Source organism: Arachis stenosperma, chromosome 1 (assembly GCF_014773155.1).
Source record: "Arachis stenosperma cultivar V10309 chromosome 1, arast.V10309.gnm1.PFL2, whole genome shotgun sequence".
NCBI classification, from domain to species: domain Eukaryota; kingdom Viridiplantae; phylum Streptophyta; class Magnoliopsida; order Fabales; family Fabaceae; genus Arachis; species Arachis stenosperma.
Window position 1 is genome coordinate 132873823 of NC_080377.1, and position 71548 is coordinate 132945370.

The following is a 71548-nucleotide window of genomic DNA, read 5'->3' on the forward strand; positions in this document are numbered from 1 at the left end:
AAATCACACAGTGCTCCTTCAAAGGTGTTGTTTCCAATAGTACATGGGGATTTGGAAACTTCCCGGATCCGACATCTTACTTGGTAAATTCCTCTGAATGATGGCACTATACTCTCTGGTTAGCACCACTGTTTCGTCTCCCTTCAAAGGTCTTTTCTCAGACAACAATCCCTTCATGAGTTCATCATACATAGGCATTTGTTTAAGAACCTCTATAAATGAAATTTTGATGTGTAGTGCCTTGAATACCTCCAAGAGTTTAGAGGTTTTCTCATCCTTGTGTTCAGGTATTAAGGTCTTCACCTTGGGTTGTCCAGTCATTTTATGTGCAGGGAGAAAGAGAGTGGCTCCTCAAGGTCTCAGACTTCCTTTATAGCTTCCTTAGTTGACTTCTCATCACCAGAGGGTTGATTATCGACCTACTTTCCACCTATCACATAGATGGCCTTACATTCATCCTTCGTATTCGAAATTGTATAACTGGGGAATGTATTAAGAGATCTCTCAGCAACTTGCTTGCTCAACAGTCTCATCTGAACTTCCAAGTTCTTAATTAAAGCTCTAGTTTCCTGTATGAAGCTATGGGTGGTCTTGGAGAGTTTTGCTAATGATTCTTCCAATGCTGAAGTATCTTGAGGAGTTGTGGGTAGATTGTATGATTGAGAAGATTGATGTTACTGGTTGAAAGGATTTTGCCGGTTGAACTGGATTTGGTAGGAGTTGTTGTTGAAGGCTAGTTACCTCTAATTCTGATTCTGATTTTTTCAACCAAAATTTGGATGATTTCTCCATCCTGGATTATATATCTTGGAAAAGGGATCACTATTAGCTAGTCTTGAAGAATTACCCATGTAATTAACTTGCTCAAGAGGAGGTTGCTCATAACCAAAGGTTCCAAATTGAGACACTCCACCACTTATGTCAAAAGAAGGATCTTGGGTAGCAACATATAACACTTGCATACCTCCCAAATGTTGAGTGATGGCGTCACTCTGCTGAGACATAGCTTTGTTGTGAGACAAAATAGTATCCAAGACATCCAACTCCATGATACCTTTCTTCAAATTTAAGGCCTCATCACTAGTCTTCATATGCAAAGAACCTCCTGTAGAATTATCCAGAGAGAGCCTCAAAACTAGAGTGATACCATTATAGAAAATCTATATTTATACCCAATCCGCAAAACAGGACATTTTGTATCTATGCCAAGTTTCATAGAGAGATTCTCCCTCAAGCTGTCTGAACATCTGAATGTCAGTCCTCAACTTAGTCAACCTCTGAGGCAAAAAGAATTTAGTTAAGAACTTACTAACCAAATTTTTCCAGGTTGCTATACTTTCCTTAGGTTGTGTCTCAAGCCACTAACTAGCTCGATCCCTTACAGCAAAAGGGAATAATGTCAACATGTAGACGTCAGTGAAAACTCCATTGGTCTTGACTGTATCACATATTCTCATATGAATATATTAAGGTCCTTCTACAGGCTTCCACTGAATTGACAGTTCTACTGAACAAAGAAATGAGTTGAGTCTTCAACTCAAAATTGTTAGCAAGCACAACCGGTGGTACAATACTTCCCAATCAATTCCTGGGATTGGGATTTGTATATGACCCTTGAGTTTTTCTATTGACAAACCCCAATTTGACGGTTTATCTTGTATTGAATTTAGGGGATTTTATCACCTTTTACCCACATTTATTCAATGAAATAGCATGGTTTTATAACTTCTCCTTTAATTGTGCTTAAGAGTGAAAACATACTTTTTAGGTCTTAAAATAGCTAAATCTAATTCTCCTTGATTCCATTAGATGCCTTGATATGTTTGTTAAGTGATTTCAGATTTAGAAGGCAAAGATTGGATCAAGGGAATGAAGAAAGAAGCATGAAAAGTTGGAGAACTCATGAAGAAATGAAAGAACCGGAAAGCTGTCAAGCCGACCTCTTCGCACTTAAACGACCATAACTTGAGCTACAGAGGTCCAAATGATGCGGTTCCAGTTGGGTTATAAAGCTAACATCCGGGGCTTCGAAACGATGTAAGATTTACCATGGTTGCTACACGTATGGTGGCGCGCACGCGTAAAGTACGCGCACGCGCCGCTGCTGCCACCTAGTTCACTTAAAGCAACATGTGGCCAGCGATTTTAGAAGCCTTGTGGGCCCAATCCAACTCATTTCTGATGCTATTTAAGCCAAGGATTGAAGGAAAATCAACATACTTTACATACTTTTCACACTTTAGAACTTTTACCAATTAGTTTTAGTTTAGTTCTAGAAGTTAGTTTCTAGAGAGAGAAGCTCTCACTTCTCTCTAGAATTAGGATTAGGATTAGGATTAGTTCTTAGATCTAGGTTTTAATCTTTGCTTTCTTCTACTTCTACCTTTCCATTCTTTGTTGTTAGATTCATCTTCCTATATTCTTTTCTTGTAATTTCCTTTATATTGTTCTTACATTTTGTTGTAGATCTAGTATTGTTCCTTCTACATTTTCTTTCAATTCAATAAGAGGTAATTCTTAATAATTGTTCTTCTTTGCTTTTCTATTGTTGATCTTTTGCCTTTGTAGTTAGATCTCTCTTTAATTCTTGCAATTTATGTTGTTTACTTTTATTGCCTATTATGTGTTTGTTGAAATGCCTCTTCTAGATATAGTATAGATTTTGTTCCTCTTGGCCTAGGTAGAGTAATTAGTGACACTTGAGTTATCTAATTCCTTTGTTGATTGATAATTGGAGAGATTGCTAATTGGTTTGGAGTGCACTAAAGCTAGTCTTTCCTTGGGAGTTGGCTAGGACTTGTGGCTCAAGTTAATTCATCCACTTGACTTTCCTTTATTTAGTAAGGGTTAACTAAGTGGTAGCAATGAACAATTCTCATCACAATTGAGGAGGATAACTAGGATAGAACTTCTAGTTCTCATACCTTGCCAAGAGCCTTTTATAGTTGTTAGTTTATTTTCATTGTCATTTACTTTCATGTCTCTTATCCCAAAACCCCAAAACAACTCAAACCAATAACAAGACACTCTATTGTAATTCCTAGGGAGAACGACCCGAGGTTTGAATACTTCGGTTTATAAATTTTAGGGGTTTGTACTAGTGACAAACAACTTTTTGTATGAAAGGATTATTGATTGGTTTAGAAACTATACTTGCAACGAGAATTCATTTATGAAATTCTATACTGTCAAAAATCCAATCGTCAACTATCGGCAGGGCATTGTTAGGGTTATTGACCACAAGATTCTTAGTATTATCAGTCATACTGCGTTCAGCTTCCTCCTCAGACTCGTCCCCGAAGATCTTTTGAACTTTCTGAGCTCTAGCTTATTTTCTCTACTTTTGAAAAGTTCTTTCAATCTCAAGGTCATATAGAAGAGGTTCTTTATCCCTGTTTCTCTGCATAAACAACAAGCAACAAGGAAAAGTGGGATTTTCAACATCACAATGAAGAGAACCCCAGTAAAGCGCATGAAAACAAAAGAGAAATAAACAAGAAACAGAAGTGACAAATATTGAGAAGCAATGGAGATAAAAATAAGAATAAAAATAGCAACTAAAACAAAATTAAAAAAATGGTCTAATATAGGTAACTAATCAACTGGTAGTTGGTAGTCACAGTTAATCCCCGCTAATAGCGCCAAAAACTTGGTGCATATTTTCAAACCATAAGTTACCGGCAAGTATACCGGGTCGTACTAAGTAATAAACTCAGGTGAGTGAATATCAATCCCACAAAAATTAATGGACTAAACAAGCAATTATTGATTAGTTGTTCTAGTTAGACAAGTTGAAATGTGGGTTGTGAAGATCAAATAGCATAAGAAGCAATAAACTAAGAAAAGCAAATAGTAAATGATTGAGAAAATGGTATGAGAATAAAGTTAAGGCTTTGGAGGTGTTTAAATATCAGGATTAACATTCAATGTCAACTACCTTAATCATGCAATGGGTTAGTTTATGGCAAACCCCAAGTGATTAAATTCATATTCTCAGGCAATTCAATCTTCTCCAATCCAACCAACCGTCAATTCCTTGATCAATCAATTGTATTAGAGGGTTAAGTCCAATTTCTGATTTAAAAGCCACACAAACCCTAAGAATCCAAGAATGATGCATTTATATATCATGTACCACATTAAAACCAGATAATTAAGAATTTGTGAGAACGTGGTTTCAACCTTTAATTCTAATGATATAGCTTTTCCAAGATTCAATAGAATTCAAGTTAGATTAGAGTTATTTTCTAATACTCACTAATCCGTAGGATGAAGAACGAAACCAATTCTTAAACAATAATCAATGCATTAATCAGTAGTAGAAGAACATATAATTATTAATCCATCAAAATAAATAGAGCTCCTAACCTTAACAACAGAGGTTTAGTTGCTCATGGTGTGTAGAAAGCCCTAGTAGAGAAAAGTGAAAAAGTACGGAATAAAAATTAGGAGAAAAGAAGCTTCCACGTGGGCGGATCTCAATTCTATTTATAGTCCTAATTAAAAATTGATTTGAAATTTAAATAAAATCCTAACAAATCTTTTCTAATTATTATTTAATTTGAAATTAAATCATTATGCCTCCCGTTGATTCCTTGCACACATGTGGTCTCCATTGTGGAATACGCTAGTGCCGGTGGCTGGGCGTTTGGCACTGACCAAACAGAATTATTTGCATGCAACAAAATAGTCTCAGCGCTAAATGGAGGTGGCTGGGCATTTATTGCTAGGTGCCCAAAAGCCCAAGCAGGAATTACGAAGCTCCCAGCACTAAACGCCAGGTCGTGGCATTTAGCGCCACCTGTCCAGAGGAGAAATGCCTCGTTTAAGCTCTTGCAATCATGTGTACGCGTAGCACATGCGTATGCATGACCTCCCTTGCTGCTCTAGTGATGCGTACGCATGCATGATGTGTCCGCATGAGGCTCCTTTTCTTTTTCATGCCCTTTTCACTAATTCTTTATCTAAATACTACCTGAAATCAATCAAAAGCCACAAAAACTCAAAGTAAAATTCAATGGAGCATAATCCACTAAAATCATCTAATAAATCAACAGAATACCATATAAATCACATAGAAAAGACACCAATGATGCTCATGCATCAGTTTCAGATTTTAAAACTTGTCAAAAGAGACTTAGTTAGAGATCTTCCTAAAATTTGTTTTGACAAAGACATCACTTGTGATGCTTGTCAAATGGGCAAACAAAACTAAAAACTCTTTTAAACCCAAGGAAGATGTTTCAACTAAGAGACCATTGAAATTGCTACATATTAATCTTTTTTGTCCTACTAGAATTCAAAACTTAGGAGGTAAACATTATGGCTTAGTTGTGGTTTATGATTACACTAGATTTGGTTGGGTTCTATTCTTAACTCACAAGAATGATGCATTTTCAGCCTTTGATATTTGATGCAAAAAGATTCAAAAAGAAAAAGATTTGAAAATTATTTTCATAAGAAGTGATCACGAAAAAAAATTTAAAAACCAAGATTTTGAATAATTTTGTGATGAATTTGGAATATCACGTAATTTCTCTTGTCCTAGAATACCTCAACAAAATAAAGTTGTTGAAAGGAGAAATAGAAGCCTTCAAGAAATAGCTCGAGCCATGCTTTGTGAAATTGATGTACCTAACTTTTTTTGGGCTAAAACTATGAATACAACTTGTTATATTAACCATCATTCGAAAGTTTTTAAAGAAAAACCTCTATGAGCTATGGAAAGGAACTCCTTAAAATCTCAAGTACTTTCATATTTTTTTATGTAAATAATTTGTTTTGAACATAAAAGATAATTTAAAAAAATTTGATCCAAAATCATATGAATGTACATTTGTAGGTTACTCAACCACTAGAAAAGCCTATAAAGTATACCTTAAAGAACATAGGATCATTAAAGAAACTATACATATTACTTTTTATGAATCTAACTCTATTTCAAGTGTTGTAGAAGATAATAATGCAGAAAATCAAGTTGAACAGAACCTGAGTGAAACCCAAGTTCAAGACAAATCAAAATCCTTGAAAGAAGTCCCTGACTCTGATTCTGCAAAACAAATTGCAGGAGACAAATCTGTTTTGTCTCCTATCATAGTGGAAGATTCTGCAAATCTCAACAGTCTTGAACCAAATCAGACCGGATCTGCTCTAGCATCACCTAAAGAATGAAAGTTCTTGAAGAACTATCCACAAGAATTTATAATAGGAGATCCATCACAATGAGTTACTACAAGATCGTCAACTAGAAGAAGTATGGAACAAAATGGTCTTACCCTTATCTCTCAAATAGAATCTCAAAATGTGAAAGAAGCCCTTGATGACCCATCATAGATTAAAGCAATAGAAGAAGAAATAATCCAATTTGAGAAAAATAAAGTTTGGACATTAGTGCCAAGCTCAAATGGGAAGAAGGTAATGGAAACCAAATGGATCTTTCGGAACGAATTGGGTGAGGATGGTAGCATTGTAAGAAACAAGGCAAGACTAGTGGCTCGAGGATATGATCAAGAAGAGGGAATTGAATTTGATGAGTCAATTGCTCTGATTGCAAGAATGGAGGCAATAAGATTGTTGTTAGCTTATGCCGCACATAAAAGGTTCAAACTTTTTTGAATGGATGTCAAGTGTGCCTTTTTAAATGGTATTATTGATAGAGAGGTATACATGGCACAACCTCCCGGTTTTAAAAATAAATATTTTCTAAACCATATTTTTAAATTTTTAAAAGCTCTTTATGGTTTGAGACAAGCTCCTAGAGTTTGGTATGAAAGACTGATGAGCGGATATTTTATACACTTTTTGGTAGTGTTTTCATATAGTTTTTTGCATGTTTTATTCACTTTTTGACATGTTTTTATCAATTTTTATTCAAAAATCACATTTCTAGACTTCACTATGGGTTTGTGTATTTTTCTGTAATTTCAGGTATTTTATGGCTGAAATTGAGGAACTTGAGCAAAAATATTATTCAGAGGCTGAGAAAGGACTGTAGATGTTGTTGGATTCTAACCCTCCTGCACTCGAAATAGATTTTATGGAGCTACAGAAGCCTAATTGGTGCGTTCTCAATTGCGTTGGAAAGTAGACATCTTGGGCTTTCCAGAAATGTATAATAGTCCATACTTTGCCCGAGATTTGATGGCCCAAACTAGTGTTAAACGCCAGCCAGAAATCTTTTTCTGGTGTAAAACGCCAGAACTGGCACCAAAACTGGAGTTAAACGCCCAAACTGGCACCAAAGCTGGCGTTTAACTCCAAGAATGGCCTATGTATGTGAAAGCTTCAAAGCTCAGCCCAAACACTTACCAAGTAGACCCCAGAAGTAGATTTATGCACTATCTGTAATTAGTTACTCATTTTTTGTAAACCTAGGTTACTAGTTTAGCATAAAAACTACTTTTAGAGAATCATTTAGGAGGGGGATGACATTTTTTTACATTTTACATTGTATCTTCTATGGCATGAGTCTCTAAATCCCATAGGTGGGGGTGAGGAGCTCTGCTGTGTTTCAATGAATTAATGCAATTACTATTATTTTCTATTCAATCACGCTTGCTTCCGTTCTAAGATACTCACTCGTACTTCAATAGGATAAATGTGATGATCCGTGACAATCATCATCATTCTCAAACTTATGAACGCGTGCTTGACAACCACTTTCGTTCTATCTGAGCTCAACGTAGTCATTGGGTGACAGCTTGAGTGTGTATCTCTTGGGTTTCTAATCCACGAGTTTGACTTGCCTTTCCTGACAATAGAACATTCGAATCCGTGAGACTAGAACCTTCGTGGTAGAGGCTAGAACCAATTGGCAGCATTCCTAAGATCCAGAAAGTCTAAACTTTGTCTGTGGTATTCCGAGTAGGGTTTGGGAAGGGATGACTGTGACGAGTTTCAAACTCATGAATGTTGGGCGCAGTGACAGTGTGCAAAAGGATAAAGAGATCCTATTTTGACACAAGTGAGAACCGACACATGATTAGCCGTACAAAAATTGTATCTGGACTATTTTTACTGAGAGGATGGATGGTAGCCATTGATAACGGTGATCCACCAACATACAGCCTGCCATAGAAGGAGCCTTGCGCGTTTGAGAGAGGAAGACAATAGGAAAGCAGAGATTCAGAAGACAGAGCATCTCTGAAACCTCAACCTGTTCTCCTTTACTGAATAACAAGTATCATTCATTTCATGCTCTTTTACTTTTTGCAACAAAATCCTTGTTATCATTAATCTCCTGACTAAGAGTTACAAGATAACCATAGCTTGTTTCAAGTCGGCAATCTCCGTGGGATCGACCTTTATTCACGTAAGGTATTACTTGGACGACCCAGTGCACTTGCTGGTTAGTTATGTGGAGTTGTGAAAACTGTGATCACAATTTCATGCACCAAAGACTTAGCTCTTTCTTATTGAAAAATAGTTTTCAAAGAGGTACCACGGATACAACTCTTTTTATTAAAGAATTTAATGATCATTTTATTCTAGTTCAAGTTTATGTGGATGATATTGTGTTTGTCTCGGTTAATGAAGCCTTGTGTGCTGATTTTGGAAACTTAATGACTAGTGAGTTTGATATGAGTATGATGGGAGAACTCACATTCTTCCCAGGACTCCAAATCAAACAAACTCCTAATGACATTTTTGTATACCAAGGTAAATATGTCAAAGAGTTGGTAAAGAAATTTGGTTTAGAAAATTTCAAACCAATGAGTACACAAATGCATCCAAAATCTAAACTTGAAAAGGATGAAAATGGCAAAGATGTGGATGAGACAAGGTATAGAGGAATGATCGAATGTCTTATGTATTTAACCTCTTTTAGACTGGACATAGTTCTTAGTGTTGGAATCTGTTCTAGATTCCAATCACTCTCAAAAGAATCCCATCTTTTAGCTGTTAAGAGAATCATTAGATATATAAATGGCACCTTTGATTTTTGTCTTTGGTATCCTAAATCTGATGAGTTTTGTATAGTGGGTTATTACAATGCAGATTTTGCTTGTGACCGAATTGATAGAAGGAGCAACTAAGGGATTTGTTGCTTTCTTGGACAGTCACTAAATCTGTAGTTCAGCAAGAAATAAACTACTATTGCATTGTCCATAGCCAAGGCTAAATACATAGCCACTTTCTCTTATTGTTCTTAATTATTGTAGTTTAAAACTTAACTTGTAGATTACAAATTATAAATCAATAGTATTTTCTTATTGTGTGATAATATGAGTGTAATAAATATTTTAAAAAACCTGTTCTACATTCGAGAACCAAACACATTGAAGTTAGATTTTATTCTATAAGAAAACATGTATAAAAAGGAACCATTGACATTCAATTTATAAAATATGAATATCAACTTGTTGATATATTTACAAAACTACTGTCTGAACTCTGAAGATAGATTTTGCAAGTTAAGAATTGCCTTGGGTATTATTTATGCTGATTCATTGAATTAATTTAATTTTTTGTGTTCTCTCGTGATTTTGTCTCTCAGGTCGACATGAGACAAAACTGGATAGATAATGAATTCCTCTAAGTTCTCTGGATATAAGGTTGAGTGTTGGCACTTTTAAATTAATTTGGATCAAAACTGAATCTTTGATGGTCCATTATATTTCTTAACACCACTATTGGGACCAAAAGGAGAAGTTATATTTTAAAATGTGGGCTTCATTGTTTGCTTTAATCATAAATTAAAATTATTTGATTTTAGGATTTCTCATTAAGTCAAATCAAATTCAGTTTTTCAAAAAATTTTGACTTGCCTTTTCAATTGCTTGCTTGCATATCTTTTTAAAATTAATTTTTTGAAACACCTTTTTATATTATTTAAATATCTTATTGTGGTTTCAAAAATCAAGTATTTATAGCAGTTACACCTTATGAACTGTTCATCTTCTCTTCCAACTTTTCTTCATTCTCAAAACTGCAGTTATTGCTCTTTTATAAAGATGAGAAAGAAGGTAGCTACACGAAAAGGCACTAGCACTTATTGTGCTCCTAGAAAACGTCTACTAAAGGGTTAAGCTCACACCCACATCCACATACACTCCCATTTTTATTTGCATTCCTCTCTCATTTTAGAGACTATGGTTATGACGAAGACTACACCTCGCCATCTATCAACGGCACCAGTAGAGACTAGGACATCCAAGGCAAATGCCGCCAAGGGAAAGAGACCAATAACTAAAGAAGGACCCCCAATGTCTCCACCTACTCATTCTTTGTCTTGTCCTCAAAGACACTCTGTACCTTCTAGTCGACCTTCCAAAAGTAATCGAAGAACCTTTCTCAATTCTGTAAAAGAATATGAAAATCTTGATCTGTATGTTTTAAATCACATTATGGTAACCTTTCATATTCTCACTATGATCCTCTTTGTTTCTCATTTAGTATGAACTTTGAATTTCATAGAGCTATTATTTCTAAAAGACCTTTGTGTTCAACATATGTGATTGACTTAAAGGCTTTAGCTAAAAAAGGGATAAACTTTGTTAAAAATATCATTCATCTGAATTGAAAATAATTGTTTGAAATTCAAAAACCTGTTCCTGATTTAGTTAGAGAATTTTATGCCAATATATTCATGAAGAATCTATTCATTCTTATGTTAATGGCCGTGAAATATATTTAAACAAAAAATTAATTGGTGAAGCCCTAGATTATTATGATGTTGGTATCAATGCTTACATCACTGGAAAGTGGGACAATAATCTGAGTATTTTATACAAAGATATTTTGACCAATATTTGTGAGAACGTTTCTCTCACCCTAACCATAGAGCTTTAGGCCATATTAAAGCCTAGTTCCACTGTGTCATTACCCATATTCTCTTGCCACAAAGCAGTTCATATCAACGAGTTACTCTCTTTGACACCTTGATTCTCTATGCCATTATCAACAAAACTAAAATTTATTTTGCATATCTTATAATGTGTTATGTGTATGATTGCATCAAAAGTGATAAAAATATGTCATTACCATATGGTATATTTTTACTTATTTCTTTGAATACTTTGGTGTTGATCTGAATAATGAGACCCAAGAGAATATAATTTTATCTCTAAAAGATGGTGGAGCAGTCAAACAACAAAGAAAAAAGGGACTAAAGCTGCTAGAGATATGGTTATGGAAGAAGGAGAAGATAAAAGTATCCCTCCTCCATTTGTTGCTGGTACTTCAGCTTTCAACAAGTACTTTGGTGATATTGTCAAATATGTATTATAAGAATTTGTAAATCTCATAAAGCTCATGATCAACTTAAGTCAATAAGTTAGGAGACTTGCAATTCAAAATGAAAATTCATTGAGAAAGTCCCAAAACTGAGTTGAGATACTTTTGAAGTACATTAAATCATTGGAAGATGATCAAATGATGTACGAGCAAGAAGAAAAAGATATATTAGGAAATGAGGATGAGGGATCTGATGTCTAGCTCCTTGTTGATGTTGCTAATTTTAAAACAAATGCTTTCTGATGTTTAATTTTTAGTCTTTGAATATTTTTAATTCACTAGATGACTGTAATAATGATTTATAGACATTTAACTCTGAACTTATTAAACTGTTAATTTGCTTTGATGCCTAATAACTTTTGTATAGGAAATACTACACCTCCTTAATAACAAAAAGAAGAGTAAGTTAAAAAATAAAGTGTTAGGTAGTTTGAATGTTTAAATCATGAATAGTTGGTACTAAGGTTCTTTGCATGAATTATTTGTGAATGATTTGGCATTAATTGATTGAGGCTGCTGTTTTGAAAATATTGAATGATTGTGACTTTGATTATGAAATTTGATTAAAATGCTTTTGATCACTATTCTGATTGGTACTTGCTTTATGATTGGTTGATGCTAAATGGTAATTTTTTGAAGATTGATAGCTTATAAAATTTTCTAAAAAATAAGGCATCGGATTAGTTCAAAAGAAATAGCAGTCTAAATTGTTTTGGATAATTATTTATAAGTATATTTCTGCATAGAAACTATTATCACAGGTTTAAAAAAAGCTCGCATTTAGAAAAAACCAACAGAATGAAAGAAAGGGGGAGTTCAATTTGAAGATTGAATCATCAAAAGAAAAAATTATTAAACTCTTCTCATTTTTTTTATTTACAATTCATTTTATAATGTTTGTCATCAAAGGAGAGATCGAGTTTAAAGAAATAATAACAAATTTAGTGATGATTACTAAATATTACTATTGGGTTAAAAATCTAATTATGTGTGTAATTAAGTTTGTTTATTGTGCAGTAATTTACAGAAATCAAACAGGCCTAATAACAAGCAAATAAGGTCCAATGATGGTCCAAACCCATGATCAAAGAAATAAGCTCATTTACTCGTTTATGGCCCATGGAAATGGTTGCTATCAAAGGAAGGAAGCCTCACTTCCATTTGAACTAAAACTAAAATAACATAACTCATTTTTTTTATTTTCTATTACACACGTGAAGAAGTCACAAAAGAAAGAAATAAAAAGAAAGACTAATTATGGTTTAAATCAAAGAAAAAAAAGGTGAATTACCAAATCTAAACAAGTCAAAAGCTAGGATTCAGAAGCTAAGATCAAATCAAGAGATAAATCATAAAATCTTTTCCATCTTGGTACTTTATTGGTAACTTGTTGAGAATGCTCTCCTCCTACAAGCACCGAACTGAAAATTTGAAGAAGTTAGAGGCTATAAAACTCTACTGCAAATCAAGGGTCAAGAATAAAACTTGAAGTCAAAGCATTGATGAATAACTCAGATCCTTGAAGAAGATTGAAAAATGATGAAAGAGAAGTAGCTGGATATAGATGCATGTAAGCTTTAATCACGGTCACAGTTCTATCTCTCTTTTGCGTTGCTGCTGCTGTATCAGGAAAAGAATAAGTCAACTGTTCAAGTCAAATTTCAAGTGTTAGAATCTTTACTCCTCTATTAAAAGGGTAAACGGTCAGAGATTGATTTAAAGAGTGAGAACAGAAGTTTGGATCTTCATAGCTTTCAAGCTAACCCTTCTTCTCCTTCATGAGTTTATATTAAATTTTTTATTTTTTATTTTTTATTTTTAATGAAAAAAGGTATTAAGTGAGGTATCAGTGAAAGCTATTGAGAGAAAAGACAAAGAGATTTATCTAGTAAAAGCCAAAAAATTATGTCAAACCTTTTTGTATATTTTTCTGTTTTGTACATATGATCCTGATGGGATTCTCTTACTAAATTGGGTGAGAACTTAGTAGTTGCAAGTCTAGGGAGTGAACCTAGCCAAATCTAACTTGGGTAGAAGCTGTGTTTGTCTCAAATAGGATTGGGTTGAATTCTAGAAAAATTGGTGTTTGTAATCTTTGTGAAAGATAGTGAAAATTTCTCTATTATTGTGGGAGAGACTGGATATAGGTCACATTGCATATGGTGGCTGAAGCAAGATACATGACTGTGTGATTTTTTTTCTCTACTCTTCTTCTATTTCACTTCGTTAAGAGATAAAATAAAAGTATTTTCTGCATTGTATATTTCTCAGAAGTCAGAGCTATCCAAATATAAAGAATTGCTCTGTTCCAGAATGTATTGTGAATAGACAAAATAAAACTGTCTCCTAAATTTCAACTTAATAGACGCATCAACAACTAGGTTCCTATTTCGTCAGAAGCAAAAAGCAATAAGAGGTTAAAAAAGGAGGCCATATATTCAACCTCCTTTTTCTAGGCCATTTACAAACCTTCATAAAGTATACAAAATTGAGTAATATTTTAGTATCCTACTTGGTTTAAGATAAATGTGGATATGAAATAAGAATATTTACTAAAATATTTTTAGTTATTCCATTTTCAAAAATTTTAATCTTTTATATTCGCACTTTTTAAAAGAACTGAAAAAAATTAAAATTTTGTATTTTAAAACTAAAATTTTAATTTAATATTTGATCACCAAATATAATACTAAATCTTAGTTTTTCAATCTCAATTTTAATCTTTAAAAATAATAATATAAAAAAATAATTTTGATATATATAAAAAAATTAGCTTATCTAAAATATTTGTCAACTTAAGCTCATAATTTGTCATAAATTTTATTAGTAATTTTTTATATAAAATTAATGTTAGAGATAATATAAATTTACTCTTAAAATATTCGTATAAAATATATATTAAATTATAAAATATACATTACAAATATAGTAGCATTTTTTTAATCTTATCACTAATATTTGTTAGAGATGAACTCCATTCCAATTTAAATTATTACCATTTAACTATATTTCATTTAAATTGAATTGATTAAGTGATTTTAATTGGATTTATTGTAAGAAAAATTCAACCTTCCAGTACAACAGAGTACAAAATTTTTACTCTTCTCCGTATTGTATTAAGGATTTTCCTCGTTGCAATTTAAAATTTGTACACTTCTGTTGGTTGTTAGCACCTCTATTTTCAACTTTCAAACATGTAGGAGAAATTAAATACAAGAAATCGTCGTATTATACTTTCTACTATTCTATTATAATTCTCTTTTTTATTACTCGAATTAAGATATTTTTACTTAGTAATAATTGTAAGAATTTCATATGTTTAATAAATAAAAAATAAACTATTTATCAACAGAAAATAAAAAGAAAAAGGAAAAGGGCAACAGCGGGAGTCATCGTCTACTGTGAATTGTGAATTTGTGATCTCCAAAGTCCAAACACAAACACATCAACCTCCGAATCTTTGCGCTCTTTCTCACACTCTCTCGCTCTCTCTCTCTCTCTCTCTCTCTCTCTCACACACACTCAGAAGACTTTGCACTCTTCTGTTGTCTCTCTCTCTCTCTTCGCCGTCAGTTTGTGAATCGGGTTTTCAACCCAGCAGGTACGCACGTGCGTCTTCTCTCTCTCTCTCTCTCTCTCTCTCTCTCCCCAAGATGTGTGCTTGTTCTCCGATACGCTACTTTCCCTTTCTCTCTTCTTCGTTTTCCACTCTGCTCTCTGCTTCCTTTCTGATCTCTCCAATTTTCTCTCTTTTACCTCTCTCCCTTTCAGGTTTTCTGATTTCCACCTCACAAATCACAATGTTTTCCTACTTCCAATTTTTTATTCTTACCGCCATATTTAATCCGATTTAGGCTATGATCCCGTTTAAGTGTTTTTAATTAAAAAAAAATTGCATAAAATTCAGTATTTCCTTTTTTTTTTCGGTTTGATGCGTTCTATATGGTATGGTATGGAATATCGATCCTACTTTGACATTGATATTCCCTTACTCTACTTGTGTTGTCAGATTAGGTTGTTTGTTTTAGCATTCAGCTTTAATTAATAGTTAGATTAGATTATACTTAAACTGGGAAGTAGGGACTGTGCAGTAATTTTAACATTCTGGGAATCTAATTCTTTCAAACACATAGTAGTTGGCTTATCTCCTTCATGTAGAATTGATGCTGTTCTAGCTCATTATTCCTAATTTGTTTTAGGGTTCGTTTGCAAGTTGGGATTGTTGTTTATCTCATTAGTTATTTGCTATAGGGTGCATCTGTTAGTTGAGATCTAAAAGGGAATGGAAGGGATGAGAATGGCTTTATGAGTAGAATGGATTCCATTACCTCACTTACACTCTAAAATGACAATTGACAAACGCACCCTTAGGGTATCGTGATAGTCACACAAGCAAGCAGTGTGACTGGGATAGTTAGCCATTTCGAAGTTTCATTTGTGCATATCTCCCTGGTTTCCACACTCTATTCGTGTTGCGTTCTATAGGTTGGATCTTATCCGATGCTTCACGGCTGTTTTTAATCTAATTTATGTATACGGATGCTGCATCGTTGATTTGTTCTTTTCCATGACATACAATTTTGTTCATCTATGCAATTTCTTTGATGATTTGTGATGGGGCCAATGTGGAGCATGGCATCAAACTGAGATGATTTCTCGGTTAATGATATCTGCAACTAAAAATTATCCTGCTTAATGGATTTATTCTGCTTTGCCTTATTGTAAATTCTTCTGCAGATGGCAATGCAGGAAGCAAGCCCTGCCACCGCTCCTAGTGCCCAAGTTGTCGGCAATGCATTTGTGGAGCAATACTATCACATTCTACACCAATCCCCAAATTTGGTGCACAGATTTTACCAGGACTCAAGTTTCTTAAGCCGTTCAGACAACGATGGCCAGATGACAACTGTGACTACTATGCAAGTAAGTCTACCAGGAACAGGATATGCATAATATAGTTTTACAGGAAAAATTTCTCAAACTTATTGGTATATTTAACTAAATACTTCAGCGATCAGATAACATCCATACTCCCTTGATATGATGCATAGTTACTTTAACATTCGTGCTCCTTAAGAAGCTGGCTGTTAATGATTTGGTTAATAAAATTTTCTTATTGGACTACACTTTGTGGCCTTGACATCTTGTAATTATTAGTAATGTGTAGTTTCAGTTTTTCTACTTTTCATTAATCAAAATTCAATTACTGTTGGATCAGGCAATCAATGAAAAGATACTTTCCTTGAATTATGAAGATTATACAGCAGAAATAAAAACTGCTGATGCTCAGGAGTCATATGAGAAAGGTGTGATAGTTTTAGTAACTGGATGCTTAACTGGGAAGGATAATGTGAAAAGGAAGTTCTCACAGACATTCTTTCTGGCACCACAAGATAAGGGGTATTATGTCTTAAATGACGTCTTTAGGTATGTTGAGGAGAATGACACACTGCAGTCATCAAATCCCGACTCCACTGTCAATGAAAAAGCTGAGGCAGTGGCCATGCCGGAAGCAGGTCAGCATGGCTAATCTCTGTAACATATTCCCAACAGTTATTTATCTTGACAATATTTAATTGATGCTTACATGTTTCTAGATAATATACATGCTCCAGAACATCTTGTGACCAACCCTGCAATAACAGCAGAGAGTGAAAACCTTAATAATGGAGCTGAAGGTTATAATCCAGAGGACAATGAGGAAGAAGGATCAGTTATTGATGAAGAGGTTGCTGAACCCTCTGCAGATTTAAGTCAGAATGTTGCGATTCATGATTCAACTTCTGCAGTCCAGGATGATGCACCGAAGAAGTCATATTCATATGCATCAATTGTTAGTTTACTTTCATATATTTTCATATTTTCTTTTTCTCCTCCAGTTTTTACATTCCGTAACATAATGAATTTTATTTACATGAAGGTAATGAAAAGTAACACAGCATCTGGTCCTGTATATGTTCCCAGCCGAACTGTAAGAGCAGTACCTGCTAAATCCAGTGAACAATGGCCTACTACTACCAAACCAACTCCAGTACCAGAGGCATTAGCTCCTAGTAATGACAATGCTCCTGGGAGTAGTGATGTTCATGAGGAAGGTATATATTGAAACTTCTTGATATGGCTAACAGCCACTATCTTTTCTCAGACTAGTTAGCTGTGATATAGACTCATATTCCTCCTTGACATATTTGTTTCATCTAGTTCTGACTTGTGAATTGTAAGAGATTAAACATATGTAACTATGTAAGGAGGCTAAAATAAGTTGGAGTTTATTACTTCATATATACTCTGGCCTTAAATTATAGGTTGGAAATCGATTGAATTGCCTTTTTTACTTTTAACAGCTGAAGGTCATTCCATATACATACGGAATTTGCCATTTAATGCAACTGTTGAACAACTTGAGGAGGTCTTTAAGAAATTTGGTCCTATTAAGCATGGTGGAATCCAAGTTAGAAGTAGTAAGGTCTGTGAATACTTCATAAACCTCCAAATGATTTATGGGTTTTCTGAGTAAAGCTTATAGGATAGCTTTTACTTTTGGCTCCTTGCAGCATGGCTTCTGTTTCGGCTTTGTTGAATTTGAGGAAATGACTTCCATGAATAGCGCACTTGAGGTACGTGTTGAACTGTTGATTTTATTGCTCCTCACTGTTGTTTCTTTATCATGACATGAAATAAAAAGATGGACAACCATAATATCAACATAACATTTGAAATACTCAGTAGATGATAGTGGTATTGATCACCATTAGCTTTTCAGTTTTTTCTGTAATTCCTGAGTTCTAGCTTTTAATATAGCAATTGTGGGCTGCAACATTCTGGAAATGAATGTTTTCTGCATCTTCAGCACATAAGAAATTGCGTATGCTTGTAAAATGCTTGCCTTTATGGATATCCACTTGAACTGATGTAAATGCATTTTGGAAATGGATTTGGATATCTATTATATGGGTAAACTTGTTTAGTTCCTCTGGGTAGCATTTTGAAGGTGTAAACGTGTGATATTTGTGTGAAGTATATGAATTGATCTAATGGTTGGAAAGAGAAGATTTATGTGAATAAGATATCTTCATTTCTAATTAAAATGTCATACGATAACACTGTTTCCTCTGCATTTCACTAATGTTTCTCTGCAAAGGTATTGCTCACTTGATTCAGTTTTGAAAGATAATATAATAATATAACTGATTATAGTAGACATGTCTCTTGAGTTCTGATCTGCACTCTGCAACGGAAGAATTACCACTTATACAGGTTGCTTTGTGGTATTTTCATGATACTGCAGTACTGCACGTACCTAGCAGTGCATATCATGTGACCTATTAATAATCTATATTATTCATTTAATATGTTTTGTCAAAATTAATTTCAGGCTTCACCTATCACCGTTGGTGATCGACAAGCTGTTATTGAGGAGAAGAGAACTACTACAAGAGGTATGTTGGTATATATTCATTATTACTTCTACTTTGAACAAAACATCGTAGCCAAGTTTATCAGAGGTTGATTATTCTCCCTTTTCCTCCTTCATTTTGTCCTTATTCTAGTTAGTGGTAGTGGAAGAGGAAGGTTTCCCTCCGGAAGAGGTGGGTTCAGAAGTGACAGTTTCAGGGGGCGTGCGAAATTTGGTGGCGGAAGAGGTTATGGCAGAAATGAGTTCAGAAACCAAGGAGAGTTCACAACGCGACCTAAGGGTCCAGCTGGACAAAAGGGAGATGGTTCTCAACGGGCCAGTCAAAATGGAAGTGGGCGGGGTGGACGGCAAGGTGTTGGCAACCGAAGTACTGCACCATCAACTTGAGCATGAGGTATTCATAGTTTAATGGGAAATTTGGGGGTGGGGGGGGGGGGGGGGAATTTTTTCATAGGAGGAAGGCAAACTCCTATTTCTTTTCCACTTGTTTAGGCAGAATTTGAGGTTTACAACTTGAATTGTTGCAATCATTTAATGGATTAGTGGGTTGATCTGCCCATGCAGGAGTGTTTTGACACAATCATGTATTCCTTTTTTTTCTCCATAACGATGCACTTTGCCTTATGCTATTTTTCTAAGCCATATTGAGCATGAGTGTTCCACCTATTACAGTTATTTAGCATGGATATTTGTGTGGAATTTTCTTATGTAAATTGGGAACCTGTTCATGAACACAACATTTTCACCTCTGGTGATTGCAGGAGAACTTTTCCAGGTTATATTTTTCTGCTTTCTGTTGAACTAGTAGTACTGTAATGGGTTGTATTAACACCCGAGATTTTGCGAGTTAGCAAACATTGGAGACAAAATCTTCTGCAGATGATAAAGAATTTAATTTAATGTTCCAAACGAACTTCTCTTGGCGAAAAATGAGAATGTTATATAGTAAATAGAGATGGTTGATTTAAGTCATAGAACGTTAAAGGAGGTTTGGATGTTCCAATAATAAGTTTTTAAGAAACTCGTTCTTGTTTTGAACAGAACAACGAAATTAGTAAAAATGACAAATAGGTGTCTGATTTTTTAAAATTTTGACAAATAAGTCCCTCACAAATTTTAATTATAAATATATCCCTGATGTTTGCAAATGGCAGACAAATACGTTCCTCCATCTATTTGCCTCTCTTAAAGCAAATCGAGATAGTTGAGCTGGCGTCCATGTGTTCATTATGGAATTATGTGTCTGTTACGGTGTTAAAGTTTAATCTTTTCAGAAAAGTTAGAAGATAACTATATCTCTGTGCTCCTAAAATGGTGCTGTTTTGAGAGCTACCTTAAATTTTCAAATTCTAGTCAAATCCATATCTAACATGGCCCGAAGATGGAGATTCCGTCATCGTCAGCGACTCCCTTCCACTTCATGTGGGTTGGAGAGGTTCTTATGTTGGTGTGGGTTGGAGAGGCTCTTATGTTGGTGTTGCTAGAGGGCTTGCAATGGTGGACGTAGATGTTGTGGATGATCACGTTCGAGACATATTGGACCATGATGTAGCTGTCACCGATGACGTGGACATTGGCGCTGCGGCCGTCTACCGTCTTGTAGCTGTTGAAAGCTTGTTGAACTTCAAGAAACAATTTCTCCTCAAAGATGTTTCATGTTTCAAGGGTGAATGTGACTATTGCTCCACGGCGATACGAACTCGACCCGCTCCTCCGGGGCACCATAGCGGATTTACCCATGGAGAGGGAGTGAAAGCCTTGGTTTCGCCGCCCCTATTTCATTAGTAGATCTGGCCACCTTTCTGCCCAATGCGTTGCACCCGAAGTTGATGCTACAATCGGTGAGCTTCTGCTAGTTTGTTGATCAGTTTGGGTGCATCGCCAACCGTTGTCGATGGAATTTTCGGTGAGACAAGCGAAGAATTGGTCTTTTGAGAAAAGCTCCTCTCTTGAAAGGGAAGCATTGATTTTCTTGCAAAATGCAAGGATTTAATTCCATGCAATATATGTAAAAAGGTTGAATTTTTTGGATTTGGCTCCTCTGAAGTTGTTTATTTACTTTAGAGAGAAAAGTAACGCAATATAAGCCATTGATAACATAAACGGTTTTGATCATCTTAAATAAATAAATAATAAATAAATACATTAAAAGAACCTTGAAAATCGTGCAAGCAGCAGTTTCCAAAACTGCGTGATTTTAATCTTTCATCTTTTTTGAATTCTGAATAATTTTTTAAAAAATTTAATAAAAAAATAAAATTAATTAATTTAAATTGGATCAAAAATAATTTTTTATTTTTTATTTTAATATAAAAAAATACTCATGTAAATGTACTAAATTTTTTTTAGATAAATGTACTCAATTTTTTTTATTTATACTTAAAATAAGAATCTAATTGAGAACAAACTAAAGAGTGTTTAGAATAACTAATGATGTGATGTTGGTTTAATAGATCTCTACTAAATTTATATTGATATACATTAAATTAATTTATTTATATTTTTATGTGTTTTTATATGTTTATGATGCTTGTTTCATGTCTAATGTTGTAGTTTAAATTTAAATATATGACTGGTTAAAAAAATATATTATCATCAGAATAGACAAATAATAAAAAATATAAACAAAACAATTATCTCAAATTTCTTAAAGTCATTCATTATAAATTCAAAAAAAAAAATTACAAAATTTAAATAAATAGTTTTTCATTCTATCATTTAATTATCTAAATTTGGTGTTGTAACTTCACTCCATTTGGTGTTGTAACTTGATTCCATGATTGAAGTGGCAAAATAGCTTGATTTTCAATATTTGAAGTGAAAATTTCAGCCTGCAATATAAACACTATTATAAGAAAAATAATAATACAGAGGAACTTCAATAAGTTTTAAAAATATTAAAAAAATGATAATAAGAAATGAAAAATATTACAAACCTCACAATTTTGGGTGGAATTTTTTTTGTTGACGCCATTCTCTTGTTTGATTATTTTTCAACCCAGCTCTTGAGTCTTTTTCTACCTTTTCGTCCTTCCTTCTTTTTCAATCCTTTCACATTTTCAAGTAATCTTTCTAACGCATCTTCATCTGAACAGCTATTAACCATTTCTTTTGCATTCAAAATATTTGAAACATCATCATCTTGATTGTGTCTACAAAAAGAATCTACCTTCTTATATGCCTCCTCTATAACTTGCTCAACAAAATTAGATGTTACTTCAAAATCTGATGATCGAGCAGCTAATTTGATTGCTTTGAAACATATATTCTTGTACCCTGCTGTAGCATCCGCTCTAGTATCACTTTGAACAACTTTTCCATCTGAGTCATGAACAATCATCTTTCTTACTTCTCTAGTCCATCTTTTCATAATGTATTGAGCCGGAATTTGCTTCACATCCCAAACATTTAAAACTTTTAAACAATGACAACATAAGAATTCCATTGTTTCGAACATTCCACAACTACAAGAAATAATTATATCTTTCACATTGCCGGATACAGTGTATTCTCCATCTTTATCAAAAATAGCAACTTGATATTCAGACATTTGATTGTTCTCTGTACGAGAAACAATATATGCAGCAGAACTCCAATCAAACTCATTTTGAAATAAATCAAATGCATTAGGAGTATATACATGTGCAGCATGCTTCAATAACGGCGAATAAATCATCTTAAGTCTAGGAAGCTTTTGTCTTGCATTGTATTCAGCTTGTAGCTCTTTGTATCGCTTGCCACCAACAGCTCGCTCAAACTGTTTGAGAAAATGTATTATGTCTAAATTTGACCGCATAAAATCTTTCAAATCACTGTTAAAACTTTCACTAAGTTGAGTACTTCGCATTCCAATAGTATACACCTTCTTCATATAGCAATGAGCCCATTTTTCCTTCCCTTTATAAATACTCTTCAACCAAGAATTGTCTTCCACTTTGTATCTTTGAAGCAATGCATCCCATGTCTCTTGAAATTGAAACTGATCTTCAGAATTATACATACAAGCTTTGAAATCTCTCAAGATAAAAGAACCATCTTTCAACTTATTCCCTAAATGTCGAATAGCATTTTGCATAATATGCCAGACATATAATCCATGATATGTTTCAGGCATTTTTTCTACCAAAGCACTTGCCATAGCAGGATCTTGATCAGTGAAAATAGTTTTAGGCTTTTTTTGCATGTGAGCTTCCAAAAATGATTCAAATAACCACATAAAAGATTCTTTTGATTCGTCATACAAAAGAGCAGCGCCAAATATTACTATTTCTCGATGGTGATTGAATCCACAAAAAACACCCAATGGTCTATTTTCTTTCTTTGTGCAGTATGTAGTGTCAAATGTGATTACATCACCAAAGATAGCATAATCAATAACCATTCTTGCATCAGCCCAAAAAATATTTGTTATTTTCTCTTTGTTATCTAACTGTATAGCATATTGAAATGAGGGATTATCAAGTAGTTGCCGATGAAAATACTCTAATAAACTACCTGCTTCACCATAGGCCAAGTCTCGCTTTCGTTTGCTTCGAAGATAGTTCTTTTGGTCTTGTTTGGTATATCCAAGGACATCTTTACCACCAGCTTGTAAACTTGTTAGTTCATGTGTTTCCTTTGGTCTTATGCCAGCTTCATCTGCCAAATCTATTTGCAATGCTTGTACTTCTGAAATCTTTCTTTGTGATGGCATCATATGACTGGTTTCCGGAATTTGCAAAATATGATTGTGATTTAACTCAAGGTCACAAATCACATATTTTTTAATATCTCGAGCAAACTTGAGTGACATTCTTACTTGACAACTTGTTCTAGTCTCGGCGCGAGGTTGCTTTGTTAAATGATCCCGTTTATCTGGTCTTCGTTGGCCTTCCTTTGCACAAACAAGTCTAAAACTACTTACAGAATTATCAAGCTTGCATTTATTTGCATACAATTGTCGAATATCAAAACCCATCATTCCACCATAACTTTTCCAGAAGTCTTTAGCTTCTAGTACTGTGTCAAATTTCATGCCTAATTTTGGTATTTTTTTTGCTATAATTGGCCTGAATAAAAATAAATAATAAAATTCTAAATATAATTGTTATAAACATACAAAAATAAGAGTACTAAAATAAGAGTACAAATATAATTGTTATAAACATACCTGGAAAAAGTAATTAATGTAGAATTGTGTTGTACAATTTGGGTTTTTTCTACGTTTTGAGAAATCAATTGACAATCTTCTGCAAATATAAAAAAATAATATATTGAGTAAAATATTATCAAATATATTGCGGTGAAATTTAAAATTATTCAATAAAAAAATTACCTTTCCATGGTGGTATCATTGTGATCATCAACTCATTTGTTTCTTCTGATAAATTTACCGTTTTAGTTTCAGGAAGTAACACCTCCATGTTTGGCTTGCTCGTCTCTATTGGGGACACCATCATCGTAGTATCCATAGATGGAACCAGTATACTTGTTTCACTTAATAATTCCGTCATCTGTGTAATTACCATTTTTTTGTTCAGTATCTACTAGCGTTTTCAATGTTTGTATGGTTCTCTTAATCATTTTTTAGTCAGGCATTCAGTTTTGCAGAAATTTAATTCTGTGCGCTATCTTTGTAAAGTGGCGCGTTTTTTTTTCTTTTTAGTTTTTTAATAGTTAACGTTTTAATTCTTTTAATGTATTTATTTATCATTTATTTATTTAAGGTGATCAAAACCGTTTATGTTATCAATGACTTAGATTGCAGTTACTTTTCTCTCTAAAGTAAATGAACAACTTCAGAGGAGGCAAATCTGAATTTTTTAGTGTCTGGATTATGAGAAAGCAGCTAAAAATTAAGTTTTTATAAATGCTGTTCTGGTTAAGCATAATATTGGCAATGTTGTTTATGTGTTGAGGTTGAATTGAGAAGGGGCTTATCTTTAAACTTGATGAACGACACTGCAATAGAGTCCGATTAGAATTTGAAGATTTAAAGCAGCTCTCAAAACGGCGCCATTTTTGGAGCACAAGAATCTAGTTGTCCTACACTTTAGCACCGTAATAAACAGCGTAGCTCCATTATGAATATGTGGGTGCCAGCTCAACCATCTCCGTTTGCTTTAGGAGAGATAAATGGACGGAGAAACATATCTGTCCTCAATTTGCAAACGTCAAAAATGTATTTGCAATTAAAATTTGTGAAAAACTTATTTGTCAATTTTAAAAAATCAGGAATTTATTTATTATTTTTTTAAAAAATTATTTTAAATAAAACATAACAAAAGAAAATTCAATTATGCATGTTAATATTTAATCAAAAAAATCTACAAAACATAATACCCACAGTACATCTAAATAGTTTTAGATAGGAGTTTGATTAGAAATAAATAACTGGATAAGGCTTTGATTTTTGTATTTCATGAATAATTTTGTTGACAACGTAATATTTTTATGGATGATTTTATGAATTTAGTTAAACTAATTATTTCATGTTGGAAAATTATGAAATTTGTTTTCAATAATAAGAACAAAATTTAAAGCATTTTCATCTTGGATTAGCAAAATCCTAATTTTATTACTTACCTCAACAAAATTTTTCAATAATAATAATAATAAAAGAAGTGCGGGTCGGTACATGTGCGTCACGTGCCAGTCAAGAACAAAAGAAAAGAAAAGGCATAGATGCCATTTTGCGGTCAAAACCCAGAACCCTAAACCTAATACCGATCAAATCATCTGGCACTCTCTCTTTCCCCTCTTCCATTTCTTCAATGGCGGACTCTTTGATTTCGGTTCAATACCTCAAAGATTTCGTCTGTTCTCAAATCAACGACGATGAAAAGTGGGCTTTCAATAAGGTTATCATCTAATTCCATTCTACATCACTCGATTTGATTAATTATGCTCCGTTTTTCGATTGAAACAGTGAATCGTTTTTCAAAATGTTTGCATATTTTTTGGGTAGCTATGAGAACCGTATGGTCCTTTTTTAATTATACCTAAACTGCGTGTAGAAAAGAGCTGAAAATTTGTTGCTTGTGATCTAAACCAATCGATGGCTCATGCTGTGTTTCATTATGAATCGGTGTTTTTTCTGCCTGGTTTATTAAGTGCTTCTGTTTTATAGTTTCAGCTCTTGATCAAAAGTTGAAGATCACTTTCTGTTTGTTGCCGTTTTTCTTTGAATCTTATATTATAATCTTTTCAATTTGTTAATGTTTCTTTCTTTGCCTTGTTCTGATGCCGAATTTCTTTGTTACTTTGATGTTTTAAGAACATTTGATTAGCCATGGCATTGCCATTAGTTTCATATTGAAAATTGGGTTTCCATGGTGTAAAAAGTTATTGGTTGTGGTATTCTTTAGTTTTGCTGTGAAGCTTTTATAATTGGCATAACTATTAGTTAATATTTGTTATTTGTCCAAGTTGCAGCATAGCTAAAAGAAGAAATATAATGATCAGGTAGTAGTAAGTAGTAATGTTTGGTGAATAGAGAGTTTGCAATTACTAAGTTAGTGCTTTGTCACATGTACCCTGTGTTCTTTATTTTAGAGGTACAAAAATGAACTTAAATTCGTTTGCGAGTACAAAATTTAGCTTAAAATTGTAGACAGTCTCACGTTCTTTCATTTCTGTCTCCTTTTCCAAACATGTTTATGTCCTAATATCTTTGTTGAATCTATCAGAAGACAAGATCCAAAAGCGATGAGGCATGACTTAGATATTTAAATTTTATGGGGAATATTCAATGGTTCTTTCGAGTTTACAGACATCGTCCTCCTAATTCATGTTGGTATCTTAATTTTCAACTTAGTTTTGAACGACAGCTGATTCTTTTTTGGTTTCCCTCTGCAGAAACTGCTGCGTGCTATGGGATTGTTTGCAGGATCAATAGTACTTATGAGAAATTATGGTGACCTTATGGCAATATAAGAAAGAAAATGAGTTCTCTGTAATAAGCTGCTACTATCTCTGGTCTCTGCTTAAACATTGAAAAGAGTAGTATTATTATCATTACGTAGGTTATCTCGCTGTAGTTTGAGAATGAGTATAATTAGTTTCAGGCATTTCATTAGCGATTTGATGCTAATGTAAGTGTACTTGCTCCTTTCTCCTTGTGCTCAAATATTTTGGATATGAAAGAACTATTTCTTGCATTCTGTGGTTTTTGGTGAACATCAAATTTGGATTAGATTGGATTCGATTAATTAACTTTTTCCATGAATCTAATACTTTGGTTTGTTTTGAGCCATATTAATGGGGAAATGAAAATGTTACTCCCAAATTGATAATGTCACTCTTTTTTAATTTTTTTTTCCTTCCAAAAATATCCAATGCCCTTATGGATATGACAAAAATATCAAAAAATATTAATATGACAAATAAGGATTAAAGATAATTATAGAAGATAAAAAAATATAGTGGATAAAATATTATATTGGTCTTCAATGTTTGGGTTAAATTCTGTTTTGGTTTTTAATATTTTAATCATCTTATTTTAGTCTCAAAAAATTTAAAATGACATTAATGTAATATTATTATTAACCCTTGCTTCAATAGGTAATGTACATGCCAGGCCAAAGGCTTTCTCACTCATTACTAGAGTGGAATCCATCCACAAACGAACAGCAAGGGTTAATAGTAGGACTACATTGATGTAATTTTTTTGAGATTAAAATAGAACGATTAAAGATGCGTGTTTTTAAATTAAAATAGAACGATTAAGGGTGCATTTAAATTTCAGTTTGTAAATGAGAGTTTTTTAAATTTTGTAAACTTGAGTTTTGTTAAAATTGAGTTGATATCAATGTAATTTATATTTGACAATTTGATATCAAAATTAATTATGACAAAACAAATATGTTACATAGAACTATATTTTGAATCATTACTCTTCATTTATTTTAATATTTTTTCTTTTTTTACTAAAATTATGTTATTTATAGATAAATAAAAAGAAGTCTTTAAAATAACATTAAAGCATATATATAAAAAATTTTGAGCTATTTTTTTTATTCTCTTTTGCAGTAAGAAGAGTAAAGTAGGTGAAAGAAGAATTAACTATAACAATAAATATTTTTTGGTAGTAAAACGGATAATATTGGTAAAAAGAATTAATTACAATCATAATTTTTTAATGGATTATTTTAACAGTTGGACTATACATTCAAACATTTTTGTATCCAAGTTCAACCAAACATGTTCAATATAAAAAAAATCCACTTTCATTAATGAGACGTGTGTTACACGCGCCGAAAACCCCCAAACGTTATCAATTTAATTCGCGTTAGAATATACAAAAACGTTCGTTCTTTCAACTCAAAACTACAACAAAGGAATTTCAAATCTCTTTCAAAATCTCTCAAAAATTGTTTAAATTCTCTATGGAAACTACTGCTGAATTGGGTGGAGCATTTGAATTCATCAACAAAAAACACACAAAAACAAGAACAATTATTCCCCAAGGTACTGAGAAAACTATTGTTATTATGTTCAATTAATTTCTCGCAAATCTCACGTTTTTTCTAGTTCGATTTAAGGTTTAGTGGATTGAGTTCGTTCTTTTAGTAGATTAAATTTCTCTGATTCCATTTTTCTTTTTCTTTTTCATAACTAGGGCATCGAATGAAACTAGTTGTTAGTTTATTGGTCCTGATAAATAATTCGATTCATTTTTTAGTTTAATTGAGTTTATTTACATCCAGAAATGAATTGAAATGTATTTTTCTTGATGATTGAATGTTTATGACTTTTTGTTCAAATTTGAACCAAATTCGGTTCATTTGTGAATTGAGTTAGGTTCACTTGATACTACTGTTAAGTATTTACCAAATTTGTTATTCCTTAAGATATTCAGTTTATTTCTTAGTTTAATTGAGTTCATTTGCATGCAAAAATGAATTGAAATGTGTTTTTCTTACTGATTGAATGTTTATGACTTTTTGTTCAAATCTGAACCAAATTCGGTTCATTTGTGAATTGAGTTAGGTTCACTTGATAATTGATATTACTGTTAAGTATTCACCAAATCTGAACCAAATTCGGTTTATTTGTAAATTGAGTGAGGTTCACCTGTTAAGTATTGACCAAATTTTTTCTTCTTTACAGCAAAAATGAAAAAGATGACCATCTCAAAAAAGGAAAAGTCACATTATAATGTAAGCATATACACATTAAATTAACTCTATTTTGGTATTATAAATATATCATAACATAATGTTTCAAATCCTTGCAGAAAATTCATGATCTGAGATGCTAAAAAAAAATCAATAGCTAGGGTGTTCAAAGAATTGAGTGTAGAAAAGAAAACTATTATTGAAAAAATGAAATTCGGTGCACTGGGACATATCCCAGAATTGAATATCTCTCACAAGCTCTTGAGAAAATTGATTCATTGCTTTGATCTCTATCATGGATGCTTGGACACTCTCTATGGCAAAATCTACATAACCCTTCCCAAGATAAAAGATGTATTGGGCATAAATTTTGGCAGTATTATACTTTTCATCTTTTACATTTGTATTTTTTTATTTTTTTATTATTTCTTAAGTAATTTCGGTTCATTCTTTAGTTTATTTGAGGTTCATTTGAATACAGAAAATAAACTGAGCAATTTTTACTAATCTGTTTATATTAAAATATTATAGGAGATCATTTTCCTAAAAAAGTTGCATACAACAAACTAAATGAGCAACAGAAGGAGATTGTTGATAACTTTAAAGGTGCTACTTTGGCATCTTTGACAAAATCTACGATTGATATGAGTGTTGAAAGAGAGGAAAACTTGCTAAAATTCAAGAGGACTTTCGTCGTCTTCGTCCAGAAATACTTCTTGTTGCCAACAACAGTAAGCACAATCTCCTCGGTCCATAATAAGCCGCCTGCCCTTCATGTAAAAACAGTCCGACAATGGAATTGAGCGTCTCATGTATTGAGCTTCCTGATCAAGGGGATCAAAGCCCAGAGTGCAGGAAAGAAACTTTCGATTGATGGCTGCGTCTTCGAGTTGATGTTAATATATTTCCATGAAACGAAGTTCCCTTATCCATAAGCAGATGACGCTCCCGAGCCACCATGGGTGGCATACTGGACACAGAGGAGGATGGTTGGCCGGATTGCTTTGGAAACAAGTAATGAAATGGTAAATAAAAAAATCATTTTCCTTGAAATTTTGATTCAGATGCTTCTAAATTATTGTGCTAACTAAATAAGTTTCTGTTTTAGGGGCTTGTGAAAAGAGCAGAATTGAGCACCAGGGGGGATAGAAGACAAGAAGGGAAAAAAGAAGGAAAAGAAGAAGAAAGAAAGAAAAAAAGAAAATTGTCATCTTGCATTCGTCTTCGGAAGATGAAAGTTTTTCTAAATTTGAGATACTTCTCACCATCGTTTATCGAAAACTATCTATTTATTTGAAGTTTTATATTATTATTTTAACAAAACGTTTTGTATGTGTTGCAATTGAAGAAGAAATGGAGAAAACACCGTCAAAGAAAAGAAAACAACCACAAAGAGTGGCGAAAAACAAACCAAAAAAAAAGGAAAATTATTCTGACGGATTCGAAAAGCAAAACTGAATCTGAAGACGAGTAAGATTCAGAAATGATTATTTTGTTGTTATAAATATATATATTCTATTTTTTAATTGAGTCTTTTTGACTGCTTGTTCAAATATAAAATAATTTCGGTTTATTTGTGAATTAATTGAGATTCACTTGATGATGTGACAAGTATTGATAATTTCGGTTCATTTCTACGTTTATTTGAGGTTCATTTGATTTAGTTTCACTTGGATTTGCTAAAAAGTGTTCATGTGTGCTTGTTAAGTTAGTTACAATTCTGATATTTGTCACCAGTATACATTCGATGTGTTTTTGTTGATGATAGACTCTATTTGACTGCTTGTTCAAATCTAAAATAATTTTGGGTCATTTATTTTTTAATTATGGTTCATCCTGATTTTAAATCTAAACTTATTGTATGAATTGTCAGAAGTGAACAAGTAGAGGGGACGAGTGCTGAGAAAAGAAAACAAAAAGAAAAAAGAATGAAGAGAAAAAATGACGGCGCTGAAAAAAATAAATGTTGCTTCGGATGACCGTGACTCGACAGACGCGTGATATGATTTATTGCAGGAGTAAGGTTGATTTTCTCAAGTTCTTTTTGTTTCTCTGTTTACTTTCCTAAAACCTCATGTAATTTGTTTGGATTTATTGAATAATATTTATTTTTTTTGTTAGACTGTCGACTATAAATTTGGACAGCGAAACCGAACCTGTGTTACAAACACAGACGAGCTTGGAACGGTCTGTAAATGCACCGAGCAATACCAAGTAATTCTTCTTAACTTTTATTTAATTTTTCTACTTTTAATTAAAATATCTTGGTTGATGATTTTAGTTTCGTGTCTTTTTTATTAGAAAAAATACCCCTAAATCCTCGGTTACAATTTTTAGAACAAAAAATTGCATGAAAAATAGAATTTACTTGAGGTTCAAATCTGAAGTAATTTCAGTTCATTTCTAGATTTAATTGAGGTTCCTTTGAATACAGAAATGAATTTGATGTGTTTGTAATTCTCTGCTTTTAATTGAGGTTCATTTCTTAGTATAATTAGAAAATCTTAGTGGATGATTTTAATTTCGTATCTTTTTTATTAGAAAAAATACCCTTTAAACCCCAGTAACAATTTTTAGAAGAAAAAAATGGCATGAAAAAAAATAGAGTTTACAACCTCCAACTATGTAAGTTCAAATACTTACGTTGGTCTTTTAAATTTAGGAAATAATTTTTGTTTAATTAAATACACGAAATTTTTGTTTAATTATCAATAGCACAACACCTGATCCTCAATAACAAATCCTTGCGGTTTGAGAAGAAATTCAGTCTCAACCTTTGGATATGTGAGCTTTTCAACTATTTTCCTATTCTAATGAATGTGCAGCTTTCAGTTTTAGAGTTCCTATTATAATCATTCAATATTAACTTCTTTCTAGTTTACCTTCATTAGATTTTCTATTGCAATGGCTCTTCCAATTTCTTTTGTGGAAGAGATAAAACAACAAAAGACCTTCACCTCTATACCTTTGGAAACTCAAACAGAAGAAGCTTCTGTTAATGAGTAAGTTGTACTTAAAATTATTTTTATTAGTTTTGATGGTATAAAATAATAATTTCGGTTCATTATTGAATACTTTTCTGTTTAATATAGTTGTCCTCCAAAACCACAATACCAAACTTGCGAAGAAACTTCTGCAAGGCAATCAGAGCAAGAAGCTCCATTGAATGTGTAAGTTTTACTTAAAATTCTTTTTATTAGTTTTGATGTTATATAATAATAATTTTGGTTCATTATCGAACACTTTTCTGTTTGACCCAACTATCCTTCGGAATTCCAACAACAAGTCTGTGAAGAAACTCTGACAAGGCAATCGGAGCAAGAAGCTCCTTTTAATGTGTAAGGTTAAATTAAAAAATTATTTTTATTAGTTTTGATAGTATATAATAATAATTTTGGTTCATTATTGAACACTTTTCTGTTTAATCTAGCTGCTCTTCGAAACCCAAACACCAAGCCTGCGAAGAAACTTTGACAAGGCAATCAGAGCAAGAAGCTCCTCTTAATGTGTAAGTTTTACTTAAAATTCTTTGTATTAGTTTTGATGTTATATCATAAGTTTTTTTATTATTACTTAAAACTTTCTTTTATCATCTTGCAGTTCTTCCTGTCCTCGGCATTGGGAAGATGATGCACCTTCCTTCAACCTTAGCATTAGTCCTCCGACCTCTCAATCAATAGTAACACAACTTGAATGTTGATAGAGGCGGTGATGGATGCCGGGATGACAGCAGCATTGCAATATGCTAAGAAAACAAGTGCAGAGCCGAATTTGAACACCCCTGAAGAGTACAAGATTCTAGTGAAAGAAAAAGAAATAATAGAGGAGATGAGGGAGAAATATTGTCAGTGGATGACACAAATAAAGGTTTACAAAGATGATACAACCAATGAGTTTGAAACGATATTCATGTTGGACCACAAAGCACATTTAGAGGGGGATAGATTTCACTTCTATTCTCTAAGATCCGGACAAGATGTAGAAAATACAGTAAACTCTTTGACTATTACATTAACATTAATGATTTTTCTAAAAAAATTTATTCCCATATATCTAATAAATTTTTGTCCTATAGGTGGTCTTTGCAATGTGTATACTTCTCAACAACAAAAAATGTCACAGATTTGATGAAGAAATATAATGTGTGCCGACAAATATTGTGGTAAGCCAACTTTTTTATTCCTAAAATAATTTTGGTTCATTTGAATTTAGAAATGAATTTGATGTGTTTTTGTTGATGATTGAGCTTTTTTGACTGCTAGTTCAAATCTGATATAATTTTGGTTCATTTCTTAGTTTAATTGAGGTTCATTTAAATCCAGAAATAAATTTGATGTGTTTTTGTTGATGATTGAGTCTTTATTTCTGCTTGTTCAAATATGAAGTAATTTTGGTTCATTCCTTAGTTTATTTGAGATTCATTTGAATCTAGAAATTAATTCGATGTGTTCTTGTTGATGATTGATCTTTTTTTACTGCTAGTTCAAATCTGATATAATTTCGGTTCATTTGTAATTTAACCGAGGTTCATTTGAATGCAGAAATGAATTCGGTGTATTTTTGTTGATAATTGAGTCTTTATTACTACTTATTCAAATCTAAAGTAATTTTGGTTTATTCCTTAGTTTATTTGAGGTTCATTTGAATCCAAAAATGAATTTGATGTGTTCTTGTTGACGATTGAGCTTTTTTAACTGCTAGTTCAAATCTGATATAATTTTAGTTCATTTGTGATTTAACTGAGGTTCATTTTGTAGAATTTAATATTGGGGAAGCATAAGGTCGACTAGTCATAGTAGCTAGAATCTCGATTTAACTCTTAAAATCTTCCGATATTACGATTTTAAATGAGTTTATCGATTTTACGAAATTTGTACTAAATCTGACGATTTTACGATTTAAATCTTGCTAAGATTTTACGTTTTACGTTTTTTATTTACTTTTTCGATTTCACGTAAAATCTCGATTTTCTCTACCTCGACGACTACATTGATTCAAAAATTAAGAAGGCCTACCGGATCAGTGAATTTAAGGACTTCTTGCCTTTTCTGGAAAAAAAAAATGGCATCTCATCCATTTGTAAGTTGTGATTTCTAAAACTTCTTTAATAAGTTTGTCGCTTTCTATCATTTAGACTGAAATATTTTATCTTTTTTTTTTCAAATTTCAGCTGTTTGCACCAGTTTGACATGGAGGCCATTGGTGATTGTGGATTGCTGATGTTAAGAAAAAGGTCTTTTGACCCCATCAGAAAAAAAGATACACCCGAAGAAAGAATAACTTTGAACAAATTTGTTGTAATTTATTTATATATTTTTGTTGTAAATTATCTCTTATTTCTAGTCATTATTAATCACTCATTATGCCTGATTGAGCATTGTTTGTGGACTTAGTTTTCTTCAATTATTACTGAATTGAAGTATACTTTTTGTATTCTTTTCAAGGTTTAATAATATCCCAGATGAGGGTCTATTCTGGGACAGAGCCTTTGATGGTGGACAACGAAGAGGGCATTGAAGCACCGTATGTTACGATCAGCGGTCAACGAATAAAGTAAAATCTTTCTTTGTTATAGTGCTATTATTAATATGCTGTGTCTCCTATTAATCATATTTTATTTTTTATTTCTTTCTTAGTTATGATTGCAGGATATATGTGATGAAATGGCTGAAAACAAGTGATCTTGCAAAGATAAAAAATAGGAAATATAAATGTAAAAACTAAAAACAGGTAAGTAATTTCTAAATTAACAAATTTCGGTTTATTTCTTATTTAATTTAGGTTTAATTTAAGTAATTTCTTTCAATTGAATTATAGGAAGAAATAGATTTTTTCAGTCAGGAGTATGGTCCAACCATTCTCTTAAACAAGATAAATAAATTGAGAAACAAAACCATTGAGGCATCTGAAGTGATAAGACTTCCAAAGTCATCCGCTGCCCTCCCAAGCCCTTTTTGTGAGTTCTCATCTGGGGATATAGAAAGTAAATAGGTTATAGGTTCAATCTTTGACTCATGTAAGGAATTGTAATTAACACTAATTTGTAAAGAATTGTAAATGTTAATGTATATATTTAAAAATATTTTCTTTAATTTCTTTTATTTGTCGAAATTTTCTGAGCTGTATTGAATGAATCTAGGTTCATAGTGAATGAATTCAATATATCTATCAAACCTCAAGAGCGCCAAAAACACAAATGAATCGAAATTATTACACGCAATGAACCGAAAAAAATGTATACATGACTATTCGATTTCAGAAACACCTAAACTATTTGCCATAACACAATTGCATAAGCTAATATGAAAAATAAAAAAATGACTATTCAATAAAACATAATAGAAATCAGAAATTTACCCTCATTATATGACTAAAACCCAAATGAACCGAAATTTAGTCATACATGAATCAAAATTTATATTAATAAAAATCGAAACTTCTATAATACTCTCCGGGATAATTCATATCCTATACATTATAAAGGCTGGAGCTTGATTGAATCATTGATCCACCATCTAAAAGGTTCAACTGCAAAAAAGAAAATAAATCATATATTAGCAAAATGCACAAATGAATTTTTTCCTAATCAAAAGCAAATCAATGTTATCCACTTAGAGTCAGCTTTTTCTTTTTCTTTGTTGCATTTGCGATATTTTTTTCATATTTGATCCTAATATGTTGTTGGGACGTCCTCTTGTTCTAACACGTGAGAAGCTTTGAAGGTTGTTAACATCACTCAACGTAGCGTCTTCGTGAGATAACGAATATTTACCTTTACTTTTTGCTTGATATTCTTGCATCTCAGCCATGACATTATAAAAAGTTAGGTACAGAATTCCAGTCAACTCCTTAAATTTTGACGTAAATTCACAAATATTACGTGAGCGAAATACCAAATCGTCAAATCTCTTGCTTCTCGGCTCTAATAGAGGCTCGTCTTGGCTGTTCTTGATATGTGTGTGCCTCATCTTTATGTTCTTACTCTAGCATTCCAATATATATTTTGGTGTCATTTTATCTACTCGTTCAAAACTTAAGACATTCAGAGAATGACGACATAGTATACCCCTTGACTCAAACAACAAGCACTATCACTTTACTTCGCGTGATATTGCGTCGTATGTAACAACAAACTTGTTAAATATTGAGTTAGAAACTTGCTCTACAACTTCATGCCGTAAAACCTAGAGTGAAATTCGTTGATCTTGTGATGCAATTCACCTTTCCTCTTAATTGTGTTTGAACTTTCCTGAACTTCTTGTGAGTATACACGTGCTAAAATTGAGCCTTTATTGGTAATTTTGTTGCACACGGTATCACGGTGTAAAAATCTACAGTATCAAATTCTCTCTCTTTGCTCTCTGCTTCCTAGGCAATTATCATATTGCTTTACATATTGAATCAAAGAGCTATTGCGTGTGATAAACTTGTTAAAAAAAAGTATGCATCATTTCGCTCTTTTGTGTGCTTCTCATCTCGGCTCAAAAATAGTGATCAAGATAAATTGGAATCCATAAATGACATTTTTGGTAGAGTGTTTAGCTTCAAGGTTAAGCTCAAAAAAGAAGTTTTGATTATTCTCTTTCATTCTTAATAAGTACTTTCCAAATTCTTTGGCATCATCTTGTTCGAAAATATTCCATACTTCCCTTATAATGTAATTTCTCAATTTTTTTCAATAAAACTTAGTTCGCGATGACTGCCCGCTGCTGCTACAAATGACTGATACGTTCTACTCGGTCTGATTCTGGCTTCTTCATTGTTTTCATGGTACGACGCATAAATATGCTTAGCTCCCTGTGTTGTTTAAGCATCTCTGCTTGATCTGGATAGTAAGGGTGTGAATGATTCAGAACAACTTTAGAAATTATCCAAAGACCAACTTCCTTCAATATATGTACGAAAATTCTGGCTGGACAGTTTATTCCTGCTGAAGGGTTTGTCTTCAGAGTTGGAGATATCTTGGATTTTCACTTTTCCTCTCTACTACATGTAATTAGTTGATGCTTAATCTCATCTCTCTTCCGAGTGGTGTTCCTTATTTTCGTAGAAAAACTAGTAAGTTTGGAATAATCTTTGTAGAACTTTCCAGCTTCTTTCAGTGTCTTGGAAGTCATCCCAATCTTTGGGATAAATTGTTCATCAACAACACACCTGGACTGTAAAATGAACTGAAATATTGTCATAATAACACCATTGTATAATAACCAATGAACCAAAATATGTGCATTCTGTAAATTTAGAAAGTCCTGCATTTATTATCAGTTTGCATTCCATTGCATTCAATTCAAAATTGTTGAAAAATGAACCGAAATGTTTTCATAAAAAATCATTGTCTAACAATAAATGAACTAAAATTTGTCCATTATATAAATTCAAATTCAAAAACACCTGCGTCTAGAATGAACCGAAAATATTATCAAAATGAAACCATTGTATAATACCAAATAAACCGAAAATTGTGTTTATAAACAACATTGGATTTAGCGATTCCATTCCATTCCATTCAATTCAAAATTATTGAATAATCCAAATCTCGTCCACTTAATTCGATTAAGAAGAATAATCTAAATCGCTTTCATTCAACTGATTTGCACTTGAATCATTCTTTGTTTTGATACGCTATTCAAATGCAATGCAGATCGAAATCTGAAAACGAAAAAAAAATCAGAGAAACCAGGGCAGAGAAAAACGAAGAGAAGCTTTATGTTGAAGAAGAGAAGCTCTACGTTGAGGACGAAGAACAAAGAAAAGCTCTATATTAAAGAGGTTTACATTAAAAAGTGGCGAATGCGTGAACCAAAAATAATTTAATTGACTTGATTAAGAAAATTACATGAATACAGAGCATTATTGTTATTTTGAACACAAAATTTGGTTGAACGTTGGTTTGAGAGCAAAAACTCATTCACGTTCACTAAATATATAAGTGACAAACAAAACTTGACCAATGTTTAAATACATGACATGGAAATAAACAAACAGTAAAATATTAGGGATCCAAATAGTGGAGAGAAATATAGTATTTTATTATCAATTTGGGAGTGACATTATTAATTTTTTATTAACGATACCTTAATACCTTTTCATAGGAAGGGTTATCTGGAAGGAAATGCTTGTGGCTTGTGACCGTAATTAGCTGCGTGCTTTTGCTCTAACATTGTGTGCTTAGCTTTTTTTTTTTTTGGACTTGAGACTCATTTTTAAACTCCGAGTAAGCGTCCTTCATTTTACTATGGAATTTTTCTATTCTGACTTAATTTGTGTCATAGTTTTTTAAAAAGGGGGAAATGAAAAATTGTGCCTTTGTTGAATAAAACTAGGAACTCCAAAGTCCAAACACCACCTTTGACCTATGGCGATGGCGATGAAATCAGCTCAAGAAAAAAAGAATACGAAAAGGATAGTTTATTCTATTTTAAGTTTTTAAGGTTGTACAGAAATTCTTATTTATCATGGGTTTTACATCAATATCAAGTTTGAACGACCCCTTCATTTTAGTTGATCGGTTGCAATTTCTTAATGTGTTAGTTTAAACATTTGGCGATACATGTAAAGAAATGATAAGTAGTAATATAGGGAGCAACTTTAGATATCATTAGCAGATAAAGCGCGGTATTTATTAATTGACTAAAATTAATATTCAAAACATGAGAACAGGTCCTCGTTGCTTGCTTATTGAAGATAGATCGTATGAGAATAAGAACAGAATCCATCGGGAACACGTGTGTAATAGGAATATGGATATGAAATGAGTAGTTAATAACTAAGTCCATCACATCAAAAACACGAGTCTCGCCAATTAGCAATTACATGTAACCATAGAGCAAATGGAAGATCTTTTTCAACATATTCTCATCCACCAAACAAATTTGTCCTCACTTCAGTGTAGCGTCACTTAGTTACCTTCCACCACCAACAACAATAATATTAACTCTCTTCTATCTTACTAAAAATAAAAAAAATTTTGGTACACAAATATTCTACATTAATACAAAATTTGAAAAATAATTATACCCAAATGATTACAATAAAAAATATTATCTATACATAAAAAAATTAATTATTATATATTTATATATAAATATATTATTTAATTTGTTTTTATATTATTTTATATTTTAATATATATTTTATACGAATATTTAATTTAATACTTAATTTATAATAAATATTTAATACAATTAGATCAAATAGATATTAATAATTAACAAAAATTGTATTTATTATCATATTAATAAAGTCAAATTTAATTAAAAGATTAAAAATTTATCATCTTAACTAATTTTTCATTAACATAGCTGCATTAATAGTACGAGGGCAATTAAGATTTATAATAAAATAGAATATTTACTTAATAATTTTTTTTTGGTGACTATATTTACTTAATAATTTAATTTTATATATAGAGTACTTACTTATTTAAAATATTTATATAGAATATTTTGTACATAAAGTACTTATTTAGTAATTTAATTTTTTCACTATATTAAAAATATATTATCTTACTAAATACATATCATTTGCCAAAATTTAAAAACTTAGGTTTTATATTTTTATCTCATAATTTCAATATATAGTTTTTTAGTAGATTTTATATTTTTTAAAAAAACTTAATACTATATTTCAATTTAGACTTCAAAATTTACTATAGTAATTTGTGTTAGTCCTTAAATCTTGTATGGCTGCTCCCAACATTCTTAATAAAACGACAATAATAAATTTAACTTAAAAAATTTAGAACTTTAATAGAAGTAATCAAACTTTTAAAAGCACTAATAGATTTTGGTCACATAAAATTTGAGGACAAATTTAAATCACAGTAAAATAATGTACCAAATTAATATGTGGTTAATAAAAATTAGTTCAACAATTAATATAAGATACCATTACAAATCTTAAAATTTAATTTGAGTACATTAAAATTTTAAGAATTAAATTGAATTTAATATAAAATTTCAGAAATTAAACTAAATATTAACACCCACAATTTATATTAAAAACAAAAAAATAAAATTATAACTATTTTATTTTTAGAACAGTCTGATGATTTTAGTATTCATACAGTTTAAATAAGTAAATTACTTTTATCTTATTTAATCTTACATGAACACAGCGATTTTAATATTGTTAGAGCAATTACGTGGCAACCCCACAAAGAGGCACGTAATCAATATATGTCGTAGCCTTCTTTCTCTATTAATCTCCACGTGTATAGTTTAACTATGCGTTGTCAACATTCTACACTGTTCTTTAACTGCATGCATCGAAAAAGAGAACTTTCTAACTCTGTTCTTTCTTATCTTATTCAAATTTTCTTCATGCACCACTTGCACTTGTATTTTTGCTTGTTTGTTTTTTCAACTTTTGTTGTTCTTTGTTTCATCTTCAAATCCTTCGTTCAAAGGTAAACTTCAGAGTTAAGCTTTCTAAGCCTTGTACAATTTATTTAATTTAATTTCTCTTATTCCTACAATTTTCATTTTTCAAAATTTTAGTTGCAAAAGATTTTTGTCTCGTCATATTATTTGTTTGAATAATAACCCTTATTTATCTATGTTGTTTTTAGAAAAAGAAAATTTTCAAAGTCATTGTTCTGTTCAAGGATTTCACCTTTCTCTTGGATATCAATGGAGGTAAGCTAACAAATGTTTCTTTCTTTACTAAGGTTGATTTTTATTAATATTACTATTATTTGTGTAAAGGGATTATTTGGTAGCACATTAACAAACAAAAAAAACAGAAGATTAACCTAACTTTAAAACTGTCATCATGTGGCCAGATTAAAGAAAAAAAATGGATGAAAAGGTCATCATCAACATCATCAATAATCTATATTGAAGAAAATGAGAGGAAAGAGAAGGATTCCTTTGTTCCATGGTTGGAGAGGTCTTGGTCAATGCCATCAGAGGCTGTGATGATGAAGTGTAGAGACATGTGCAGGACTGCCAAAATATTACTCCTCCACGAGCAGAACAGGCGTGGGGCCGCCGCACCCAGTGTTTTGCCGTCGTCAGCTCATGTCATTGACCGTGTCAAGAAGCTGCTTGCGGCTCCTAATGGGGATTCAAAGCATGAGGGTAACTCTTTTTTCTTGCTTTTTTATTATTTGTTTCCTTCTCTTGGTTGTTTAATGTTAAGTTTAAATTTTGTATTACAGATAAAAATAGAAATTTCTTTAAAGTTAGAAAAAAAGTGTTATATACCTACATAGTTTAGGACAATAGACAACATCCGTAAATTAATATATAGTAATAATTTTATATTATGTGGCATTAAAAGCTGCATTTTAGTAATACCTCACCTATCTTGTAGAGTATTTATAGTACATGATACAATTATACGAAGTAAATCGTTTTGAAGAGAAATGTTAGAGTACAATTATAGCGAAATAAATCATTTTAAAGAAAAATGTTAGAAGACCATCACAATTTGTTGTTTTTGACCTGCCATCGATTTAAATTTAATTTAGTAAACTAATAACATACTTTAATTGACACTTAATGGTAAAAAATAATAAATTCTGATGTCTTTTAACATTTTTTTAGTTACATCAGCTGTATTTTTTTATATGAAAAGTATAGGATACCAACATATTATCTGTCAATTTATTACCAACAATGATTAATTATTATATTTTAAACACATATATAAAGAGACACATCTAAAAAATATATCTATAAAGACACTTCTATTAAATACAGTCATAAAAAAGACATTTTTATTAGACACATCCACAAGCACACTCCCATTAAACACAGTTATAAATAAGAGTTGGCAGATGTTGACAGAAATGATGTTGGTAACATAGCGGAATTGTTTTTTATAAGTAAAAATTATATTTAAGATTTTTCTGTGATTTAGAATATAAAATTAATGTTATAAATAAAGTTAATGTTAACATGACCGTTTGTCTAATGATAATATCTAAGTTTTTGCTTATACCACACTTTCTTTCATTTTAGTAGCTTGCTAATAGCGAACATTATGTTACAACTTACCATTATAATTGGTCTAGTCCAATTAGCCAGAATAGAAGCATGCATGGGATGAAATCATGTTTTGTCTGGAAAAAAATTAACAATTAAAACATCTTTGTATAATATCATTGAAGTACAAAGTACTCATCCAAATTATATTAAATGACAATAAATTTGGTAACCAATTTTTAGTATGAAAATATCATTAACATTTTTCATGGTATATTTTATTTTTTACTGTATAAATATGACTACGCATGTAATAGATAGTTTACATCGATTGTTATTGAATTTTGTGATAACCGTTTCTCTCCTTTCTTTTGTCCATTCTTCTCTCCAAATCTCCTTATTCGGTTATTTCATTGCTTACTTATGATACACACTACTTACATTGATGAGATTCTTGTTTTTCATACTAAAGTAGGAGAATCTAGTTCCAAAATAAAGACATCACCAACAGGTATTAAAGGATATGATCCCAAGAAATCATCAAAACAACCAACTCTTCAGAAAATGTCTTCTTCAGCCAAAAGGCTTAAGGCAAAGAAGAATCGATCATCGTGCGTCAAAGGTGATAATAACAAAGGTGATAATAACAAAAATAATAATGATGATGCAATGGAGATTCTGAGACATATTCCAAGTGTGAGTACAAGAGGAGATGGGCCAAGTGGGAAGAGAATAGAAGGGATACTGTACAAGTATAACAGAGGACAAGTGTGTATTGTGTGTGTCTGCCATGGAAAATTTCTCACTCCATCAGAGTTTGTCATGCATGCTGGTGGAAGCCAAGTAGACAATCCCATGAAACACATCACTGTCTCTTCTAATAACTCGATCTAACAAGGAATTATGCTCCTTGTTTTCTCAGTCACCTCTTTTGTATACTATAAGAGTAAGCACAAAAACTGAACTTTTGTTAGTTTTTGAATCTACTTATTTTGTCTTTTTCATGGAATCAGTACTTGTTTTTGAATCTACTTGTTTTGTCTTTTACATGGAATCAGTGCTTTTCTCAATACAAATTTTTCTGCCATTAAATGGGATCTAAGATAAGAAAGATATGGAATGTGTCTTATGTTAATAAGAGGTGTGTGTCAGATGGATCTACAAATTATAAGTATACAAACTTGTTCTTTTTACAATTGTTTTATTCATGTTTGAAAAATGGTGTGCAAGAAAATCTTTATCAAATATTATTTTTTTTCCTAGTTGTGGACAATTTAAGATTTTTTTTTCTCTTTCTAGTTTGACAAGGTGAGCAAAGATTTCATTGGTAAGAGAAAGTTTGCGTTGATTATAATTTGAGAAATGGGTTTATTCAAGTCAAAATAAAATTTGATTCTTAGTTACCTAATTTTAGTTAGTCTATTTAAATGCTAGATATTAAAATTGTATTAACTTTCAAATAAATATGGAATTGATATAATCTTGGTGGTTTTATAAATAACTAATGCATTAATAGGCATTATAATGAGATTATTAATTTTTTATTTATTAGATATAATTTTTTTAGAAAAGTATTAGAGGGTTATCAATCTAATGTTTTTAATTTGCTAATTTAATAATATATTGTCTATAATTTGCTAATTTAATAATATATTGTCTATACTTTTAAACATTGTTAGTCAAAAATAATAAATTTTATTAGTCTTTTAACATTTTTCATATCTATAACTTTGATGTATTTTTAGTGTAAAATATTTTACATGTGCGTCCAATCACATAACGTCATATCAGTAAAAATAATCTAGTGAATGGCTATTCAAAAAAAGGTTGTGATTGTACGATTGTATAAAATATTTTACACTATCAGTGTATGAAAATAAAACTATATATATTGGTCAATTCTGTGGTGGTCAAATTTGCGATGACCAATGGTGTTTAGGAGTTGACTTCCCAATGAACAGATGATTGACATATGGTTATAGTGATTGGAATAGATTATGGTATTAGAAGAGTGAACACCTAATTTAGTTTCTATCCATTTTAAATTAGGATAAGGTGATTTCTGTCCAAAAAAAAAAAAAAAACTCACGCCGGCCTCTGTTTCTATGTAGTAGTTATTGATGTTGATGTGTACATTTATTCAGAATGAAATGCCACGTTGGATTAAGAGAAATGAACAGGGTCGATTTATACCATTGCCTCTTCCAAAAAAGACATTGTTTTTGGATTAAAGAAGAACCAAAACTTAATTTGGATGACAAACTCTAAATTTCTTTACACCTCTAACCTCTCCCCACTCACTCGTATTCAAAACAACAAGAGACAAGCTCTAGGGTGTCATGATTGGGAGTGGAGAACGTTGTTCATCCTCGAATTTCTGAATTGGAGGTGATAATTTGACTTGCAGCATGAACTTTAGTGAGAATGTTCGAACTCGGAGGAAGAAGAGATGAGTCTTCCCAAGTGCTATTACAGGTCTCATGCTATTCTACTCATGATTGGGACCAAAAATAATCTAAATAGGTTATTCTTTCGTTGCCCTTACTTCAACAAACATTTATGGTATTAATGTTTTGGTTGTTTCAATTATGTATTCACTATTAGTCTCACAAAGTTAATTCAAATTGTAGACTACAGAAATTTATTGCTCATTCTTTGTATGACTAGATGATTATGTTTCTTCGTTTACTGAGTATGCTATGAAGACAATCTCAAAGGGACATTGTCGCAGAAGCATAATCGATTTGAAGGCCTAGGTGATACGGTAGATGATAAAGTGAAAGAACTAAAGGATAGGTTGATTGAATTAGAGAATTAATTGGAGAAGAGTAGATTAAAAATAGCTAAAAGTATATGCTTGAGTTTAAATTGTAGTGTTTTTACATTTTATAGTGGAATTGTAGTTGCCTGCTTATTCAAGACAATTTTGTAAGAAACTTGATGAGTAATTTTAGTTTATCCAAGAATTTTGTGTCCTATGATAAAATAATGTGTTTTAACACTCTTGAAATTAAATAAAAATGAATTATTGTTAATGTTAAGAGTTTCTTTCCTGAATTTAATTTAAATTGTGGAGCAAATATTTGTACATATAGCATGGATTCAACTAATTTCATATAAAGCATAGAAGTTTATATATTATATTCATACTGATACTTAACAAGCAATTTATCTATTCATAGTTCAGATAGCATAGCAAGGACAGCAACATGGCCCTAAATAAAAAAACTAATCTGTATGTTGGAACTATTTTATCACTTTAAGTCTTAAAGATGCAAATTAAACAATCAAAATACCAAAATAACAATTCACATTTCTATAATTCTATTAGCATAAATCTGTATTTTTTGGAGTTGTCATACCAACTATTGGTCCAGTGCATTGGTTTTGTGAGTTGTGAGGCCTCAGTTTCAGAGCTTGTAAAGGTTGAGATTTGAATCATAAAGTTGGCTTTGGTACTGGTACGGGTAGGGGCACAATACATAGAGCTGTTGGCCTAACAATCTGGTATTTTTTTTTAAATGGTTTAGGATTTTCACTGGAATTTTCTCCTGCAGTCTGTTACAAGTTTACTAAATTAATTAACTAAATATTTCTATGGAATTGATATGTAACAATATACAGCATAAATAGATTTTATTTAAAAAAAATAAAAAATGACTTTCTTAGCTTGGGGTGCAGATTGTGACAATGAAATTTTTTCACTCTGAGTTTGGGCCATTGCTCCAACTCTCATAAACTTTTTAGGAAATTTTTTCTTGGCTTTTCTTGTCTTGGTCTATGACAAATTAATGAGTTATTAAGAGAACGCAACAAAATAATATAACATTTATTCTTATACATTGGACTCACCACAGAATCTAATATTGTCTCTCCTCCAGTGGCATTTTCATTGACATTGGTGGTGCTGTCACCTTTTTGTGCTTACTTAGTGACAAAAAAATGCACAATTAAGCCCTCATCTAAACTTATTTAGGACATATAAATTCCTCAATATTTTATTTTTTGGACAATTTGATTCCTAACCCAAAAACATTATAGTAAAGAATTGTACTTGATAAGTGTTTATTGTTGGAGTGGTTGATGAATTCTAATTTGTTGTCCTCTTTTGCACTCTTCTTCTCTTTTTAGTCATGGGCTTCCAATTAAGATCTTGTGGTGTATTTGTGCATTCCTTGTAGTAATAGTGTTTTTAGCCATACTTAGAGCAAGTAATAATGAATGTCTTCTTTGTCTTGGTTGTGCTCATCTCTCTCTCAATTGGGTTAGCTCTTCTCTTCAACTTGGGTATAATGATCAACTCTATTGATTGTGAAAGACAGTAGCCTTGGAACATCAGTAGGTGTTCAGTACTCTTCATTGTTGACAGGTTTAATGCAATATAAATATGTTGATTTGATAGCATCTATAGTTAGCAACTTATGGACAAAGTCCTCAGCTTTAAGACCTATTTTAGTCAATACTGCAACTGCATGTCTACATGACATTCCTGTTGGGTCCAATTTAATTTAATCAGAATCAGACATTGGACAATTAGCAACAAACTAGTAATTATAAAACCAAACTTACCAGTTAATTGCCAATATTGCATGTGGATGTCCTCTCCTGAGGGTTAACACTAACCTTATGATTTTGGGAATGCACTTCAAAAAGGACTCTTTGTAAGTCACTGACAAGAACTGAACGTCGATTCGAAATTTCACAAAATAACTTCGTTGCAAGTATAGTTCTGAACCAATAATTATTTTTCAATAAAAGTGTAATTTTGTTTGTCACAATACAAACCAATAAAAATTGGGAGTTTTAAGTTTCGAGTCGTCTCCTTCGGACCATGCAAATTAGGTACACATTCTCGGTTGTAAAATATGGAGGTTTTGAAGCATAGAACGGAAAAATTAAAAGAACTAAAGAATAAATAAACAACAATGAAGCAAAAGACAATTAGTGCAAATTAAAAGAAAGCAAGATCAAAACTAGTGACAATGCACTAATGGTATAAAAGAGCATTGACTTGGGAATGAGAATTAAGAATCTTATCATCGTCATAACCACAACTATGACAATTATGATGAGTTAATCTCACTTCGTCAATCCCTAACATCGAGGAGTAAATCAAGCAAGCATACTTGACCTTAATCTATAAGTCCTAGCTAACTTACTAATTAATTTAGTAAGAAGCTAGCATCAATGGAAACAAGAATCAACTAACAACCAAAGAATTACCACTAAATGTTGGACATTATGACTCTAGTATCCTAGGAACTCATTTCCCAAGTCAAGGTGTGAAAATCTACTCAAAATCTATAGTTGGCATTTTCACAAACACCTTGTGGACATAAAAACAAAACATGGTGTTGAGTTATGTATATACTAATTTTAAATTAATGATGACAAATATTATTTTATTAGGTTAAACACCCAATTATCTTTTGATTGTGTTTGATTAGTATTACAGGCTAAAGAAATAAAATAGAGTAGCCCAAATCAAATGAAACAAAGAAACAGAAGTTGCTAAAACTAAGCCCAAAAAGAAAATAACAAAGAAATCACATGGGCTGAGAGGTAAGGGAAGAAAATCCAGCCCAAGTTGCATCATTCAAGTGGAAGCCTTCCAAAGCCATCATTCACGAGTTCACTTTGGTTAGAAACATGAAGAAAGAGAAGAAAACTACTTCTTGGTTCATTCACCAGAGAAGAAAGAAAGAGAAAGGTAGATCACAAAAGCAAATGTCTAATCACCCAAATCAAAACGTGCTAAGCTTAGTCAGAAGTTAAAAGTGATTTATTTTTTATTTGCATGCAATTTATTTTCTTCACTCCTTCTCCAACTCTCTGCGACACCATTTTGGGATAACTGGAGAAAGAAATTTCTAATCTATGCTGCTGTAAATCAATGGTTCACAAAGTTACTTGGAGGCAAAGCACATTCTTAATGGTATGGATTTGGGGCTTATCACTGAACAACAAGCCTTGCTGCTCAGTTGACCTCCGTCAAGCAAGAAAATCAAAATTGAAATTTCTAATTTGTGGGTTAATTGAAGAAAGTGAAATGACAATCTTGAGAAGCACACAACTCAAGGACTTGACTCAGAAGAAATCAAGACAGCAATTTTGAAAGAAGTACAAATAAGAAAAATTTCATCTTTCTGAAGTAAGGAGAGAGAACCAGAATTTGAGTTTGTTTGAAGAGCTTCTCTGTGAAGAGTTCAATGTTTTTTAATGTTTCTAAGTTAAAGAAGCATTCCACCAAGATGAAGAACTTAATCAGAGTTAGCTGAATTCGGTTCAACTTATAGCAACAAAGGCTGTTAATGCATCAATCCCCTTCATGTTCTACAGTTTGTATTTTATTTTCTATGTATATCTTCCTGTAATTAGGATTAGTTATAAAAAGGGAAGACTTCTCTTCTATTAGGTACATTATATTAGAGGGATTCCATTAGGAAATTCTATACAAATTTACATTCTACATTCCATGAGCAACTAAACCTCCACTGTTAAGGATAGGAGTTCTGTCTATTTGTATGGATTGATTTTATTACTTTTTCTATTTTAATTTATGTTTTGGATTTATATTTAAGAATTGTTTTCGTTCTTTATCTTATGAATTTGGGTGGAACGGAAGTATGATCCTCTTTCTATTTGAGTTCTTGTATAACTTGAAAAAGCTCTATACTTGAACAACAACTTGAAAACATATTCTCCTAAATTCTAATTATCTGGATTTAACGGGATACGTGACATATAATCCTTTTATTCTTTGGGTAATTAGAGTTTTTGTGGCATACACACTGGAATTTGATCATGTACCCTTTAATTGGAATTAATTGACCAAGGAATTGGCAGTTAATGAATTTTAGAGGAGACTAGGAAGGTCTAAGGAATTAGGGTCTAGTCACATGTAGTTTGCTATAAATTAAATCCTACATAATTAAAATAGTTAGTAAGAAAAGTTAATCCGGAAAAATAGATAACTCTAAAGCCTTAACTGTTTTCCCATATTTTATTTTTAACTTAATTACTTGCGTACCTGCCTTATGACATTTTCAACTTAACCTTTTAAACATCTCAATATCAAAACCAATTTCTACTTGCCTAACTAAGCCAATCAATCAATCATTATTGCTTGATCCATCAATCCTCGTGGGATCGACCCTTACTCACGTAAGGTATTACTTGGTACGACCCGGTGCATTTACCGGTAAGTTTGTGGGTTGTAAAATACCGCACCACAATGCAGATTCATTATAGGCAGGGGCGGAGCTTAGTTAAGATAAGGGCCCCCCCCCAAACTTTTGTAAAAAAATTAGTAGTACTTTTTCAAAAAAAATAGTTCAGTTGACTCAAATACTTTACTATGACTTAAAATATCAAAGTTCAATCTTCATTTCTTGCTTTTATTGCACAATAGATTTTAGTTTTAAACATTCAAACCTTGTTGGATTTGGACTGAACTAAGTGCATTCGCATTTCGCAACTCTCTATTCAATAAGTAATACTCCTTCTATCTTTGAGTTCAAATATAAAAAATTAGGTATTTTTTATTTATGTAATTTAATATTATTATATATTTTACTTTTTATTTAGTTTAATTTTTTATATGATAAAAAATATTAGAATATTCAGTAAGTATTGATATTATTGTATTTGTATAAATTGATAAAAAAAATAAATAAATATTATAAATTTTAATATTTATCCTTCTAATTTCTTTTTTACATATTTTACAGGATATATATTTAAATTTTTTATATAAAATAATCATGAAAAATCAAAGAATTGATGCATTTTTAAGAGAATGGCTAATATTCAAGAAGGAGAACATATAATTTTTACAATATCAATTTCTGTAGATAGTTCTTCTACTTTAATGAATTATGAAAAAAGTGAGATACAACCTTCAAATGTTTAAAGAGTTGCATCTGATGAGTTTGACCTTAATTCTTTAGAACGAGACACTAAAAATGGCTTTAAATTTGGCAATGTCACCCAAATCAGAAAGATGAGGTTAGACGAGCTTATCTTAAATGGGTCCATATAAAAAACATCTTGACAATTATCTTCTATCTGCCCCCTCCCCCCAAATTTTATTTCAAGCTCCGCCACTGATTATAGGTTAACTCCATCTCAACTATCAGCCTAAAGGCTTTTACAAAACCTTAGATCAAAGCACAAAGTATTTAGATCATTTGCCTATATGCACAAAATTAATATTTAGATTTATGTCATGATTACCAGTGGGATTAAGAAGATAGCTGATTCTAGCTTCCCCCATAAAACTATGAGGTTTCCATACTTTATCCATGAGAAGAATTACAGGTGGCCATGAAGGTCCACTTACAACTACAGAAAGTAATAGAATTGGACTGGCCGCAACGATGATTGTCGGTTCATTGGATGTCTCCAATTGCTCCAACTCTGGGATTTTAACATGTCCTGGGACATTTGGGGAAGATGAAAATAATTCACAAAATTGGGTGGTGTAATCCAATTGGGACATATTAGGTAGGTGGGAGAGAACCTGGATACGTGAGATAGAAAAGGAATTATTGTTGAACATGTTGTAATAGGACTAGATTTTTATAACTCAGTTTTGGTGGCATATTACCTTTTGATGTTATGGACCTACCCAAGGTGCCATAGCAGGACAATGGCCAAAAGTCATCTTTGATAAACCAACTGACGACGATCTGAATCCTGTAGGTGGAATAGGCACTATTACAGTCCCAAGTGGACTTGGCCGCAGAGTTGATAGCACCTCATTGATGATGACATCATCATCGAATCCTGGGGAGTTGGGGACGATGAGATCAAACAATCCTGAACTTTTGTCTTCGACAAGTCCCTTCCCCTTTTACATCTGTGGTATATTGTGTGTGTAAGAATTAGTAGTTGCTACCTTAACTCCAGCACGAGAGGCAGTATAGCCAACATTCGCCATCGTACTCCCAAGTACTTGCGTACTACATGTACATTTCACACCACTAGGACTTGACTGAGCTGTAATGGAAGACTCCTAAGCGCTTAGGAATTTTTTCATCTCAAGCAACGATGCATCAGTTTGCTCCAGAAGTTTGGTCTTGAAGAAAAGTTTTTTTATCACAATTCACTTACCTGGCATCCACCATCTACATGAACAAAGAGGCCAAAAACAAGACATATAGTGTTATGAAAAGGTTTTTATTGAATAGTTACTTAAAAGAAGCCTCTTGCATGCGTAGTAGAAACAAAAACATTTCATGACCATAGTGCCTAGTATTTAAACCATAAACATTTCATGACCATAGTGCCTAGTATTTAAACTTTATCACAACTATTTAGCCTTTACTTATGCCAGACACATACACATTTTATGGGTATTTTTTTAACCCTCCACATCGAAACATAATCTTAAAAGTTATTCCTTCTACTTAACATGACATCGAATGTTGATGCTTACCTCACACAATGTTTAGTACACGTCGGAGACGTTTCTTATCATCATCAGCAATAGTATTATGCGATTGCACTTGGACACTGTTACGGCCCGGTCCAAAGACCCGACGGGTCGACCCTGGCCTGAGCTCCACCCGACCCGACTCCTCGCCCTTCAAACAACCCGGACACGTGTCCCGTGCGACCCCCACGCGGCTACAGCACAATGTCCTTGGGAATATGGGCCTGTCCTCACGAGGGGCCCACTACTGACATGTATATAAGGGGAAGATTGGCTCTTCCCCCGAGGTACGTCACATTTTTCACATAACTTTTCCCGCCTGCACACTAGCTGACTTGAGCGTCGGAGTGTCTTTGCAGGTGGCACCCCCCCTCATCATCATCTCTCCAAGACAAGTGCTCGGCTACTCGACAACCCGCAAACAGTGCGACCAAAGCTAAGGCGTCCTCACTCCCACACCTACTTACCCGATCTGTCCGGAACCCGACAAACGAACATTGGCGCCGTCTGTGGGGACTCGTCTAAATGGAAGTCGTACTGGGTCCCGGCGACCAAGCTCGAGCAGCCGGAGCGGAGGGGGCAGCCTCCGTCGCCTCGCAAGGGGGGCGGCGGAGGTCCCCCCATCGACACACGAGGACACGACCATTCGGAGGAACGGGCGGCGATAGCGCCATAATAATGCAAGAGCTACGCCACAGAGTTCAGAACCTAGAACGGCAACTTGCCGACCGGGAGCGGGATGGACGGTCTACCGATCCGAGCTATACCCCGTCTCCCGGGAGCGAGGAGGAAGACTCTTACCAAAGCCGCCCGCGGCGCACGTCAGCATCCCGGACGGAAGCCGAGAGCACGCGGGAGGAATCACCCATAATGAGAAGACGAAACGATACGATCATTTACTCCCGCGGCGGACCAACCCGCCGAGCGGCAAGAGATCGCGAAGACGGGAAAGCGAGACCCGAGAGGACACGACAACCCGTGATAATGGGCGTCACCCCGTTTCACCGATCTATCCTCGAGGTCCGGTTGCCGAAACACTTCGACAAACCAACGGACATGAGGTATGACGGAACTCAAGACCCTCTAGAACACCTCACGGCCTTTGAGGCCAGGATGAATCTGGAAGGAGTTGGAGACGAAGTAAGATGCCGCGCTTTCCCGGTAACCCTAGCAGGGCCAGCGATCAGATGGTTTAACGGCCTCCCACAAGGTTCCATATACAGCTTCTCAGACATCAGCCGTGCATTCCTGGCCCAATTCACAACGCGGATCGCGAAGGCCAAGCACCCCATCAACCTTCTAGGGGTAACCCAGAGACAAGGTGAACCGACGAGGAGGTACTTAGATCGGTTCAACGACGAATGCTTGGAAATCGACGGCTTAACTGACTCGGTGGCCAGTCTTTGCCTAACAAACGGCCTCCTCAACGAGAACTTCCGAAAACACCTTACCACGAAGCCGGTTTGGACGATGCATGAGATCCAGACGGTAGCCAAGGAGTATATAAACGACGAGGAAGTCAGCCGAGTCGTGGCCGCCAATAAACGGCAGTCCGGTTACAGCCAAGCTCGGCAACCAGGTGACGGAGAGAGAGCAAAAGAGAAAGTCAGAGAGGAAGCACCGAACAAGGCACCTAGACCGTTCCCTCGGGTCGGGAAGTTCACTAACTACACTCCACTCACTCTCCCCATCGTGGAAGTCTATCAGCAAATAGCTAAGAAGGGAATCCTGCCGAAACCCCGACCACTTAAGGACCGTACGGGAGGAAATAAAAACCTCTATTGCGATTATCATAAGGGTTATGGCCACCAAACACAGGACTGTTTTGACCTGAAGGATGCACTGGAACAAGCGATAAGGGAAGGAAAGCTAGCCGCGTTCTCCCACCTCATCAGGGAGCCGAGAAGACGTTATCGCGATCAAGATGAAGAAGGCAAAACCCGTTCGGCCAAACAGCGATAAGAACCCGATGACAAAGACCACGGCCTCACTGTGATAAACGTGGTAACGGCCAAAAACGCTGCGCCGAGATCCCGGTCAGCGCATAGGAAAGACGCTAAAGTTCTGGCGGTCTCATCCCCGTCGGCGCGAAACTCAAGGAAGCCTCCCTCCATCTCTTTCGGCCCGGAAGACCAATGGTTCAACGACGCCCCGGAAAACCCCCCCATGGTCATTACGGCCAGAGTGGGAACCGGTCTCGTCAAACGGATCCTTGTCGACACAGGAGCTGATTCAAATATCATGTTCCGCAACGTGTTCGACGCACTAGGGCTGAAGGATGCCGACCTGACGACTCACCAGCACGGGGTTATCGGGTTGGACAACCACTTCATCAAACCAGACGGAGTAATTGCCCTACCAATCTCGGTGGGGCAAGCCCAAGGCCGAAGATCGGCAATGGCCGAGTTCGTAATCCTCCGAGATTCCACTGCCTACAACATCATCTTGGGAAGAAAAACAATCAATGATTTCGAAGCCATAATCAACACAAAGCTGCTAGTCATCAAGTTCGTTACCGATGACGGATCCATAGGGACCATAAGGGGGGACCTCGAGACGGCGGTCGCTTGTGACAACGCCAGCCTCTCCCTTAGAAAGAAATCCAAGGAAGCATCCGGTGTATTCCTAGCCGACCTCGATGCCAGGGTAGATGACAAGCCAAGGCCAGAACCGGAAGGGGATCTGGAGAAGCTCAGAATTGGTGACGACGTGGAAAAGTTCACATTCGTTAACAAGAACCTCCCACATGAATTGAAGGAGCCATTGATCGAAATGATAAGAGCCAACAAGGACTTGTTCGCCTGGACTCCAGCCGACATGCCGGGCATAGACCCGAAAATCATCTCACACCATCTAGCCGTCAAGGCAGAAGCGCGCCCAGTGGCCCAACGGAGGAGAAAGATGTCGGCAGAAAGAGCAGAGGAGGTAGCCAGGCAGACGGCCAGCCTCCTAGAAGCAGGCTTCATACGGGAAGTGGACTACACGACATGGCTCTCGAATGTGGTATTGGTGAGAAAACACAACGGCAAGTGGAGAATGTGCGTGGACTATTCTGACCTTAACAAAGCATGCCCCAAGGATTGCTTCCCCCTCCCCAACATAGACGCACTCGTCGATGCCGCGGCGGGATATCGGTACCTAAGTTTCATGGACGCCTACTCCGGTTACAACCAGATACCGATGCACCGTCCCGACGAAGACAAGACGGCGTTCATAACGCCGGGAGGAACTTTCTGTTACAAGGTAATGCCGTTTGGCTTGAAGAATGCGGGGGCAACTTATCAAAGGCTGATGAACAAGATATTCCACGACCTCATAGGGAAAACAGTTGAAGTCTACGTGGACGACATCTTGGCAAAAACAACACGACCTGACGACCTCTTGAACGACCTGGCGAGTGTATTCGCGTCCCTCCGTCAACACGGTATGAGGCTGAATCCCCTCAAGTGCGCCTTCGCCATGGAAGCCGGCAAGTTCTTGGGATTTATGATAACTCAGAGAGGGGTAGAAGCTAACCCTGAGAAATGTCAGGCAATACTTCAGATGAAGAGCCCAGGTTGCATCAAGGACGTCCAGAGGTTGGCAGGGCGGTTGACCTCATTATCCCGGTTTCTCGGGGCTTCGGCAACAAAGGCCCTGCCATTCTTCAACCTCATGAAAAAAGGGATGGCGTTCGAGTGGACGCCCGCATGTGAAGAAGCCTTTCGGCACTTCAAGGAAATCCTGGCGGCACCACCCGTCCTCGGGAAGCCAAAGGACGGAGAACCACTATACCTGTACCTCGCCATAACGAGTGAAGCCCTGGCCGCAGTTCTAGTACGGGAGGACGGGAAAGCTCAACAACCAGTCTATTTCATAAGCAGGGCCTTGCAAGGGGCAGAGTTAAGGTATAGCAAGTTGGAAATGCTAGCCTTGGCACTTCTAACTTCCTCGCGAAGGCTAAAACAATACTTCCAAAGCCACCAAGTTGTCGTCAGAACGGACCAAGGAATCCGGCAAGTACTCCAAAAGCCCGACCTGGCGGGAAGAATGATGACTTGGTCCATCGAACTCTCCCAGTATGACATACGATACGAACCCCGGCAAGCCATCAAGGCACAGGCGATGGCAGATTTTCTAGTAGAAGTAACGGGAGATCCAAGCGAAGAAGCGAGTACACGGTGGAAGCTCCATGTGGACGGAGCCTCCAACCAGACCTTCGGAGGTGCCGGGATCATCCTGGAAAGCCCGGTTGGAGTTGTATACGAACAGTCGGTCAGATTCGAGTTTCCCATCTCGAACAATCAGGCAGAATATGAAGCCCTTATAGGAGGCTTAACCCTAGCAGCAGAAGTCGGCGCAAGAAAACTAGAAATATGCAGTGATTCCCAAGTCGTCACCTCCCAAGTAAACGGCAGCTACCAAGCCAAAGACCCTTTGCTACAGAAGTACTTGGAAAAGGTTAGAAGCTTGAGCCAAAAGTTCGAAGAGGTCACGGTCCACCATGTCCCTAGAGAAAGGAACACACGGGCAGACCTCCTGTCGAAGTTAGCTAGCACTAAGCCGGGAGAAGGGAACCGATCTCTCATCCAAGGCATGACGAGAGAACCAGCAATCACACTGCACGTAACAAGCCTAGGCTCTTCATGGCTAGACCCCATCACTGACTTCCTAGAACACGGCAAACTCCCCAATGATGAAAAGGACGCGGCAAAATTGAGAAGGGAAGCGGCCAAATACGCCGTCATCCAAGGACAGTTGTTCAGGAAAGGGCTCAACCAACCCCTACTGAAGTGCCTTCACCCCGATCAGACGGACTACGTCCTAAGAGAAGTCCATGAGGGCTGCTGTGGGCACCACATCGGAGGCAAGGCCCTAGCGAGGAAACTAATCCGAGCCGGATACTATTGGCCGTCGATGATGGCAGACTCCAAAGAGTTCGTCAAAAAATGCGTAAAGTGCCAACAGAACGCCAACTTTGCCAGGGCGCCGGCCTCCGAGTTAAGCTTACTGACGACTTCCCGACCGTTCTCCCAATGGGGAGTCGACCTCTTGGGGCCTTTCCCAGTTGGCTCAGGGCAAGTCAAATACCTCATTGTCGCAATTGACTACTACACCAAATGGATAGAAGCCGAACCGCTAGCCAGCATATCCTCATCTAATTGCAGGAAGTTCATGTGGAGGCAGGTGATAACGCGATTCGGGATACCGGAAGTCGTCGTCTCCGACAACGGCACGCAATTTACTGATAAGAAGTTCATGGAATTCCTTAACGGCCTGGGCATAAAGCAAAGGTTCTCTTCGGTAGAACACCCTCAGACGAACGGACAAGTGGAGTCCGCCAACAAGGTTATCCTTTCGGGGCTAAAAAAGAGGTTGGACAACAAAAAGGGTGCTTGGGCCGACGAGCTAGCATCGGTCCTCTGGTCTTACCGAACAACCGAGCAATCCTCCACCAAGGAAACTCCTTTCCGACTAACGTACGGAGTGGATGCAGTAATACCCGTAGAGATCGGTGAACCGAGTCCGCGGTTGCTATTGAAAGGAGTAGAGGAAACCGTAGAAAAGGACCTGATAGATGAAGCCCGGGAGATGGCCCATTTGACAGAAACGGCGCTAAAACAAAGAATGGCTCTGCGCTACAACACCAAAGTGCTCAAGAGGGAATTCGAGCCAAACGACCTCGTCCTAAGGCGGAATGATATCGGCCTGCCGACCCCCGGAGAGGGCAAGCTAGCGGCAAACTGGGAAGGCCCCTACAGAGTCAAAAGAGTGATGGGAAAAGGAGCCTTTAAGTTAGAAAAGCTTGATGGCAAGGAAGTCCCGAGGACATGGAACGCGGACAACCTTAGAAGATTCTACTCCTAGAAGATGGAACGACATGCCGGCTAATCTAGCTAAGTAGTTAATTTGTTATTTGAACTTCATAGTAACTTTCGAGTCCTTTATGTGGTTACCGAATAAGATATACTTGTGCAAATTCTCCACCCTATTTTATCTCCGTTTTTCAGATAAACCATCTCGTCATGACTAACGACAACGCACAACCCGGGACTGATCACCCCGGGAGACCATCAACTACCAATGCAACAAATAATTACACGAAATGCCACGGGCCACTGGTATAAACGACTGCAAACCAAAAACGGTTAAAAAGAACGATAACATGATCAGACGAATAAACGACAACTATAAACCAAAACGGTTAATAGAAACGATAACGCAATCAGACGAATAAGAAAAGTTTATCGCGACAACATGAGCAAGAGACCAAAAAGGTCATTGTTCACAAGCCAAAATAAAACGGCTAAGATCAAATTGTTCATAAGCCAAAACGGCAAAAATCAAGGTCGTTCAAAGCCAAAACAAAACGGCTAAACAGAGACTTTACACAAAGGGTTCATTTCTTGGGGACATCGACAACCTGACCATCTTTAATGACTTTGCGAACGCCGATGGCCGATGTGTCAAACTCGGGAGCAATGATCTTGACCTGAGCCTTAAGAGCCTCTTCGGTCGCCAGAATCGCACCCCTCCCCTGTTTCACGACATCTTTATACTTGGCTTTCCATGTTGCCAACTCGGCCTCCACGGCCTCCTTTTCCTTCCCCATCTCGGCCACCCGTTTTTGCGCTGCGCCGACCTGGCTCTCTAAAGTCATCTCGCGTTCGACAAGGCGAGAAACCGTGGCATCGGACTCCTCTAACTTCTTCTCCGCAGTAGCGGCTTTCTTCTCGGCAGCACTGGCCTTTTTCTCAGCAGCGTCAAGTTTTTCCTTTGATTGGGTTAACTGTTCGCGGAGAGTCTCAACCTCACTCTTGAGCTCGTTATTAGCCTTCCCGGCAGAATCCAGCCTCCTGCGGAGAGACTCCATCCCGGACAGTTCAAACTCGGCCTTCCGAGCTATGACTGCGCCGCGCAGGAGAGTACGATACATCCACCTCGCCTGCCCGGCAAGAGATCAACACCTCGGCAATCTGCTTATCCACCGCCGACATACCCCTATAGGTTACTTTAATAAAAGTATTCGACCCTGCCCCGAAACTCCAATAAGTCAGGATGAGCCGTACCCCCTCCAAAGACAACCAAAAGGGATGACGACCTTTGACAGGGCGGACCTTAAAATATTTGTCCTTGAACCCATGGTAAGAATCTTCAAACAAACCGAAAATCTTCCGACCCTGGGCAGCCCGGAAGGACATGAACCCTTTTTTGTGTTTCCCCTCCTTGGAAGGGTTTGTGAGGGTGAAGAAGAAGAGGTAAACATCCACGGACACCGGCAGTTCGAGATATTCACAGACCATCTCGAAACAGCGGATCGAGGCCCAACTGTTCGGATGCAACTGCGACGGTGACACGGAAATTCGATTTAAAAGCGCCATTTGAAAGGCTGAGAACGGAATACGAACTCCGACTTGAGTGAACATGGCTTTGTAGAACCAAATCCAGTCGGCGACCTGGCGGGGTTGGAAGTTGATTTCATACAATCGCTCGTGAGGAGCCGGGACGAAAACGTCGTAATTGGCCTCCTCGTCAGTCCCGCCACACAAGTACCCGGCTTGTCGGAACTCGGTGAGCTCCTCCTCGCCCATTTGATTAGGCGAATCCTTCACATCGGAAACGACCCAAGCATATGGATCGTACGCCGCGGGGTTAACGGATGCCCGGGAAACCGTGCGAGCCATACCTACATGGGGGGACCATCCAGTCAGTCTAAGAGATCGGTTGCTCAGGCCGAATACAGACACTACCCCCCACGACTCCCCGACTAAGGCCAATCAAGACCAAATGGCGAAAAGAACAAGAAAAAGCCTACCCTAGAATGGTACTTTCCCCCCTAACACATCTAGCCGCAATCAAAAGGCTACGCAACGACAGTAAAAACCAAACAACAACGCGCAGAAATAATACATAAAAGGGAGATTGATTCGAAAGTTACCTAAATTGATGGAAGGAAGATGAAGTTGCAAGTCTGGGAAAATGCAGGAAGGATGAACAAAGACGCCACAGCAATACTCTGAGATCTTATGTCAAATAAGAAGAAGGAGAGGAATGGGAAGTGTGAAAAAATGAAATCCAGAAACACAAAACCGAACAGTTTAAAAACTGCCTCCCCAAAGCGCGAAAACACCTGGGGGCAGAATAGTCTTTTCAGCAAGGGTTTTTCACCCCATTATGAGCATTTAATGCTCGGCACGGGGAACGATGCGATGAAACGGTTGCTAGCGCAACCAAAGGACACGCACGCAGAAGGCACGTCCTTATCACGAACGGCCGACCAGACGGCCCCAGGTAAGAGACAAGAACACGCCATTGATAGCTTCCACGGCTACCATTGGCGCGTGGGGGCACTGTTACGGCCCGGCCCAAAGACCCGACGGGTCGACCCTGGCCTGAGCTCCACCCGACCCGACTCCTCGCCCTTCAAACAACCCGGACACGTGTCCCGTGCGACCCCCACGCGGCTACAGCACAATGTCCTTGGGAATATGGGCCTGTCCTCACGAGGGACCCACTACTGACATGTATATAAGGGGAAGATTGGCTCTTCCCCCGAGGTACGTCACATTTTCCACATAACTTTTCCCGCCTGCACACTAGCTGACTTGAGCGTCGGAGTGTCTTTGCAGGTGGCACCCCCCCTCATCATCATCTCTCCAAGACAAGTGCTCGGCTACTCGACAACCCGCAAACAGTGCGACCAAAGCTAAGGCGTCCTCACTCCCACACCTACTTACCCGATCTGTCCGGAACCCGACAAACGAACAGACACCAAACGGCTGCTAGGAAACAATATTACACCAACATTAGAAAAAATAGTGGCAAAATTTGGCATTGAGAAAAATCCCATCATTCAAAAAATAATCAAGAGCAAACACTTACAACATCGATTATGAGTTCTAGGTTTAGATTCTCCCGAGTCGAAACAGGAGGCAATGGACTGAACTCCTGGTGAAAATGGAAAAGTTGGGGCACCCCAGATTCTGTTTAACATACATTTTTAGGACAAAGAAATATTTTTCCTCACATAAAGACTTACTGTCGTTCTCATTTGGGACCTGTGAATCGTCAAGCATATTGGCAAAGTTGTCTATCGCAATGGTCCTTGTTATCGTAAACTCAGAAGGCATGTTTCCTGATCTAGGAGTGGATCTTCTCCAGTGAAAAAAAAACTGGATGGTGTCAATTATGATCTTTCACCTTTCATAGCTATCTCTCATATTTAATTTTGGTCCTACTTATAAAATTAACGGTGAGAGATCACACTGTATTTTCTCAAGTGTTGAAAAAATTGGAGAGGATCCATTTTTCCTTATCCTTCAACGATACTTTTTGTGTAGTGAAGTTGTGTCTATTCTTCGGTAGCTTCTCCTCTTATGGCGTTTCATATAAATAGACCCCAAAAGTCCCACCGCATCTTAGCAAGTATTTGGGAAGTTCTTCAAATGATACGTTGCTTTATTATTCTTCTTTCTAACCACTGAGTATCTCCCAGTGGACATTTTGACAATAGTTGCATTCATTTTATCACTTTTTCCTGAGTGAGATAAAAAGAAATGCTTACAATTTTTCACATTTTACCTAAAGTCCTAAACTTCGAACCTACTACATCACATCAACGTGTTGATCTAAATCTCATCATCGATCGTATTGGCAAAGAGAGAGATGTGCCCCAAATCCACCACCACAAAGATCTCATTGCAAGATTTGCAACCTAACCTGAAACTTTCGGCATGTAGCTGCCTGAGGAACATCATTTCCATGAAAGGGAATGCGACAATTCACCCATGAGAGCTTCACCATAGGAGGCATCATTCCACGTCTACAGTATTTGCAGTCCTTGGAATTTCCTTCGATGCTATTAGGACCAAGCCAATACAAAGCCGGGGTTGCGAGAGTTTACGGTAATTCGACTATAGGTCTCACTCATCAATGGTTGATCCAAAACAATCACAGATTTATACCATTATTTTCTGGCTGCAAAGATTCCACATAAAGTGAAGGCTGATTGCCTTATTCAATTATGGATTTAGATCCTCTAAAGTTTGAATTTCACTTTAGAGAGTAAAGTGTGATCTTCTACCCTTGAATAGTTTCTCTTTCATATTTATTATTGGTCCCACCTATAAAATCAATGGTGAAAGATCACACTTTACTCTCTAAAATGAAATTCAAACTTTAGAAGATCCAAATCTTTCAATTATAATGCACCCCATCCAAAATAATAGGCTATTATTTTTATTTTTATTTTTTTTTCCAATTCACGATGCCTACTTCATTTTAAACCAACCTCCTTCACGAACCTAATATGAGACCATTAGGTTTTTGTCGCCATATTTGAAATGAATAAAACTACATATCACTATACTTCATCTAATTCAACATGTAACGTACCAGAGACGGATGCACGTGTATGAGTGTGGGGCAAGTATCCCCACTATAATTTAAAATTTTTTTGAATAGTATATGATAATAAAATTTATTTGTTCTATTAAATTATTGAATTTGACTCCACAATAACTTTTACTTAATTTTTGGTATTTTATAGTCAATTTAAGAATTTTATATTAGATATTGTTAGAATGATAAATTCTCAATTTAAATAAAATTTGTTATTTTTTCTTAGAAATCGACTCAAAAGAGAGTATTATTTATCTTTTTTTTATATTAGTTTTAATTTTTTTCTGTAACAACTATATTAATTGAAAGAACTTTTTTAACTATGAATTTCAATAAAAATTGACTTCTAATTTTATGAGAAGTAAATTTATATATATATATATATATAAGAGTAATACTACACATTCAAGTCTCTTTATGAATTAAGTCTAATTAAGTTAAACAATAAGACTTTGAATAATGTTAGTCATAACTGATTTTTGTTATCTTAGACTAATTTGGGTGGACTTAGTTAACAAAAAACTTAAATATGTAGTATTATTTTATATAAAAGAGAGATATTTTGATTGTATTATATATTAAGAAAAAGATTATTCAATTTTTTTAAAATATAAAACCTAAATAATAAAATTTTAAAGGGTAAAGTATATTTTTTGTTTTTGAAGTTTGACAAAAGTTTCAAAAATACCCTTAAGTTTTATTTTGTTTCAATTTTGTTCCAAAAATTTTCGATTTGCATCAAATATATACTCCTTGACGGCTAATTTTTCAAAAAATTTAAGACTAATTCAACAACAATTTCGTAAGAATAACTCTCAACATAAGCAAATCAATCATAATTTTCATGTATTATTGTTAGATTAGTCATAAACTTTTTGAAAATTTAACCGTCAAGGGTATAGTTGATACAAATAAAAATCTTTTAGAACAAAACTGAAACAAAATAAAATTTAGGGGTATTTTTAAAACTTTTGCCAAATTTCAGAAATAAAAAATATACTTTACCCAATTTTAAATTATATGTTATCATTTAAATTACTATTTTAGTGTTTTAATTTATAAATTATATGTTTTAAAGACTAATCATATTATATGTACATAAAAAATAATCACATGTATACATATTAAAATAAAAAATACAAATTAAAAATAAATTAAAATACATATATTTATATATAAATATCTAACGATTAATAAATAATTTAATAACTATTTTTTAGGGCAATTTACCCAAATAAATAAAATAGGTGAAAGCTTTATTCAAATACACAAAACAGATATTCCTTACCTGATTGTGCAATTTGACACTTCTATGTAAACCGTGGAAAGCTACCACAGTTTACAATTTTAACATAAACCGTGGCAACCTACCATGGATTATGAATTGTGTGATTTGTGTGTAAACCGTGGCAAGCTCCCACGGTTTATGAAGGGAGAATGCGAAGCATAAACCGTGGCAAGCTCCCACGGTTTATAAAGGAGAAAATTTGATCGTAAACCGTTGTAGGTTACAACGGTTTAGGAATACCGAAATTCTATATATATGTGGGTGACATTCTACTTGCACAAGAGATCATTCTCACAATGGCAAGTGAGGAGAAGAGTGTTCTTGCCTTAGTGCATTGCTCTGGGAAAATTAAAAAAAGCAAAAGCCATGGTGTGAAGTTCACAGACAAAGAACCATTGAGTGTGTTCATCAGTTCGTCAAGTACTTTGTCAGATCTAAAGAACAGCATCTTGCAGAAGTTTGGAGTCTTTGGTATGAAGTGGGTGAAGAAGCTATTCTACAAGATTCCCATCGCAGTTGTCTCGACGGGTGTTCAGTATGATACCTTTGTGCTAGCGGCTGATGAAGATATTAGGGTTCTGTTCCATTGTGTTAGGAGTTTTCCAGAGATCCGAATTCACAAGTTTTCCATTGTGTCGATAGTTCTGGGGCATCAGCTCCATTTCATAGCTCGACTGCCGCGGGAGGTGCGTCTAGTTTGATGCCTGCGGTTAGACCGTATCTTCCGCCGGTGGGTTCCCCTACGTTGGTTATTGGTTCTGTACAGTTGGAGAATGAAGGAATCTTTGAGCAGCCTGATGTTGTGGGCACCGGTGGTTGCCAGTTACCTTATATGGAAGGCTTTGGTGAACCTGATAGAGTAAAGAATGCAATGTGTGACGATGACTCTGACCAGGAGCCTGTCGATATCATCGGGGACAGTGACGACGACACAGGTGCCAATCCACATGCGCAGCATGGGCCTTCAAGTTCTGCTTCTCAACAGTACCCTCCACACTTTTCCACACTAAACTTGGAGGTTCTTGGTCAACAGGAGGACGGTGGTAACACGGTCGGGGGCTCTTCTACAGAATTTCAGATTGGGCAATCTTTCCAGAATAAAGATGAGGCTGTGCTGAGTGTGAAGGACTATAGCATCCGGCGATGTGTTGAGTACAGAGTCATCGAATCAGATCATCTGAAGTATCATGGAAAATGCAAGCAATTCGGCAAGGGTTGTACTTGGTTGATTCGCGTTGCGCTGCGTGCACGAAAGGGCACTTGGGAGGTTAGGAGGTACAACGGGCCACACACATGCTTGGCAACCTCTATTTCCAGTGATCACCGTCAGCTGGATTACCACGTTATCTGTGCGAGGATTCTTCCGTTGGTTAGGGCAGATGCTGCAGTTACGGTAAAGGTACTGCAACAAGCTATAAAAGCTGATTATGGTTTCAGGCCTAGTTACAGGAAGGTTTGGATGGCGAAGCTGAAGGCAGTGGCACAAATATATGGAGATTGGGAAGAGTCGTACGCGGAGTTGCCACATTGGATGCTAGGAGTACAGTCAACAATGGCCGGAACAATAACCGTGTTGAAGACCTCTCCTGTTCGGCTTCGTGGTGAGGTTGATGAGTCGACGATGTACTTTCACCGATTATTCTGGACATTCCCACCCTGTATCGAGGCATTCCGTCATTGCAACCCCCTCGTCAGTATTGACGGTACCCACTTGTATGGCAAGTATGGAGGGACACTGCTGTTGGCGATAGCGCAGAATGGAAACTCCAACATCCTTCTCATTGCATTCGTCCTTGTGGAAGGAGAAAATGCTAAGTCGTGGTCATTCTTCTTGTCCAACCTACGAGAGCATGTGACTCCTCATGAGGGTATCCTTGTAATCTCTGACAGGCATAACGGGATCAAGGCAGCGCTTGAGGCACCTGAGACTGGGTGGCTGCCTCCACGTGCTTTCCGAGCATACTATATTCGGCATGTGGCAGCGAATTTTGCCCTAACTTTCAAAGGTAAAGATTCAAGGAGGATGTTAGTGAATACTGCCTACGCAAAGACTGAAGCAGAGTTTTATTACTGGTTTGACATCATGCGGACTGAGAATCCAGCAATGTGTGAATGGGCCAATCGGATGGAGTACGACAAATGGACCCAACATGAGGATAGTGGTAGACGGTTCGGGCACATGACAACCAACATCAGTAAATGTGTGAACTCGGTGCTAAAGGGAACTCGAAACCTCCCGGTCACATCGTTGGTTCAGTCAACTTACGGGAGGCTTGCTCAGCTTTTTGTGGTACGGGGACAAACAGCAGAGGCACAACTCGGATCTGGTAATGAATTTTGCCAGGCATTGACCAAGGCAATTGATCGGAATCTAAGAGACTCAAGGTTTTTCACTGTCACGTTATACGACAGGCATCAATTAGAGTACACCGTGGCCGAGACAACACCAACCGGGTGCTTCTCGCTAGGTAGCTATAGAGTTTCCCTTAAAGATCACAGATGCGACTGTGGCCACTTTCAGGCGCTGCATTATCCTTGTTGCCACGCCATTGCATGTTGCGCCTACTCCCGCATTAATTGGGCGTCATATGTTCACGAGGTCTATCGTATGAGTGAAGTTTTCAACGTTTACAAGCAGGGTTTTGTTCCGCCTATCCCGGAAGGCCTATGGCCTCCATATGCTGGGCCAACCATCATTCCTGATCCTAACATGAGGCGTGCAAAGGAAGGTCGTCCAAGGGCAACCAGGATCCGTGGTAGTATGGATCAGTCTCTGGAGAACCAGCCGAAGCGCTGTGGGCTATGCCGTCAGGCTGGGCATACGCGGAGGAACTGTGACCAGCGAAGACATGCTACCGGGGGGGATGCGTAGATCTCATTACCTTGTTGTTTTAGTTGTTTTATTAACTGTTCAGTTGAGTTATGTATGGTTGGTTAAGTCTATGAATGTCACCATGTTGATTTTCTGCATTAATTTCATATGAATAAAATTCGTTTATTTTAGATGTTTGATTGCATCAATGTGGTATCATTTAGACTGCGCATGATAACTGTGACGGAAATAATGTATATCATAGAATCTCAAACCGCTTAAACTATCAAATACATAGCAAATAACATATCATTTAGACTGCACATTGTGATCAAATTTTCTCCTTCATAAATCGTGGGAGCTTGCCACGGTTTATGCTTCGCATTCTCTCTTCATAAACCGCGGGAGCTTGCCACAGTTTACACACAAACCACACAATTCATAATCCGTGGTAGGTTGCCACGGTTTATGTTAAAATTGTAAACCGTGGTAGCTTCCCACGGTTTACATAGAAGTGTCAAACTGTACAATCATGTAAGGAATATCTGTTTTGTGTATTTGAGTAAAGCTTTCACCTATTTTATTTATTTAGGTAAATTGCCCTATTTTTTATGTACATATAATATTTTTATTATAAAAATTTTTATTATATTATATATATATTTTGTCCCACTATCAAAATTTTCTGAATCCATCACTGTAAACGTACCATGTTAGATAATATTTATTTTAAACTTTTAATGACATTCTAATATTTTTAAAAAAGTGATGGTATAACGCTTAAAGTTTTGTGTAATTATAAAAACTGTTCGGTAATCGGGTTCCGGACAGGTCGGGTATGCAAGTGAAGGGGCGAGGATGCCTTAGCTCGGGTCGCGCTGGTAGCGGGCTAGGCGAGCTGACGAGCACTTGAGCTGGTGAATGGACGAGGGGGGGTGCCACCTGCAAAGACACTCCGACGCCTAAGTCAGAAATCGTGCAAGCAGGGGGAGTGATGTGGAAAGTGACGTACCTCGGGGGAAGAGCCAATCTTCCCCTTATATACATGTCAGTAGCGGGCCCCAAGACGAGGACAGGCCCATATTTCCGAGGACGTTGTCCTGCAGCCGCGTGTGTGCCGTACAGGACGCGTGTCCGGGTCGGTTGGAGGGCACGTGACCGGGTTGGGTAGAGATCGGGTCGGACCGACCCGTGCGGTTTTTGGGCCAGGCCGTAACAGTGCCCCCACGCGCCAATGGTAGTCGTAGGAGCTACCAATGGCGTGTCGTCTCGCATTTCGTCTGGTCGGCTGCTCGCGGAAGGGATGTGCCTCCAACGCGCGTCTCTTGGTTGCTCAAAGCAACCGTTTTCATCGCTTCGTTTCCTGCGCCGAGCATTAAATGCTCATAATGGGGTGAAAAACCCCGTTTGAAAAGACCATTCTGCCCCCAGGTGTTTCGCGCTTTGGAGGTAGTTTTTAAACGATCGGTTTTGATATTTCTACACTTTTCTCACACTCCCTATTCTTCCTTTCTTCCTCCTTGCTACAAGATTCCAAGGCGTTGCTGTGGTGCCTCCGTTCGTGTTCCTTGCACTTTCCCAGACTCGCAATCATCCTTTTTTCCATCAACTTAGGTAATTTTCGAATCATTCCTCTTTTTAGGCATTATTTTCGGTATGCTTGTTGCTTGGTTCTTTTGATGTTACTGCGTAGCCTTAGTTGCGAGTAGACGTGTTAGGGGGGAAAGTACCATTCTAGGGTAGGCTTTTTCTCGTTCCTTTAGCCTTTTAGTCTTGTTTGCCTTTAGTCGGGAAGTCGTGGGGGTGGTGTTTGTTTTCGGCCTGAGCAACCGATCTCTTAGACTAACTGGATGGTACCCCCATGTAGGTATGGCCCGCACGGTCTCCCGAGCATCCGTTAACCCTGCGGCTTACGACCAGTATGCTTGGGTCGTCTCAGATGTAAGGGATTCACCCAACCAAATGAGCGAAGAGGAGCTCACCGAGTTCCGACAAGCCGGGTATTTGTGTGGCGGGACTGACGAGGAGGCCAATTATGACGCCTTCGTCCCGGCTGCTCACGAGCGGTTGTATGAAATCAACTTCCAACCCCGCCAGGTCGCCGACTGGATTTGGTTCTACAAGGCCATGTTCACTCAAGTCGGAGTTCGCATTCCGTTCTCAGCCTTTCAAATGGCGCTCTTAAACCGAATTTCTGTGTCACCGTCGCAGTTGCATCCGAACAGTTGGGCTTCGATCCGCTGTTTCGAGATGGTTTGTGAATATCTCGACCTGCCGGTGTCCGTAGATGTCTTCCTCTTTTTCTTCACCCTCACAAACCCTACCAAGCAGGGAAAACATAGGAAAGGGTTCATGTCCTTCCGGGCTGCTCAGGGTCGGAAGATTTTCGGCTTGTTCGAAGATTCTTACCATGGGTTTAAGGACAAGTATTTTAAGGTCCGTCCGGCCAAAGGTCGCCACCCCTTTTGGTTGTCTCTGGAGGGGGTACGGCTCATCCCGACTTATTGGAGCTTCGGGGCAGGAGCCAATAGTTTTATTAAGGTAGTTTATAAAAACATGTCGGCAGAAGATCAGCAGATTGCCGAGGTGCTAAACGCGGTTTTTGGGAAGAACCCAGTAAACCCCCACCTCCTCATGGGTGATCGGGATTCCGGTCGTAACTATATTTGTGAGGAGCTTTTTACTTTCCCCTTTGTCTTTTTCCTTCTTGTTGATATGTGTGGCGACTAACCGACCTTCTTTGTTTTCCTGCAGTGGATATGTCTGCATCGGTGACGGGCCTTGCCGATTTGTTTCAAACCTTTCTTGCCGGCGGCGACGACGAGGAAGGTGACGAGCAGCCTGCTTCCGAGGGGCCTGATGCTCCCCCGGAGGGCCAGGATGTTCCCGAACAGAAGGCCGCAACCGACGGGATCGGGACCTCGGCTCAGGGCGCCTCGGTTGAAGGTGGCAAGGCGGTCCGTGTTTCTCCTATCCGTGAGGTTGTCGGGACTGGGGGTTCGGTGCCCAATCCGGATGATGAGGAGGAGGTGGTGGAGGTCTCTAGCCTGAAGAGAAAGAGAAAGAAGACATCCACGGCGTCATCTAGTCCTGAGGGTGTCCTTACCGTCATGGAAAGGAATTTCGATGCCAGCAACTTCATAGATACCCAACTCATTCCTGGCACTGAGGAGTACTTCCATGAGTCTTCCCTTGCCGGGCAGGCGAGGTGGATGTACCGAACTCTTCTGCGGGGCGCCGTGATAGCCCGGAAGGCCGAGTTTGAGCTATCCGGGATGGAGTCTCTCCGTCGGAAGTTGGACTCCGCTGGGAAGGCCAACAATGATTTGAAAAGTGAAGTGGAAACTCTCCGGGAGCAGTTGACTCAAACTTCGGAGAAGTTGGATGCCGCCGAGAAGAAAGCCACCACCGCCGAGCAGAAAGCTACCTCCGCCGAACAAAAGTTAACAGCTGCCGAGAAGAAACAGAAAGAGTCGGACGCGACGATTGAACGTCTGGTCGAGCGTGAGATGGCTCTGGAGAAACAGGTCGGCGAGGCGCAGAAGCGTACGGCCGAAGTCGAGAAGGAGAAGCAGGTCGTGGAGGCCGAACTGGCAACATGGAAGGCCAAGTACAAAGACGTCGTCAAACAGGGTAAAGGCGCGATTTTGGGTACCGAGGAAGCCCTGAAGGCTCAAATTAAAATTGTTGCCCCTGAGTTCGACACGTCGGCAATTGGCGTTTTTAAGATTATTAAGGATGGCCAGGTTGTTGATGTTCCGAAGAAATGAACTCTTTGTTCCATCGTTTTTGTTTAGCCGTTTTGTTTTGGCTTGTAGACAGTTGTTTTTAGCCGTTTTGGCTTACGAACAGTTTAATCTTAGCCGTTTTAATTTTGGCTTGTGAACAATGACTCTTTGGCCGCTTGCTCGTGTTGTCGAGATGACGTTTTTCTTACTTGTCCGATTGTGTTATCATTTTTAGTAACCGTTTTTGGTTTACAGTTGTTTATATCGGCGGCCCGTGGGCTCTCGCGTAGTTGCTTGTTACAACGGTAGTTGATGACCTCCCGGGGTGATCAGTCCCGGGATAGGTGTCGTTGCTAGTCACGACAAGATGATTTATCTGAAAAACGGAGGTAAAATAGAATGGAGAATTTGCGCAAGTGTATCTTACTCGGTATCCACATAAAAGACTCGAAAGTTACTATGAAGTTCAAATGGCAAATTAACTACTTAGCTAGATTAGCCGTCAGGTCGCTGCGTCCTCTAGGAGTAGAATCTTCTAAGGTTGTCCGCGTTCCATGTTCTCGGGACCTCCTTGCCATCGAGCCTTTCTAACTTAAAGGCCCCTTTTCCCATCACTTTCTTGATTCTATATGGGCCCTCCCAGTTGGCCGCTAGCTTGCCTTCTCCTGGGGTCGGCAGGCCGATATCATTTCGCCTCAGGACGAGGTCGTTTGGCCCGAATTCCCTCTTGAGTACTTTGGTGTTGTAGCGGAGCGCCACTCTTTGTTTTAGCGCCGTTTCTGTCAAGTGGGCCATTTTTCGGGCTTCCTCTATCAGGTCCTTTTCTACAGTTTCCTCTACTCCTTTCAAAAGCAGTCGCGGGCTTGGTTCACCGATCTCTACGGGTATTACTGCATCCACCCCGTACGTTAGTCGGAAAGGGGTTTCCTTGGTGGAGGATTGCTCGGTTGTTCGATAAGACCAGAGGACCGATGCCAGCTCGTCGGCCCAAGCACCCTTTTTGTTGTCCAACCTCTTCTTTAGCCCTGAAAGGATAACCTTGTTGGCGGACTCCACTTGTCCGTTCGTCCGAGGGTGTTCTACCGAAGAGAACCTCTGCCTTATACCTAGGCCGTTGAGAAATTCTGTGAACTTTTTGTCAGCAAATTGTGTGCCGTTGTCCGAGATGACGACTTCTGGTATCCCGAACCGTGTTATCACCTGCCTCCACATGAATTTTCTGCAATTGGCTGAGGATATGCTAGCCAATGGTTCGGCTTCTATCCATTTGGTATAGTAATCAATTGCCACTATGAGATATTTGACCTGCCCAGGGCCGACAGGGAAGGGCCCTAAGAGGTCGATTCCCCACTGAGCGAATGGCCGGGAGGTCGTCAGCAAGCTCAACTCGTTTGCCGGTGCCTTGGCAAAGTTGGCGTTCTGTTGGCACTTTATGCACTTTTTGACAAACTCTTTGGAATCTGCCATCATCGACGGCCAGTAGTACCCAGCTCGGATCAACTTCCTTGCTAGGGCTTTTCCTCCGATGTGGTGCCCACAGCAGCCCTCGTGGACTTCCCTGAGGACGTAGTCCGTTTGGTCGGGGTGTAGGCACTTCAGTAGGGGCTGGCTGAGCCCTTTTCTGAACAGCTGTCCTTGGATGACGGCGTATTTGGCCGCTTCTCTTCTTAATTTCACCGCCTCCTTTTCGTCACCAGGGACTTGGCCGTGTTCTAGGTAGTTGGTGATGGGGTCTAGCCATGAAGGACTTAGGGTTGTTATGTGTAGTGCAATTGCAGGTTCCTTTGTCATGCCTTGGATGAGAGACCGGTTTCCCTCCCCTGGCTTCGTGCTGGCTAATTTTGATAGGAGGTCTGCTCGTGTGTTCCTTTCTCTGGGTACATGCTGGACCGTGACCTCGTCGAACTTTTGGCTCAAGCTTTTGACCTTTTCCAAGTACTTCTGTAACAAGGGGTCCTTGGCTTGATAGCTGCCGTTTACTTGGGAAGTGACGACTTGGGAATCGCTGCATACTTCCAGCCTTTTTGCGCCGACCTCTGTTGCTAGGGTCAAGCCTCCTATGAGGGCTTCGTACTCTGCTTGGTTGTCCGAGATGGGGAACTCGAATCTAACCGATTGTTCGTATACGACCCCGTTTGGACTTTCTAGGATGATCCCGGCTCCTCCGAAGGTCTGGTTGGAGGCTCCGTCCACATGGAGCTTCCACCGTGTACCCATGTCTTCGCC

The 71548-nt window shown here is 36.5% G+C and overlaps 7 protein-coding genes across 9 annotated transcripts; 6 read left to right on the forward strand and 1 right to left on the reverse strand.

Annotated features, from left to right (window-relative positions):
- Window positions 1-14628: 14628 nt before the first annotated feature.
- On the forward strand, window positions 14629-19543 carry LOC130946311 (nuclear transport factor 2). Of its 3 annotated transcripts, none has more exons than XM_057874997.1 (9): window positions 14629-14844; window positions 15973-16158; window positions 16454-16751; window positions 16833-17068; window positions 17156-17330; window positions 17580-17701; window positions 17790-17852; window positions 18611-18674; window positions 18786-19534. In XM_057874997.1, the coding sequence occupies exons 2-9, from the start codon at window positions 15973-15975 to the stop codon at window positions 19037-19039; spliced, it is 1398 nt and encodes a 465-aa protein (XP_057730980.1). In that variant the 5' UTR covers window positions 14629-14844; the 3' UTR covers window positions 19040-19534. The 3 variants fall into 3 exon arrangements, with proteins under 3 accessions (XP_057730980.1, XP_057730989.1, XP_057730976.1); XM_057875006.1 differs by having other exon boundaries at window positions 14631-14836; window positions 16851-17068; window positions 18786-19543; XM_057874993.1 differs by having other exon boundaries at window positions 14631-14836; window positions 18786-19533.
- A 2095-nt stretch (window positions 19544-21638) lies between these two features.
- LOC130935137 (protein FAR1-RELATED SEQUENCE 7-like) lies at window positions 21639-24144 on the reverse strand. Its single transcript, XM_057864720.1, has 3 exons — window positions 23967-24144; window positions 23802-23880; window positions 21639-23700 (listed from the first exon to the last, which is right to left on the reverse strand). Exons 1-3 carry the CDS (start codon window positions 24142-24144, stop codon window positions 21639-21641), a joined length of 2319 nt encoding a protein of 772 aa, XP_057720703.1.
- Window positions 24145-25291: 1147 nt separating this feature from the next.
- On the forward strand, window positions 25292-26790 carry LOC130940029 (mitochondrial import receptor subunit TOM5 homolog). Its single transcript, XM_057868083.1, has 2 exons — window positions 25292-25491; window positions 26489-26790. The coding sequence occupies exons 1-2, from the start codon at window positions 25405-25407 to the stop codon at window positions 26564-26566; spliced, it is 165 nt and encodes a 54-aa protein (XP_057724066.1). The 5' UTR covers window positions 25292-25404; the 3' UTR covers window positions 26567-26790.
- A 13326-nt stretch (window positions 26791-40116) lies between these two features.
- Window positions 40117-42572, forward strand: LOC130935147 (ninja-family protein AFP3-like). The gene is made up of 4 exons (XM_057864731.1): window positions 40117-40156; window positions 40319-40385; window positions 40532-40829; window positions 42151-42572. Exons 2-4 carry the CDS (start codon window positions 40380-40382, stop codon window positions 42570-42572), a joined length of 726 nt encoding a protein of 241 aa, XP_057720714.1. The 5' UTR covers window positions 40117-40156; window positions 40319-40379.
- A 9067-nt stretch (window positions 42573-51639) lies between these two features.
- Window positions 51640-53076, forward strand: LOC130935155 (uncharacterized). The gene has a single exon (XM_057864745.1). It carries the CDS (start codon window positions 51640-51642, stop codon window positions 53074-53076), a length of 1437 nt encoding a protein of 478 aa, XP_057720728.1.
- Window positions 53077-53355: 279 nt separating this feature from the next.
- LOC130935159 (uncharacterized) lies at window positions 53356-56961 on the forward strand. Its single transcript, XM_057864756.1, has 2 exons — window positions 53356-54123; window positions 54613-56961. The coding sequence occupies exons 1-2, from the start codon at window positions 53356-53358 to the stop codon at window positions 56959-56961; spliced, it is 3117 nt and encodes a 1038-aa protein (XP_057720739.1).
- A 6521-nt stretch (window positions 56962-63482) lies between these two features.
- Window positions 63483-65654, forward strand: LOC130935168 (uncharacterized). The gene has a single exon (XM_057864766.1). It carries the CDS (start codon window positions 63483-63485, stop codon window positions 65652-65654), a length of 2172 nt encoding a protein of 723 aa, XP_057720749.1.
- The last annotated feature ends 5894 nt before the right edge of the window (window positions 65655-71548 follow it).

Excerpts from the sequence above, each read along its gene's own strand:
- LOC130935159 (XM_057864756.1), top strand. The coding sequence starts at position 53,356 with ATGTTCCGCAACGTGTTCGACGCACTAGGGCTGAAGGATGCCGACCTG. Across the intron at positions 54,124-54,612 it reads GGCTCTCGAATGTGGTATTG|AGAGGGGTAGAAGCTAACCC; the intron begins GTGAGAAAACAC and ends ATGATAACTCAG.
- LOC130935137 (XM_057864720.1), bottom strand. The coding sequence starts at position 24,144 with ATGACGGAATTATTAAGTGAAACAAGTATACTGGTTCCATCTATGGAT. Across the intron at positions 23,881-23,966 it reads AATGATACCACCATGGAAAG|AAGATTGTCAATTGATTTCT; the intron begins GTAATTTTTTTA and ends TTATATTTGCAG. Across the intron at positions 23,701-23,801 it reads ACATTAATTACTTTTTCCAG|GCCAATTATAGCAAAAAAAA; the intron begins GTATGTTTATAA and ends ATTTTTATTCAG.
- LOC130935147 (XM_057864731.1), top strand. Across the intron at positions 40,830-42,150 it reads TGGGGATTCAAAGCATGAGG|TAGGAGAATCTAGTTCCAAA; the intron begins GTAACTCTTTTT and ends TTCATACTAAAG.
- LOC130940029 (XM_057868083.1), top strand. The coding sequence starts at position 25,405 with ATGGCGGACTCTTTGATTTCGGTTCAATACCTCAAAGATTTCGTCTGT. Across the intron at positions 25,492-26,488 it reads AAAAGTGGGCTTTCAATAAG|AAACTGCTGCGTGCTATGGG; the intron begins GTTATCATCTAA and ends TTCCCTCTGCAG.
- LOC130935168 (XM_057864766.1), top strand. The coding sequence starts at position 63,483 with ATGCCTGCGGTTAGACCGTATCTTCCGCCGGTGGGTTCCCCTACGTTG.
- LOC130935155 (XM_057864745.1), top strand. The coding sequence starts at position 51,640 with ATGGAAGTCGTACTGGGTCCCGGCGACCAAGCTCGAGCAGCCGGAGCG.
- LOC130946311 (XM_057874997.1), top strand. The coding sequence starts at position 15,973 with ATGGCAATGCAGGAAGCAAGCCCTGCCACCGCTCCTAGTGCCCAAGTT. Across the intron at positions 16,752-16,832 it reads AGTGGCCATGCCGGAAGCAG|ATAATATACATGCTCCAGAA; the intron begins GTCAGCATGGCT and ends ACATGTTTCTAG. Across the intron at positions 17,331-17,579 it reads TAGTGATGTTCATGAGGAAG|CTGAAGGTCATTCCATATAC; the intron begins GTATATATTGAA and ends TACTTTTAACAG.